This window comes from Poecilia formosa, unplaced genomic scaffold (assembly GCF_000485575.1).
Source record: "Poecilia formosa unplaced genomic scaffold, Poecilia_formosa-5.1.2 Scaffold254, whole genome shotgun sequence".
NCBI classification, from domain to species: domain Eukaryota; kingdom Metazoa; phylum Chordata; class Actinopteri; order Cyprinodontiformes; family Poeciliidae; genus Poecilia; species Poecilia formosa.
The window spans coordinates 813,792-885,457 of NW_006800193.1; the positions used below are offsets into that span (position 1 = coordinate 813,792).

Here is a 71,666-nt window from a genome sequence, read left to right on the forward strand (position 1 = left end):
CTAAGCTTTCTCTAGCAACAATGGTAACATTGCCAAACTGACATGAACCCATCTAGCACATTTTTGAAAGTTACATTGAAATAAAGCAGAACAGTTTGAGAACATCCATCAAGTGAAACCAAAACAATCCCTTAAGTACTTCCTTAACATAGAAGTAACCTAATTTTAAGTTATCAAAGTGCACTTTCACCGTTTTATACCAGGAGCAGTAGACTTAAAACCTTTTTATAATTGAGTTTTTCACGTCATTATTTCATCCCGACATTGGAAAGCATTCCAAGTAGCACATTTGATTAAATGCTACAATACGGCATTTAATTAACACAAACCACTTTTCAAAACACATATCTTTAAACTGAAGGGCAAAAAAAAAAGAAAAAGAAAAGAAAAACTCTTTCATGTCTGTTTTTGAGGTGACATCAGTGTAAATAAAATGACTCACATGGGCTGGTCTCCTGTATTCCCCATATGGTTTATTTAATAAACGTGCCACGCTACGCTTTCCCAAAGCTGTGACTCGCTTCGTTATCGAGTACCACTCAAACATGACTCCGTGGACTGTCATAGCCTGGATGATGTTATTCACTCCCGGGTGCAGACGGTACAGTCTTTTAATTACAGTACATGGGGTATAGACGGTGACTTATTATCCCAGGCCCTTACTCAACTCGAAATGGCTCTCCAGTAAGGGCTCTCACTCAATACTCATCCCCTATTATCAATGTGCAGCGGTTATAAAGCGGGATGCTTTTTGCTGCCGTGCAGCACTTAGACTCTCAGGTCTGAAAGCCCATTTATGAGACATTCACTTAATCTGGATGTGCGTCTGAGGAAGACAAAAAGACAAGGAAAAATTTTAAAAAGCACACCTTGCCCTCGCCTCACATCTATCCCGTTGACTAAAAATACATCCATAGGCAATCTGCACTGGAAAAGCCACAACCTTAAAAAAAAAAAAAAAAAAAAAAACTTCCTCAATTTCAGAGTCTTTATTTTCCACAAACATCCAGCGGAGTTTTGGAGTTTTACACGCAAAGCGAGAGCCGGTCACTCTTGTGGAAAACACAAGACCACTTTTTGATGAAGAATCAGATAAAAAAAACAAAAAAAAACAAACTATTTGGTTTCACCTTCCCTCAAAATAAATCTGGATTGATGGTGATTCTCTGAGTCATATATATATATATAAAATCAACCGTTTTTCTCCAAAATGCTACGTGTCGTGCATTGTGAAAAACCGATGCGCGAGGATGAGTGTGCACTCTTTATGAATGTTTTCAGTTGGAGTGAGGTTTTGATGACAGATTAGAAAGAAGAACAGAGACAAGGATGTGAAAGGTGTCGACCACTGCTTTTTTTTTTTTTAAATCCAACTGCGTTACTCACTTGGGTTCCCTTCTGTGCCTCACTTTTTCTGATTAAAATGGATTAAAACTAAATCCGAGAATAGTTTCAAATGAATGTGCAGCAGAGTGTGTTTTGCAAGGCTTTCCACACTTTTATCTAAATTTTGTTACGCTACAACCACAAACTTCAATTTGTTTTAATTGGATTTTATGTAGTAGACCAACACAACCCTAACTAAAATCAAGCACAGGCAAATACAAAGTATACTATAATCTAACCATAAATACATATTTTCTATAAGGGCCTCAGAGCTCTTTTAGAGATCAAAACACAACAAAAGAAATCAACCTTTCTTGCACTTACTATGGCTGTTGTGTTTTTAGAAAGGTTTGTGGTTCTTGTTCTGTGAACAACAATTCAGCACGTGATTGAGGTCACAGCCTCAGAGTGAACGAGAGCTGGACGCTGTGGTTGCAAACCAAGCGTGAAGCTCCGTTTTCCACAGAACAGACCGTGGAGACATTTTACTGGCCTCATCGCTGATGCTTTTTGTTATCTCTCAGATGTGGGCACTGCCAGCTCAATTTTTTTGGGACACAGGATTCCAAGTAATGCTAACCCACACATTTCCCTATGATAAGTCACAATGCAGCAGCAGTTGATACCGGATCCCAGAACTGAAGAAATGAGAAAATTCCCAAGTTTGGGGGTTTACTGACGGCATTTAGGAATTGTATCATCCTAACTTTAGTGACGGATGTTTCATTTGTCATGACGAACAAAAAAAATGGGTCAGCTTAAATAAGGTTAATTACTCTCTGCTGCCATCAAGTGGTAGTAACTGCAGCTGCACGGAAAACTGCAAGTGATTGTGATAAAAGGACGTAAATGAATTGTACAAACAGATAATCTGAAACAACGGCGCACTTTGAGCATCAAAATAACAGATTTAGGAAACACTTCACAAAGTAACTCCAAATAAATTTATTGTTAACTTTATTCACTGTACAAAGAAAGAATGGTATTTTCTGGACGCTGACAGGTCTGAGCTGGAATCCCGAGAAGACAGAACATTTTCATCCGAGCAACAGGTTATCTGAAACCAAAAGAGAGAACAAAAACACAATAATGTGTCAAATGTTCTGCTTTTTCACTCAAAATTGCTAAAAGGAGCTGAGAAGTTGTACCGTCTACTCCAGAGCCTTGACGATGGCCTCGTTGGCTTCTATGTTGATCTGAACTTCTGCCCTTCTTGCCTCATCAGCTGCACCGGCCAATTCGGACTGGGCTTTTTCAAGGTTGGCCTTAGCTGCCTGAAAGTGAATGGAAGAAAAAAAAAAAAGGGGGATGGAGCAATGAAACAAAAAAGTGAAGGCAAGTTCTGCAATCTGGAAAATGCTGCCAAAGTAGGAAAATCAGAGTTTGTGCAGCTTTACGAGTCGTTTTTTTCTTAACACAACAAAGGAGTATTTTTATTTATTTATTTATTTTTTTTTTACAAACCCAGACTTCATGCTCTTTTTTTCTATCAGTTTTTACCATACAAGTAAAAAGTACAAAAACAGAGTTTAATGCATATTTCAACAAAGGACACAGTTTAAACTGCAAAAAAAAAAACTATAGGGAGAGGGGAAGGGATAGATAGACGACTCAACATTTTTACAGCTGTACAAGAAATAAAGTCCAGAAATACATTTTCCTTCCAGACTCTCTTCTCCTTTTTCCATCTGTGCGTAGAACAGGAAAATACTTCAACTCCAAACATTTCGAGACTGCATGCGTGTATCTCCCAACGGGGATGTCCGAGTTGAAACAGCCAGACCGAGCAAGAGTGGAAAGTGAGGACAAAGACGAGTGGAGAAAATCCCCACTGTCTCTTTGCTCTGAAAGCTCCATTTGTCACAGTCGCAATTAGAAACGAGAAATGCCAAACATAGCTGGAAGTTAAAGGTCTCCCAGTAGGGACTTGGCACATCTGCTATAACTCGACAGTGACTGACCTTTCCCGCCTTATTAACAGTGTGGGCCCATGTGCATTGTTACTATGGAGTGAAAGACAACCAGGAAGGGGAAAATAAAAAAATAAAAAAAAGATAAAAAAATAACTCATTTACTGCGACAGAGTCAAGCTGACAGACTGTAACGCTGCCCAGAGCGAGAGACTGACAACTCTATGATGAGTGGATAATAACACGCCCCACCATTATCGTGGCCGACATTAATCTGGGTTTCACCTCCAGACTGGTCAGATGGATAATCATCAGGTTGGAAAAGCTAATTATGTAAGCTAATTAGAGTTAGAGGGAAATTAAGCCAATTGCTATTGCTTAAAGAACAACTTAGAAAGCATAAAAAGCTCCCCTCCTTTGTAGAGTTTGCGACTAAACATACTGGACGTATACTTTAAAGGGGAGCCAGCGGCTTTGACGGCTTGAACTGATAAACTGTGACATCGGCCTCAGTGCTGCGGGTCTCCTCCTCAGACACACGCCATCACATTAATATCAAAGAGATTTGGTCATCTGTGAAAGTCGAAATACAAAGTCAGTCAGAGACGCCTCCCTCAAGAGGAAACCAACTGATTACACTTTAAATGAGAACTTTATTTTAAAAAAATAAAAAAAACAGGAGTTGTATGAAGTGATGCCATTAACATTAACACATGTCTGGCTTAACCACAATGTGGGCTATTAAACAGGTTTTCCATTTACTAATAGGATCACTTATATTGTTCCCTTTGTGTGAATGAATCCAGTGTGCCAGGGAGTGGCATGGTAACAAGCTTCCCAGTTTAAATATGACATCTCACAGGTCCTACGGCTTAAACAGTCTAACAGAAAGGCAGCAGCTGCAATTTTATTGACCCTAAAATTGCACCAACTGGAATTATGGAAGTAAATTTGCTTTATTTTCATAAAGAAATGGAAACGGACCACTTATTTATGGCTTTTCAGTCGTACAGACATTAGTGTATTTCGCAAAACTGCAACAGAAACACTTTTCGCATCACACAAGTCGTGTGATCAACAACCAGATGTTGGTGCTGATGGAAAGTACAAAGACGACGACAGGAAGGTGTAGGAGGACGATGGCGCAGCGTGTTTTCTTAATGGCTTATCGGGTAAACAAACTTATTCACGTGCGTCTTTAATTGCCTCTCTTATTTAATGGAGACACTGCATTTGAGAAATTGTGTTTTTCGACATTACAGGAACATCAACGTTTTGTGCTCATTTGTAATGGAAACGCAGCTAGTGACAGTAAGCAAATGACTAAACATGGAGCTTACTGCTCCACGAAAGCTCACGAGTTCAACTTCCTGTGTCAGATCTTCATCCCTTTCAAACGGACCGACTGACCTCGACGGCGTTTTCTGGTTTTACAAAATATATTGATTTTGTTATTTAGAGAGGCTCCAATTAGGCCTTTTCTGGACAAGACGCATTTCCAGTTGTGTTTGAAGTCTAACTTGCTGGTTCAGATTTTGAATGTGCTGCAGCTTTCTTGATGGAGGTAGTGGTTTAAAAACAACAGGAAAAAAAAGGAATTAGAAGATTATTTCCTTTAATTCATCTTTCACTCAAAACGCTTTGATGCTGTAGCAACAGTGAGATGTCATATTTTAGCAGTTTTGAAGCCAGGAACATTGTTGCTGCGCAATGGTGAGAGTTAAGTTTTAATGCATTTAATAAACAGATTGCTTTTGTTTTATTGCAGTTTTCAATAAAATGATATCATAATTAATACTTTCAATTTGATATTTTCAAATTATAATACTGCAAGAGTCTTGAAAGATCTTGGTACGTAAAGAATTGATGCATCTTTCACACAGCTAGTTTAGAAAGGAGGGAATGTGACAGCAGGATATAGATTGAAACGTCACACTTATATGGTTATTTAGACTTTTTTTGTTTTAATCTTAACGTATGTTAAAGACAGATTTCAGACCTTACATCACTGACTTCATTTGTTCCTTGTTGTGATCTTTGACATAATTCAAAATATGTGCTCATGTAAAATAAGGCACAATTAAACATTTGTTTTCATTTTCACAAACATACAAACAAAACTGGATTTTACTCGAGCTCAGAACCTTTGACTGCGATGCAGCAAATTTCCGTCAATTCCAGACTTTCGGGAGGCACAAGCGCTACGAAGCCACGTCTGAAGATCTGCGTCTTTCAAACTGCACCTCTTCTGCTTGGGCTAAACTTGCACTACATCATTTGGTGCCGTTTTTCATCCAGCCCAGTGGATGCAGAGTATTCATCCACTGGGCTGTTAACAGCCCAGTTAACAGAGTAGTTAGCAGCAGAGTATTGCAGAGCTGCTCTCAGCAACAGAAGCACCGTTTCAAACTTTAAGTCGACAGAGAAGTCCTTTCAGAGCAGAACGCACATGATCTGAGACTGCAGGGACAGATGACCTTTTACAAAGAGCTCAAGAGGACAGCTCAATTGATGTAAATGAAAAAAAAAAACTGACCCAATTGATGCCAATTGTGAATGAGTAACCGATGGCACAACAACACAGCAAACTCTCCTCATGGCATCTTGTGGGTTTTGGTAGCTTTAAAAGCACTAAATATTCAATTTACACACAAACTTCCAGGTTTTTTTTTTGTTGTTGTCAAATTTCCTGACATTAGTTTTCAAATGTCGGCAAATTTGACATTAGAAATTGCCAAATTTTGATTTTTCCTAACCAACTTCCTTATTCTTATTCCATTAATCTTCTAACTCTGGTAAAAATTTACTGACCACCAAAAGAATGCCTAAATTGTTATATAAAACGCCTAACAATTTAATTTGATAAACAGAAGCCATACGTTTTGACTTGATTTATGTTGGCATTTTGAAAACTGCCATTACCTAAATGTTGCCCGGAAAATCCAACAAACTTCAGACAATATTTGTGTCTGAGCTTCTAAAATCAACTGCAAAATGCTCATTAAACATTTAGCTTTAATTGTAAAATCATGTCTTTTTCCAGTTGCCTCTATGACAAGAAGTAAGCTGTGAATGAGATGTGAGCTAGTACGTCGTAGCCGTAAAGATTTATTGAGCGCAGACATAAATACAAAATGTTAAGTGAAAAAACTTTAGAGAAATGTGCCATAATGGGCATAACAAGGCACGCAAAGTGGAATAAACTGAGGTGGAATTGCAGAATAGCAGAGAAAATAGTTTTTAAATCTAGTGTATTAATTTAATTAACACCTCACAGCACAGGTGAGCAATACGGCAGAGTTTATACTCACTGCTACGTCCAGCTGGTCCAGGGGAACAGCCTCCTCAGCAAGCAGCTGCACTGAAGAATCAGCATTGACCGTCACTGACCCGCTACTCACTGCAAAAACATACACAGTGTCTTTTTGTAAGAACTTATAAATGTGTGATTCTAGATGTGTGCATGATAAAAAGAGCAGTACATGCCCAAAGGCATGTGGTCTAATGGAGTTTAACAGGATTCCTACACAATGCTCACAAAGTTTTTGCTTTTCCATGATTCAATTAGCATAGTACTCAGTGCAAAAGACATATAAAAGTTTACAGTGAAATGTAAATGTAAGATGCCATGCCAGGACAAGGTAATTGCAATGAACAGATTTGTTTTGGTTATGCGTTTTTGACAAGCATCTGTCCGGAGAGGGATAGTGAAGAACTTAAGGCTTTGAGACGTCATCAAACCAGCGGTGGTCAGTTTTCACACATATCACGGATGGACAGAAACAACAACCACAATTCATGTTTGTCTTATATTGAAATTGTGCATCTGTCAAGGTCTGGTGTACATGTCAATCAAATTCAGTGGAACTAGTGGGGCTAGTGCGGTCCTTGCTACACCACCAATGACCTTTATTAATGGTTGATGGTAGACACACTGTCCCACCAAATGTTTTCAATAAAATGGAACATTTGGTGGGACAGTGTGTCTACAATCAGTTTTTTTAACCAATAAAGTAAAAAAGATTATTATAAAATATGACTCTTTTTCACAACAACCAGCTCCTAATATTCATGTCAATTGTAAATAAGTTAGAGACACATTTATTGTGGCAGTGCTTATAAACTAAACTCCTTAGGAGCAGACTGTTAAGCTTCACTCTTCTCCAGAAATGTGTTCTTTGATTGCAAAAATTATGATGGTGAACTAAGTCCTCTAACTTATTGGGGGTGCTGTGGTGGCGCAGGGGCAAAGCACAACCAATGTATTGAGGCCTTNAAAAAATGTTGACGGGATCTGAATGCTTCTGCAAGGTGGCTGGTAAGTTGGAGGCTGGAAATGAGCGACGGATTTCTGTGGAGTAATTCACACTGCACACAATCATTCAATGATGGGTTATTTAAGCCTCGGTCAGTGCAGAGAACCCGGAAAATCCAAGGGTGGAGGGACACTCTAGACGAGGATTCACGCAACGAGACGGTGGAGGAAGGTGGAGCTGAAAGAGGAACACAGCAGAGGGGGGCGGGGGGCACGGTTGGAATCCACTCGGCTATTTCCTCATTTGCAAGAAAAATGTCAGAAATATTTTAAAAGTATTAGAAAGAAATTCCACCCTCAAGAGAAATTTGAACATTTCTGAAAACATTTACATTTCATAACATCAAATATTTTTTTATATGATCAGTTGCAAAGGTGTAAATATAATCTTGATCACAAATAGTTTTTTTTTAGGCTTTTTCAGTTTTCATCTCATTAGTGACTTTCTCCTCTAATTATATCCATCACAAGCAACTCAGGGACATCAGCAGAGGAATCCAGGCCAGAGGCAAAGAAGCTATTTCTGCCGGCTTTGGGCGTCCTGGGTGGAAACTAGCTTATTGGCATATTTTCCAAAGTTGCCCCACCAAAGAGGCTTGTGACCATGAAGCCACGGAGAGTTTTCAGTCACACTGGGTGCAGCAACAAACGTCAGCCGGCACAAAAAGGATTAACTGGAATGGCAAAGGTCAAGAGGGGTGTCACAAGTCACAGTGCAAAGCTTTTAACTTGTTCCACGCTCTGCTTCTGCAAAACTGCGACTTGTGCGAGCATAAAATGCTTGACGTGTATGTCCAGAAAGTCCTTCTCCAAAAGAAGAAGGAGAAGAAAACTCTGAAAGTTTTCTCTGAGATTTGTTTCTATATTTACAATTTGCACAATCTGCAAAAAAAAAAAAAAAAATTGCAGGAATTTCTCAGTCAGTTGAAAAGTTTCAAAAGAGTCCAGGTGGCAGAAGAGATTGAATGATACAGAAGTTTCGACACAAGAGGAAGGAAGAGAGTCCGGAGGTGCAGCTCTGGAGTTATTTACGTGCTGCCCAAGTTCCCCTTTTTTTTTTTTTTGGCGTGACTGGGCGCGTGCACGAGTACAACAGAACGCACCACAGGGCCGTCACCTGCGCTAACTAAGCGTGCAATTAAAAACAAAAAAAAGGGACAGATAAGAGACTGCTTCTGCACAGTGGGCGTGTGCATATTCGCACTCATGCGTAAATGTGTCATCTCGTGCCCAGGCACATTCAGTATGTGTTTTGGAAAAAAGGAAGGGGAGCAGATCAGCTGAAGACAGACTGTAGGAAAAGGCGCGTGAACCGGCCCCAGGAGGCAAGGAAAAAAAAAAAAAAAACGCTCAGCTACAGATTTGAGGTCAAAGCAAAAAAAAAGAAAAAAAAAAACGCTCAGGGCCTGATGGAAAAATCACATGGGACTGAAGGACATGAACTGAGAAGAACGGGGCGGAGGGAGAGAGGAAAACTACATTCACTACAGGGTTGGCTTATCTGGAGCAAACAGATGTTAGCCTTGTTTGGACAAAGCCAAGCGTCGTCTGCGCCGGGATCGCTCGTATTTATCTGGTTGTGTTTGCTTTGCTTCACGAGCACTCGACCACCTTCCTTGCAGGGGGGCTGCATTGTGACACTTACATAATCCGCGGCACACGTGGCAAATGTTACTCCTGTGTGTTGGCAATCAGTCACCTTGTGGCAACAGGGCCGCCAAAATCACGTCGGGCATTGTCTTCAGGTTCCTCTACGTAAAACCCGCGTTAGTTGTCAAAGTCAACCGTCTCTCTCATCCTTGTGGACGATTTGCCTGATTTTACGGTCCATCGCGTGCACAGCCGCATCTGTTCACTTAGCGATTCAGTTCAATAAGGTAAATATAGAAATTGATGGCACACAGAGAAAAAAAAAAAAAAGTCCATTTTGAAGCTTAGTTTTTCTCAAATTTTTAGTTTTACACAACATCAAAGAGAGGAGTTTAAATATTTGCCACCAATTATGGAGGAGACAAAAAGGTCACGGTAAAGAATCCAGCTGCTCACAAAGTGATGCATCCAAGCAAACTGATGGAAAGTTGAGAGGAAGGAAAAAGTGTGTTAGGAAAAGGCACGGAAATAGCCTCGGGAGGACTGTGTTGAAACCGATTCCTCACACAGTGATATTTCTCAAGAGTTAATTTAGATGACTATGGTGAACAGCTAATAAAAACTTGAAGAAGATTGTACTGCTGTGACTGAAATCTTAAAATCAACAACAAATTGTTTATGCACACATTAATGTTGATGCTTTGAAAAATGTGTAACGCAGTTACCAGTCTTTTCGGAGGATTACAGAGACCATCTTCTGTAGGATCATCAGTCTTATCCTTGACTATGTAGACAAAATCCCTTTGTTGATGATATTGTAATTTTCTTAAAAACAGAGTTTTGGGTTTTTAATAATGTGTTAGCTATAAACATCAAAATTAAGAGCTGCAATATAGAAATTTTTCCAACGATATTGTCATTTATTGAGATGAACGACAGAATTATTCCTGTATATTATCAATCTTTCTGCACAGAAGTGGCTCCAATGACACCCTGTGGAAAGCACTAATGCATGTGCTTTCTGCTTTGTTGATGACTTAGGACAAATGAGACGTATAGCCTGAAAGTGCCTCTTCGTTGGCCTCATAGCTAAATATAGATCTGTGAATAGTGTTGCTGAGGTCACAAAAGGCCAAGCTTCTCCCCTCTCATTTCCTTGAACAGAACAAATATCCTATGCGTCGCTCGACCTTTGACACAGTTTCAAAGAGCTCTCCATCCTCACCTTTTGGACCCGACACAAATATTCACACTTCCTAAAGTGGCACTGTACATACTGTACGCTGATGACAGGTTCCACCCTGCCGATGCGCACCGCTGCAGGACGTCTAGCTGGAACATCAACGCTCATCATCAGGAACATCCGGAGAAATAACATTTTGTTCACATTTATCTCGGCCAAAGGTAGCCTAGCGTCGGCCCACCTTACCACGTGCAAGAATGCAAATTAAATGCCCCAAGCAAAACTATTCACCTCCGATTAGACCAGGATGTGTTTGCTAGCTTATTGGGAATGCGATACTTATTGCGTGAGAACGCAATGCTTTTGCAATGTCACACGAAAAAAAACAAAAAACCTAAATCTTCATGTCACATTACATTAGCAGTAAAAGGAATTAAAAAGTGTGTTGTTTATCAGAGTAACCCGGTTGAGTTCATCAAGGGACCGCTTAATGAGAAACACATTAAGGACATGAGGAAAAAAAAAAACAAACTCTGATGTCGATTCAAGCAAGATGTGTGGCTTCAATGTTTCACGTAAGCATTCCCGACCTGGGATGCTTTTGGGGAACAGGGAATTGCCTGAAGTTTTTCCTTCTTTCACTGTCATTTTCTGTTTCATGGTTAAACAAATGTATTCTGAGGATATATATATATATATATTTAAAGAAAAAAAAAACTCTTTTTCTTGTACAGCTGACAGCTTATGTGCCACGGCGCTTGCAACCGGCTACCCATTTGGAGTTCTTTTATAACTGTGCGCGTTTGAGTTGGCTGCTCATTTTCGGAGCGAATATGCCCAGACACTCGCATGGAAAGGATGGAAAAAAGCACTTTCCTCCTCTCCCACAGAAGCACTCAGTGCAGTGATTACCTGCCTTGCCACTCAGGGGGCCATTTGCTGCTACCACAAAGCTGATTATCTCACCCCTACAGCAGGCTGTTTGCGGCTTTGCGATTTCTCTCCCAAATGCCCACACTGCTATTTGTAGGAGAAACGTTACCTAGCTGGCACAGGTTAAAATCTGTTTTTGTTTTGTGTGTGTGGATGTTTGTGTCTGGCTGAGTGGTTTTTTGCGGCGCTGCCTGGCTCTTCGTCTCTGGCAGGTGGATGGGTGGGTGTTAATGTGGAATGGAAGGCTGGAAGAATGCAGAGATGGATGACACAAACAGGGCAGAGTGGTGGGAGGCTGGTGTCAGGGCCCCTACTCCCACAACCAGGCTGGATGCAGTATCTGACAGCTGACTGAGAGTCTGCAGGCCCCCACTTTGCACGGTCCCACCAAAAGGTCAGCACTTCAATCAGCTCCGCTCCCTGGATGCCTCTCTTTCTCTCTAAAACCGCCTTTCATGCAAACTTGGACGCGCTTGATCGTTTCTCGCAGGTGAAAAGATTTCTGCGCGCAAGAAAGCCATCCGAAGGAATGCGTTTATGGCGGCTGAGCCACACCGACATCTACGGTATAATAAAATTTCGAAGGCAGATAATTATGCACGACGGATCCTATGTGTAATTTCGGAACACTCCGGCTTGTGGAAAATTGCAGTCCTCAAAGTCATAACTGGCTCGTTGCTGAGAGCATTTAAATTTTCCAGACCTTTAATTTCCTCTTCGTTCCTCTCCCAGGTCTCTTATTTGCCTTCACACATCAGGCACTCCTAATATCCTGTAGCTTGCCACCTGCTATGGGAATGCACAGTCCTTTGCTAAACTTATTCACAACCCTTTTTTTTTTCTTTTCATGTTTTTTGTAAGGTTACGACAAACGTTTTGTGTTTTATGTGTTAGAACCACCATTCACTTTTTTCTACAGCTTCATGTCTAGGGAAGGGTATGTCTATCGGATCCGCAAGCTCCAACTCCTTTTGCCAGTTCTTCTCCAGATTCATTCAAATTGGACGGGAGACGTGTGTGAACATTTGCTTTGCGTAGGTCTCGTCTTAGGTTTGTAGCTAGATTTCAATCTGAGCATTAACTGGTTCAGTCAAACATATGACTGTGATTGAACTAAATTTGATCTAAAGCATTCCATTGCAGCACAGACTGTATGTTTGGGGTTGCTATCTTGCGGAAAGCTGAACCTCTGGTCCAGTCTCAAGTATTTTGCTGCTTCTAACAGATGCTGTTACACCCATGTCTCAAGGTTGGGATAGTATAATTAGATACCAAACCAATCAATTGCACTGGATTTTATTTAGGGGCGATGGGGTAGAGGGAATGGAAAACAAATACGTCACTTTTTCTTTTTTTTTTTAGATATTTGTAAAATGTTTTTGAAAACCATTTGTCATTTATCTAACATTTGTCTATCACACAAAATGACAAACTTCAATAAGGTTTTTGGTTCCAACTTGTTGTGGGGAAACGTTTGATGGGTATGAATACCGGTGAGAGTGTTAGCGAGAATTAAAAAAAAAAAAAAAGATTGTAGATAAATCACGTTTTGTCTTTGGCTAGAGGTTGAATCCCAACTAGAACTTAAAATCATTAAAATAATTAAGCTTCGTCACAAATTATCAATGTAATTTTTCCATATGTACCCAATAGAAAGCACACTGGTTGAACAGAGCACTCACTGGCAGTCCCTAGCTTGTAAACGTAGAACGGGATGCAGATCTTTTAGTTAGCAGACTCCTCTCCTGTGGAACCAGCTCCCGGTTTTAGTCAATAAGAAAGGCACCCTGTCTACATTTAAGACTTTAACTTTTTGTTAAAGCTCATAGAGTGGATTCACTTATTCTTAGTGATGATGCTATAGGCTGACGCTGCTGGAGGATATACCCAGTTTTCTCCACCTGCTATTTTTCCCGACTGCTCTCCATTTATGAATTGCCCACAATTATAGATGCCTGTAACTCAATGTTCTCAGTTGGCCTTCCTTAGATAATATTTTACCCATATGAATTACGAACCAAGTTATACTGCGTTGTAATACGACTATATAGGATACGCATAGACTGATTTGAATGCATATTTCTGCATCCGTTTACCTTAAACTGTCTTATAATTTTTTTCCCCGTAAAAGTGTAATGCAGATATTATCTAGGGCGCCAAGACCGCATCGATGTTTACAGGGTACAGCCTCCAAACAGGACGAGACAGAAAAACAGATGCACCAGTCCATTGTTCTGTTTCCTGCTCATACATCCCATAAAAACATTACATTCACTTCCACTAAAAAGAAATCCAAACGTGCAGTCTTCTCTTTTTTATGGTATGCACATGTAGCACTTCTTTATGAGTCACAGCATGTCAGTTAATGTGTCATCTGTCCCTCTCTCATTTTATTTTTTTTTGTTTTTGCCCCGCAACCCTTCTATTCAATCATTACACGATTTTATTTCTCCCGATTGTGACTGATAAATCCACGTGTCGCCGACTGATGTCAGCTGCTTGAATTATCATTAACACCAAGTGTGAAATGTCAGTGTGAGTGTGCGTGAAGCGCGTCCAATGATGTTCGCGAGCAGAACGAGAGCACTGATGTAAAAGCGATGAAGAGGACTTTTGGTTCGAGCGTCCAGTCAGAGACTCTGATCTGCATTTCAAGGCTGGGGAGGTTAAAGTCGGTCTGCTCGCCTCCGATCCATACACGCTGGTGACTAAAGCCTGCATGAAAATGCCCCGAAGAGACACAGGAAAATGTTACGCTGTCTCATAACGAGGACGTGTCACATTCCAGCCCTTACCCACATATAATAAAAATCTTATGCCTCGGTTCTATCGGCTTTGTGATTAATTTTATTGCCTCTCTGCATCCCTGCAGAAAGCTCGACCACGCTGGTATCAACCCTTTCCGTGATTTTCTTTGTTCTCTGCTTCAGAGGATGTCATTTCCATTAGAGAACTGAAAACTGTTGATCAAAGCCAAATGTCAATTTCCTGTCTGTTAGTTGTCGAAGGTATTGCTTCACTTTTTTTTTTTAGTCAGTTGTTGTGAACTGGATGACAGAGACATTGGTTATCAGAGGGCTACACATTTGTATTCACAGTGGTGTAGCGATACACATGCATCAGAATTAATTCTGTTACAAAAATCATTTACTGAGGGAAAAAAAAATACTCAAATCGAGCTGTCACTATTTGGAAAAAAAATAAGTAACGACACTGTGTAAACTGTATTTATTCACATTTTCTGATAGTTTCAACAGCAATTGCCGTGTCTCTTTAAGCTGTTACATAAACTAAGCATGTCTGGCGTCATAAAGTAGGTGAAAGATCTCAAAAGGAATGCAGCAGGTTGCTCTAAAGAATTTCAAGAACAGCTGAGGAGTTGCTCCAGGAAGTCTTATAAAAAACAAAAAACAGAACAGCACATAAAGCACTGAAGGCCTTCCTTAAGGTTGGGGTTCATGATTCAATCAACCGTGTTGGAGGTAGTGTGACAGTGTGGTGCAGGTTCCCTGCTTCAGGACCAGGGCAATTCAACATCAGTCAGTGGAGCGTTGAATCCTGCTCACTATAAGAAAATCCTGAAGGAAAAAGTCCAGTCATCAGTTTGTGACCTTAAGCTCAAACGCAATTTGTGTTATGCAGCAAGAAAAATAAAAAATAAAAAAAGGTTTGCAGATTACTGATGTTGAACCTAATCAAACTAATGCTGGGAAACTCTAAGCCATCGATGAAAGACACATTTTTTTTAGCGTTTCGAACATTTTTCTGTAAATTTTACACTTTTATGTCTTCAGACTTCGGTGTAAGTTGTAACTGAAACTACTGAGCTAAGATTGGCAGGAAGAAAGTTCACTTCAAATAACTAAGCTTTCTCTAGCAACAATGGTAACATTGCCAAACTGACATGAACCCATCTAGCACATTTTTGAAAGTTACATTGAAATAAAGCAGAACAGTTTGAGAACATCCATCAAGTGAAACCAAAACAATCCCTTAAGTACTTCCTTAACATAGAAGTAACCTAATTTTAAGTTATCAAAGTGCACTTTCACCGTTTTATACCAGGAGCAGTAGACTTAAAACCTTTTTATAATTGAGTTTTTCACGTCATTATTTCATCCCGACATTGGAAAGCATTCCAAGTAGCACATTTGATTAAATGCTACAATACGGCATTTAATTAACACAAACCACTTTTCAAAACACATATCTTTAAACTGAAGGGCAAAAAAAAAAGAAAAAGAAAAGAAAAACTCTTTCATGTCTGTTTTTGAGGTGACATCAGTGTAAATAAAATGACTCACATGGGCTGGTCTCCTGTATTCCCCATATGGTTTATTTAATAAACGTGCCACGCTACGCTTTCCCAAAGCTGTGACTCGCTTCGTTATCGAGTACCACTCAAACATGACTCCGTGGACTGTCATAGCCTGGATGATGTTATTCACTCCCGGGTGCAGACGGTACAGTCTTTTAATTACAGTACATGGGGTATAGACGGTGACTTATTATCCCAGGCCCTTACTCAACTCGAAATGGCTCTCCAGTAAGGGCTCTCACTCAATACTCATCCCCTATTATCAATGTGCAGCGGTTATAAAGCGGGATGCTTTTTGCTGCCGTGCAGCACTTAGACTCTCAGGTCTGAAAGCCCATTTATGAGACATTCACTTAATCTGGATGTGCGTCTGAGGAAGACAAAAAGACAAGGAAAAATTTTAAAAAGCACACCTTGCCCTCGCCTCACATCTATCCCGTTGACTAAAAATACATCCATAGGCAATCTGCACTGGAAAAGCCACAACCTTAAAAAAAAAAAAAAAAAAAAAAACTTCCTCAATTTCAGAGTCTTTATTTTCCACAAACATCCAGCGGAGTTTTGGAGTTTTACACGCAAAGCGAGAGCCGGTCACTCTTGTGGAAAACACAAGACCACTTTTTGATGAAGAATCAGATAAAAAAAACAAAAAAAAACAAACTATTTGGTTTCACCTTCCCTCAAAATAAATCTGGATTGATGGTGATTCTCTGAGTCATATATATATATATAAAATCAACCGTTTTTCTCCAAAATGCTACGTGTCGTGCATTGTGAAAAACCGATGCGCGAGGATGAGTGTGCACTCTTTATGAATGTTTTCAGTTGGAGTGAGGTTTTGATGACAGATTAGAAAGAAGAACAGAGACAAGGATGTGAAAGGTGTCGACCACTGCTTTTTTTTTTTTTAAATCCAACTGCGTTACTCACTTGGGTTCCCTTCTGTGCCTCACTTTTTCTGATTAAAATGGATTAAAACTAAATCCGAGAATAGTTTCAAATGAATGTGCAGCAGAGTGTGTTTTGCAAGGCTTTCCACACTTTTATCTAAATTTTGTTACGCTACAACCACAAACTTCAATTTGTTTTAATTGGATTTTATGTAGTAGACCAACACAACCCTAACTAAAATCAAGCACAGGCAAATACAAAGTATACTATAATCTAACCATAAATACATATTTTCTATAAGGGCCTCAGAGCTCTTTTAGAGATCAAAACACAACAAAAGAAATCAACCTTTCTTGCACTTACTATGGCTGTTGTGTTTTTAGAAAGGTTTGTGGTTCTTGTTCTGTGAACAACAATTCAGCACGTGATTGAGGTCACAGCCTCAGAGTGAACGAGAGCTGGACGCTGTGGTTGCAAACCAAGCGTGAAGCTCCGTTTTCCACAGAACAGACCGTGGAGACATTTTACTGGCCTCATCGCTGATGCTTTTTGTTATCTCTCAGATGTGGGCACTGCCAGCTCAATTTTTTTGGGACACAGGATTCCAAGTAATGCTAACCCACACATTTCCCTATGATAAGTCACAATGCAGCAGCAGTTGATACCGGATCCCAGAACTGAAGAAATGAGAAAATTCCCAAGTTTGGGGGTTTACTGACGGCATTTAGGAATTGTATCATCCTAACTTTAGTGACGGATGTTTCATTTGTCATGACGAACAAAAAAAATGGGTCAGCTTAAATAAGGTTAATTACTCTCTGCTGCCATCAAGTGGTAGTAACTGCAGCTGCACGGAAAACTGCAAGTGATTGTGATAAAAGGACGTAAATGAATTGTACAAACAGATAATCTGAAACAACGGCGCACTTTGAGCATCAAAATAACAGATTTAGGAAACACTTCACAAAGTAACTCCAAATAAATTTATTGTTAACTTTATTCACTGTACAAAGAAAGAATGGTATTTTCTGGACGCTGACAGGTCTGAGCTGGAATCCCGAGAAGACAGAACATTTTCATCCGAGCAACAGGTTATCTGAAACCAAAAGGGAGAACAAAAACACAGTAATGTGTCAAATGTTCTGCTTTTTCACTCAAAATTGCTAAAAGGAGCTGAGAAGTTGTACCGTCTACTCCAGAGCCTTGACGATGGCCTCGTTGGCTTCTATGTTGATCTGAACTTCTGCCCTTCTTGCCTCATCAGCTGCACCGGCCAATTCGGACTGGGCTTTTTCAAGGTTGGCCTTAGCTGCCTGAAAGTGAATGGAAGAAAAAAAAAAAAGGGGGATGGAGCAATGAAACAAAAAAGTGAAGGCAAGTTCTGCAATCTGGAAAATGCTGCCAAAGTAGGAAAATCAGAGTTTGTGCAGCTTTACGAGTCGTTTTTTTCTTAACACAACAAAGGAGTATTTTTATTTATTTATTTATTTTTTTTTTACAAACCCAGACTTCATGCTCTTTTTTTCTATCAGTTTTTACCATACAAGTAAAAAGTACAAAAACAGAGTTTAATGCATATTTCAACAAAGGACACAGTTTAAACTGCAAAAAAAAAAACTATAGGGAGAGGGGAAGGGATAGATAGACGACTCAACATTTTTACAGCTGTACAAGAAATAAAGTCCAGAAATACATTTTCCTTCCAGACTCTCTTCTCCTTTTTCCATCTGTGCGTAGAACAGGAAAATACTTCAACTCCAAACATTTCGAGACTGCATGCGTGTATCTCCCAACGGGGATGTCCGAGTTGAAACAGCCAGACCGAGCAAGAGTGGAAAGTGAGGACAAAGACGAGTGGAGAAAATCCCCACTGTCTCTTTGCTCTGAAAGCTCCATTTGTCACAGTCGCAATTAGAAACGAGAAATGCCAAACATAGCTGGAAGTTAAAGGTCTCCCAGTAGGGACTTGGCACATCTGCTATAACTCGACAGTGACTGACCTTTCCCGCCTTATTAACAGTGTGGGCCCATGTGCATTGTTACTATGGAGTGAAAGACAACCAGGAAGGGGAAAATAAAAAAATAAAAAAAAGATAAAAAAATAACTCATTTACTGCGACAGAGTCAAGCTGACAGACTGTAACGCTGCCCAGAGCGAGAGACTGACAACTCTATGATGAGTGGATAATAACACGCCCCACCATTATCGTGGCCGACATTAATCTGGGTTTCACCTCCAGACTGGTCAGATGGATAATCATCAGGTTGGAAAAGCTAATTATGTAAGCTAATTAGAGTTAGAGGGAAATTAAGCCAATTGCTATTGCTTAAAGAACAACTTAGAAAGCATAAAAAGCTCCCCTCCTTTGTAGAGTTTGCGACTAAACATACTGGACGTATACTTTAAAGGGGAGCCAGCGGCTTTGACGGCTTGAACTGATAAACTGTGACATCGGCCTCAGTGCTGCGGGTCTCCTCCTCAGACACACGCCATCACATTAATATCAAAGAGATTTGGTCATCTGTGAAAGTCGAAATACAAAGTCAGTCAGAGACGCCTCCCTCAAGAGGAAACCAACTGATTACACTTTAAATGAGAACTTTATTTTAAAAAAATAAAAAAAACAGGAGTTGTATGAAGTGATGCCATTAACATTAACACATGTCTGGCTTAACCACAATGTGGGCTATTAAACAGGTTTTCCATTTACTAATAGGATCACTTATATTGTTCCCTTTGTGTGAATGAATCCAGTGTGCCAGGGAGTGGCATGGTAACAAGCTTCCCAGTTTAAATATGACATCTCACAGGTCCTACGGCTTAAACAGTCTAACAGAAAGGCAGCAGCTGCAATTTTATTGACCCTAAAATTGCACCAACTGGAATTATGGAAGTAAATTTGCTTTATTTTCATAAAGAAATGGAAACGGACCACTTATTTATGGCTTTTCAGTCGTACAGACATTAGTGTATTTCGCAAAACTGCAACAGAAACACTTTTCGCATCACACAAGTCGTGTGATCAACAACCAGATGTTGGTGCTGATGGAAAGTACAAAGACGACGACAGGAAGGTGTAGGAGGACGATGGCGCAGCGTGTTTTCTTAATGGCTTATCGGGTAAACAAACTTATTCACGTGCGTCTTTAATTGCCTTTCTTATTTAATGGAGACACTGCATTTGAGAAATTGTGTTTTTCGACATTACAGGAACATCAACGTTTTGTGCTCATTTGTAATGGAAACGCAGCTAGTGACAGTAAGCAAATGACTAAACATGGAGCTTACTGCTCCACGAAAGCTCACGAGTTCAACTTCCTGTGTCAGATCTTCATCCCTTTCAAACGGACCGACTGACCTCGACGGCGTTTTCTGGTTTTACAAAATATATTGATTTTGTTATTTAGAGAGGCTCCAATTAGGCCTTTTCTGGACAAGACGCATTTCCAGTTGTGTTTGAAGTCTAACTTGCTGGTTCAGATTTTGAATGTGCTGCAGCTTTCTTGATGGAGGTAGTGGTTTAAAAACAACAGGAAAAAAAAGGAATTAGAAGATTATTTCCTTTAATTCATCTTTCACTCAAAACGCTTTGATGCTGTAGCAACAGTGAGATGTCATATTTTAGCAGTTTTGAAGCCAGGAACATTGTTGCTGCGCAATGGTGAGAGTTAAGTTTTAATGCATTTAATAAACAGATTGCTTTTGTTTTATTGCAGTTTTCAATAAAATGATATCATAATTAATACTTTCAATTTGATATTTTCAAATTATAATACTGCAAGAGTCTTGAAAGATCTTGGTACGTAAAGAATTGATGCATCTTTCACACAGCTAGTTTAGAAAGGAGGGAATGTGACAGCAGGATATAGATTGAAACGTCACACTTATATGGTTATTTAGACTTTTTTTGTTTTAATCTTAACGTATGTTAAAGACAGATTTCAGACCTTACATCACTGACTTCATTTGTTCCTTGTTGTGATCTTTGACATAATTCAAAATATGTGCTCATGTAAAATAAGGCACAATTAAACATTTGTTTTCATTTTCACAAACATACAAACAAAACTGGATTTTACTCGAGCTCAGAACCTTTGACTGCGATGCAGCAAATTTCCGTCAATTCCAGACTTTCGGGAGGCACAAGCGCTACGAAGCCACGTCTGAAGATCTGCGTCTTTCAAACTGCACCTCTTCTGCTTGGGCTAAACTTGCACTACATCATTTGGTGCCGTTTTTCATCCAGCCCAGTGGATGCAGAGTATTCATCCACTGGGCTGTTAACAGCCCAGTTAACAGAGTAGTTAGCAGCAGAGTATTGCAGAGCTGCTCTCAGCAACAGAAGCACCGTTTCAAACTTTAAGTCGACAGAGAAGTCCTTTCAGAGCAGAACGCACATGATCTGAGACTGCAGGGACAGATGACCTTTTACAAAGAGCTCAAGAGGACAGCTCAATTGATGTAAATGAAAAAAAAAAACTGACCCAATTGATGCCAATTGTGAATGAGTAACCGATGGCACAACAACACAGCAAACTCTCCTCATGGCATCTTGTGGGTTTTGGTAGCTTTAAAAGCACTAAATATTCAATTTACACACAAACTTCCAGGTTTTTTTTTTGTTGTTGTCAAATTTCCTGACATTAGTTTTCAAATGTCGGCAAATTTGACATTAGAAATTGCCAAATTTTGATTTTTCCTAACCAACTTCCTTATTCTTATTCCATTAATCTTCTAACTCTGGTAAAAATTTACTGACCACCAAAAGAATGCCTAAATTGTTATATAAAACGCCTAACAATTTAATTTGATAAACAGAAGCCATACGTTTTGACTTGATTTATGTTGGCATTTTGAAAACTGCCATTACCTAAATGTTGCCCGGAAAATCCAACAAACTTCAGACAATATTTGTGTCTGAGCTTCTAAAATCAACTGCAAAATGCTCATTAAACATTTAGCTTTAATTGTAAAATCATGTCTTTTTCCAGTTGCCTCTATGACAAGAAGTAAGCTGTGAATGAGATGTGAGCTAGTATGTTGTAACCGTAAAGATTTATTGAGCGCAGACATAAATACAAAATGTTAAGTGAAAAAACTTTAGAGAAATGTGCCATAATGGGCATAACAAGGCACGCAAAGTGGAATAAACTGAGGTGGAATTGCAGAATAGCAGAGAAAATAGTTTTTAAATCTAGTGTATTAATTTAATTAACACCTCACAGCACAGGTGAGCAATACGGCAGAGTTTATACTCACTGCTACGTCCAGCTGGTCCAGGGGAACAGCCTCCTCAGCAAGTAGCTGCACTGAAGAATCAGCATTGACCGTCACTGACCCGCTACTCACTGCAAAAACATACACAGTGTCTTTTTGTAAGCACTTATAAATGTGTGATTCTAGATGTGTGCATGATAAAAAGAGCAGCATTAGACCAAATGCATGTGGTCTAATGGAGTTTAACAGGATTCCTACACAATGCTCACAAAGTTTTTGCTTTTCCATGATTCAATTAGCATAGTACTCAGTGCAAAAGACATATAAAAGTTTACAGTGAAATGTAAATGTAAGATGCCATGCTAGGACAAGGTAATTGCAATGAACAGATTTGTTTTGGTTATGCGTTTTTGACAAGCATCTGTCCGGAGAGGGATAGTGAAGAACTTAAGGCTTTGAGACGTCATCAAACCAGCGGTGGTCATTTTTCACACATATCACGGATGGACAGAAACAACAACCACAATTCATGTTTGTCTTATATTGAAATTGTGCATCTGTCAAGGTCTGGTGTACATGTCAATCAAATTTAGTGGCACTAGTGGGGCTAGTGCGGTCCTTGCTACACCACCAATGACCTTTATTAATGGTTGATTGTAGACACACTGTCCCACCAAATGTTTTCAATAAAATGGAACATTTGGTGGGACAGTGTGTCTACAATCAGTTTTTTTAACCAATAAAGTAAAAAAGATTATTATAAAATATGACTCTTTTTCACAACAACCAGCTCCTAATATTCATGTCAATTGTAAATAAGTTAGAGACACATTTATTGTGGCAGTGCTTATAGACTAAACTCCTTAGGAGCAGACTGTTAAGCTTCACTCTTCTCCAGAAATGTGTTCTTTGATTGCAAAAATTATGATGGTGAACTAAGTCCTCTAACTTATTGGGGGTGCTGTGGTGGCGCAGGGGCAAAGCACAACCAATGTATTGAGGCCTTGGTCTTCATGCCGGTGGTCGCAGGTTCGATTCCCGGCCTGGTGACATTTGCCGCATGTCTTCCCCCCTCTCTCATTGTCCTCTTTCCTGTCAAACTACTTTAAAATAAAGGCCACTAGAGCCAACAAAACCTTAAAAAAAAAAAAAAAGTCCTCTGACTTTTTGATTAACTTATAAATTATTATATAAATGTTTTTGAAAGCCATTTTTAATGAATAAATAAAGCAAGCATATAAGACTGTACATATGCAAGCTACTCTTTTCAGGTATTAAAATTAGTTTGATGACTTGAAAAATTTAAGCGAGACAAAGAAAATACCAGAAGCAATCTGTGAGAGGACAAATAGTTTTTTAAAACGTTAACATTTTTACTGTGGACAGGCTTTAGATATGCTAACCCAGATTTATGCATGCAACATATTGACAGTGGAATATCACAGTTTTGAAATGCACATTTGTTCATTTAAATTCAAACTGCTTAAATTTGGGGTTTAAATATAAATCCCTAAGTACGTTCCTAACATTGTAATCAAATTCCACGTTTTGCCACAGTTTGATGTACATGTTTATGATACAGACAACAGTGCTTGTGTAATAGCAACAGAGTAAGATCTTACCAAAGTATTTGGCAGAGGAGCCGTCGTCATTAAAGACTGTGACGACACCGGGCCTGAGCACCTGCAGGGTGGGCACGTGAGCCGGGAGGATACCGAACGCACCGGTAAGTGTGGGGACGTCAACCTGTCTCACACTGGCCTCTTGGAAGAACACCTGGGAGAGAAGACGCACATATAAAACAACATTTGTTTCTGTCAGATGTTTTATTTTTTATTTTTTTTCCACAATACCGTATTATTTACTATTATTTACCTTTTATTATTTGTGATCTCTATTTTTTTTATGTCTACCTCTGTTTCTCCTGAAATCATCCACACCAGATTGCAGATGCTTTTGCCAAGTTTGATCTCATTTTTAGACATTTATGGCAATTTTAGTCTTATCTTTAGTGTCTCGGTTGCTGCATGTCAAGCGTTTTGAAACCGTCTTTTGTGCTGCTGCCCATCTGGCCAGGACACTCCTGAAGAAGAGATCTTAGATCTCAGTGATTCCCTTCCTTCTTAGTAAGAGGTTAAAGGCTTATAATGAAGGAAAGGAAAAACACTAAAGAAAAGTACAAACAAATCGTAAGTGTCAAATAAACACAACTGGTTTGAAGACTACTTTAAATCCTATGCAGAGAATTACGTTTTTTTTCCTTTTTTGACATATCGAAAATCAGCAATATGAGCTTAACTTTGTCAAGCGTAAAGTCCTATTAACAAATGTTTTAATTATACGAATAGATTCTGATTTGATTTCCCAAATCAAACTGTAAGAGATTGAGCACAATCACACTTCAGAACGAGATTTAAATGTAAAACAATGTTAATGCATTTTTTTTACATTCTAACTTCAAGCTAAGTCAAATTAAAACTGTATGAACTTCAAGGTTACGGTTTATCAATAAGCATTTTTTTTATGTAGGTTAAGGTTAATCACATCAGTGAAATTAAGATAAGTATTTAGGGTCAACATTTTTGGGGGGAAAACAGGTAAAAAAAATAAGTTGGTTAAATTAATAGAAAGGGTTCTTCAGTGATATTTTTTAAAGACAAATGACAGAACTGACTAAAGCCACTGAATGACAGCCAGGTTAGCTATCGAAGCTATCCTTATCACAATGCTAACTTTGACCTAAGCTGTGTTTTTGACGTATTCTACATCTGATGCAATGGCAACAAACGTGTCCAATTGCTCAAATCTGCACACCACCAGGGACATACAGGTTAGCAACCGGCGACAATGCGTTTTAACTGCAAAAAAGTGCTGTAAATAGCAGACAGGCTAAGCTAGGCCTTGAGCCTCGCTAATATCGACAAGCAATACCTGTGTCGGAGAGGCGAAAGTGAAGGACATATGCGGGACACCGGAGGCGGCTTCAGCGTAGGAGCGAGCTTGCCTCAACGCAGGGAGAGCACGGCGGAGAAACCTGGCAGCCATCATGTTTGGAAGTTTTTATTCTATTCAAGTACAGGTGAATGACAAGAAAATCCCCGGCCCAGGCGTGAAGGCAGTCGATGTGCGCAAGGACAAGGACGTTTCGGGTTACCCATAAGGCTTTGTGCTCGCGCAAAGACGCAAAGAACGTTGGGTAGTGTAGTTTCTTAAATTCCTCAAAAACAATATTTAGCTCTGGAAAAACAAAATTAAGAGACCACTGTACTGAACTCCGTTGAAAACCTCATGGTTATTCCACCAAATATTGATTTCTGGACCCTTCCTGAGGTAAAACATTAGTATTGTTGTTTCTAAATTAATATGAACTTGTTTTCTTTGCATTGCTTGAGGTATGAAAGCGTTGCATCTTTTTTGTTATTTTGACCATTTCTCATTTTCTGTAAATACATACTAAATGTTTGCTTGGAATTTTGAAGACATGTTGTCAGTAGTTCACAGAGTAAAAGAACAATGTTTATATATTTGCAATATATATTTCATTTGCATTATATATTGCAAATGAAATGCATATTAATTTGCAACAGCGAATCTACCAAGAGTCAGGCATATCCATTTAAATCGACCGGTCAAATAAAGGAACTAAGAAGCCCTGCGGTAACTGAAGAACCTGCAGAGATCCTCAACCCAAAAGCCATTATGGACACAGTAAAATCATAGCCTGTCGCTGCCAGGAGATGGCGCCAGAATTCCTTTGTTGACAATGCAAACCATGGACCCACAAGGTTATTGTTTTATAATTAAGAAACATGGTTGAGTTGGCAGATATTGGAGCATGATTTGATTTACTAAAATGAGGGGAAAAAAGTCATACTTTTATTTTATTGTTCCAAATAATCTAAAGGCTTTGCTTACATGTGTAAAACAAATGAAAGGGGATAAAAAAAAGAAAAAAAAAGAAAAAAGAATAGCAACAATTCCTTCGCTATGAATAAGGTGTGTAAAATATACTTTTACATATAGTTCAGCCTCCCAGGCTTTCCTCTGGCTGTGCTCCAGCTGTGATGCGCTTCGGGATAATTTGAGAGATCCTTCATCCCTCACTCCAGTTACCTCACTCCCTACGTCACGTGGTGCGCCTCTGACGGGGCGGTGGGCGTGTCCCAAACGGTGGCGTTTCATTCATAAATACTTTTTTTTAGCTTTAAAAAGAACACATTGAAGTGCTCACAGGAGTGTTTTGTGTTGCTGCCTTCGACCCCTCCACCTCCCGTATGGACCAGGCTGGTCGAGTAGGTGAGTGCTGCCCGTAGCCGCTTTGTGTGTGTCTGTGTGTGTGTGCGTGCGTGTGTGTGTGTTTATGTGTGTGTGCAGCCAGTTTAGATCGTGAGCCGTGCCGCTGCCTTCGCTCAAGCTTTGCCAAACGCCGGACAGATAAAAATCAAAGGCGCCAGTGAAATATCAAGATGCCTCGCTGCATCCATTGTGCATTTTTTTATTATTATTATTTTGTATGTTTTACACAAATTGATGTTTTCCATTCATTTTCAAAGCAAAAACACACGGGATCAGTCTGCATTCTTTCAGAAATGAAAATCAGAAGAAGAAGAAAAAAAAACCTCAATCAGTTTTTCTCCACAAAGAAATCGAGCATTTTTATGTATTCCCCCCCCCCCTCCTTCAAATCTTGGTGCTATATATGTTTCTTACTTTGTTGGAGGCGTGAAGATAATTGGCGCTAAAAGACGGAACAAAATCTAAACGCGCTGTGAAAGCTGCGCTGTGTGATACCGGTAATGCAGCTGGTAGGAATTGAGATTTTAAGCGTGAAAGGATACGGCATTGCTGGGTCACCCGTGTCTCACCATCTGCTTTGGCTGCTAGTCAGCAGAGGCTATTTCCAGGGCTTAACAACACGGCGAAACCTGACAGTTCTTTTGCAAACTCGTGTCACAGCTCACGTTTATCACAGCTCCACCAGATTCTGCACTAGTGAATATCTATAATTTTCATGTAACCATTTAGACCAAGTGACGAAAGTTACTGTTATCGTTATCATCCTGCTCTTAAAGCAGTTTTCGTTCCTTCACACGGTGATGCACCAATCATCAGTTTCTTGTCCGATATACCAATTTCTCATTGGCCGGAAGATTTAGGCTTCAACCAATCGCAATTTCTGCTTCGACAACCAGGGCTATAAAAAAGAAAAGAAATAAAAAAATACAGTTGCTCTAATTTTCACATCAAAGTCTATATCCTTAATCTTTGTGTTTGTTATTAAACTAGGAAAAGTATCAACAATACTTGCTGTTGGTAGGTGCGTGATAGATTAAAAAGAGCAAGTTATTACTTCTCATTCATTTATTGCACATAAATAATAATAAAACAACATTTTTTTTTTTTTAGTATTTAATTAGCCAATCATAGCCAGAGCTGAACCAGTTCCAACCCTCCACCAAGTTAGGAGATATAAAATAAATCTTCAAAACGATCTTACAGTATTTGTTGAATGTGGGTAACTGAATCATGTCAATAGTGTAATAACATAATAATTCTCTTATTTGTTTGCCCGTTGCCAGCCATGCAGCGCTTTCGTCCCGTTGCTCCAAGGCCAGCGGGCCGGTCCTGAGGGGGAAGCACTGCTGCTCTGGCTCAGTCGGCTGAGGATGCAGCAAGGGAGCTGAGGAGGAGAGTCCTGAGCTATACAGCCTAACTCACTCACTCACACACACATACACACACACACACAAATCCAGAGCTGCTGCTGCTGCTGCTGTTGCTGCTGCTGCTGCTGCTGCTGCGCGCTGCCCTCCATCAGGGTAAGATCACTGGGCTGGCAGAAAGCAGGATGTGGTGCAGCAATATACTGCAAAGCAAACCATTCTTTCTTAGATGGCTTACAAGTGTATGGAAGTCAGATGGGAACTAGGTAACAGATTAAAGCTTGTGTTGCTGAAGTTGAGTGCTGCAGTGATTGACTGGCAAGCAAGAAGAGCTGAATGCTGCTGGCATGTTGCTTCTTCCTCGCTGGTGAGTAGCTTCATCTGTACGTGTGTGTGTGTGTGTGTGTGTATATATGTGTGGGTGTTTGATGCAGCAGTAGCAGTATTAAAGGGTGTGATCTGGAAGAGCAAATACAAGGCAGCAGTGCTGAAAGAACTGATGTTTCTATCTGTTGTGCGAGAGGATATACGGGGGAATAGATCCAGTTGTCAGGCTGATCCAAAACTATGTGTGGTGGCGTACAGCCGAAGAGTCAATGCTTCAATTTGCAAAAGCCATTTCAATGCCTGGGCATTTCCGAAAACCCAGATATTTAGCCGATTCTGTCCCCCCCTTTTTTTTTTTTTTTTTTGCAGTATCCCTCTAGTTTCCAGGATAGATTTCGCTTTCAGCTGCCCTTAAAACCAACAAATTATAGCACCCAGTTACGTTCTAGGGAGCTAATGAACACCATTCTGTCAGCTTGCCCTTGGCTGACATGCCTGGGTTTATTCCCCTGGACAAAACAGCACATTTGGTGACTAACTTTGTGATTTGATAAACGGCTCCAGTGACAGGCGCTTCCTTTGTGCATTCGTGTGCTTGTGTTGTCTCTCAGGGGGACTCTTTAGCTGGCCAGGACCATGAGCAATAAGTCTACCGTCTGGAACATCCTACCAGAAAACTCCACAGTAAGTCTGCTTTTCACCACTGACTTTGTTTTCAAACTTCCTGTTAAATGCGTGTGTGTGCGTGTGTGTGTTGCGTGCAGATCACCACCAGAGCCATACTTTCCCCTCATATTCTCTTCTGGTCGATTGACTGGCTAATAGAGAACATCCTGACCTGGGTCTGGTATAATTAAATCTCTGATCTAATCTCAGCTTTAATTTCCCTTTGCAGAGAAATTATGGCGTGACGTCAGAGGGTAGTAGACATTAACACTTGTTGTGTTGTCTATTGCGGAGCTCAAAGATTGTCAGTCTGATATGCAAAAGTCTGCCATGTTTACACAGGTGGACTCAATAATGAAAACATCATTTAAAAAGTGAGACTTTTGTTTTCTAAATCAAAAATTTAGAAAATTTAAGTAATTTATCTGCACACCCAGTGGTACATTTTGACAATTCTTTCTGTTCATTTTTAAAGAATGCTGACATAGGTAATTAATAATAATAATAATAATAATAATAATAATAATAATAATAATAATAATAATAATAATAATAATAATAATAATAATAATAATAAAAACAACTAAAGTCCGTTTTGAATATTACATAAAATCAATAGACCGGCGTCTTTCATACAAAAATGTTATTTAATAGTCATGTTATAGCATAAACAAATGATAAGGGAGACAGAAGACAAGAATTGTATTGGGAAGGAAAAAGTACGGTGCAAAAGAAACTTGAGATTGACAAGAAATAGATTTAAGCTCCAGTCAGCACTTCAAGGGCCACCACACTCAGACATACAGTATCCAGGGCCTGAGCTACAGCTGTTGCATTTCCTGAACCAGAGTCAGTGACATAAGCATCTCACCTCGGCTATAAAGGAAAATGTGTGAACTGTTGCTCGGCGGTCCAAAGTCCAATTTTCAGATGAAAGAAAATTTGTCATTCTACCGTGGGAGCATTCCCAATGCCCCACAGTCCGGAAGAAGAGCGGCGAGCCTCAGAATCATAGTTTCTTTAGGTCCAGTGTGACGTTTCCACAGTCAGTGATAGTTTAGAAAGCCATGTTATCTGCTGGTGTTGGTTCACTGAGGTTTTCTCAACTTTAGCCAGGAAAGTTTATTGCACTTCATGCTTCCCTCTCCTTAGTAGAAGCTCTTGAAATGAAATGGTAGATTTCATTTTCTAGCAGAACTTAATGCCTGCCCGTATACTGCCAAAGGTACTACTTTTGCAATTTATGCAAAAGAGCTCCCTACCGAATATTGAGTGCACATATTGAGTTCATGCATTTCTGTTAAAAGACAAAAAAAATAAAAAATAATAATAATGAATTGTTTCGTAAATTTTCCGAGAAACTGAATTTCAGTTTTTTATTAGCTGTGACCTATAATCATGTTGGGAAGTCTTTCTCATAACTGCTGAAGTAACGACCTACTTTATGCTGCGGCTTTCTGCAGAATACCACAAGAACAATACAGAAGTAATTAATTATTTTTTTTTCTTCACATTTCTCTTACTTTGTCATGATTCTGGGGACATTAAACCTCAGAGTTGTGCTGAGCAACTTACTGACAAAGAGGAAATGTTGCATAAGATGCGAAAAACAACCTTAGTGGCTAACTTGTCTTGGTAGATTCTTTAGCGCATGCAGCTTTGCTTTATCTACACTCTGACTGTTCTTACTTTAGATCTTGTGTGTCCTTTAGACTTCAGAATTCAGCATGAGTGCTGAGTATTTGAAAAATGTATCGGTTTTATGATGTCTCTGCTTTTTATGGGCACATTTGGACATCTGTATTAAAGTATTTTACTGCACTTATCCAGACATTGAGTGTGGCATAGAGAACTCCGGTTTTAGTGCAGTCCACTGAGGAAAGTAATTAAAACACCACAATGATTTCGGGTTTAAACTGGAAGTGTTTTGTCTTCCTTCTTTAAACATGTTTGAAACAAACAAACAAACAACAAAAAAAAACTTCTGATTGCGGCATCCACCTGTGCTGCTCGTGTGTGGATTACGCCCTCAGCTGTACTCCTTCTTCTCCCATTGCTAATGTGAATCTTAGACAGGTTAATAGTTCCTGGACTTTATTGATCATTCAGAGAGTTGTATACATAGATTTAGTTTATGCAAGCCAACCAACCGGTGGGCTTAAAAATCAATCTTTCAAACTGCATGGTGCTGCTGTTATGTGGCAAGCAGCCATAAATCGGCTCTATTGTTAAAGCTTGTCATGTTGCAAAGTAAACAGTTTTGTCCAAGTTGAAGGTTAGCATCTGTTTGTCACCTTCTAGCTTACTTTGCAGAAAATAGCAAAGCGACACGGTTGCTCCTAGCTGGCTAGCTAAAATATGAAAGCATAGTTTAGCTTTGGTGGGTGAAACGAGTTCAGTTATTCCAGAGAACATCCAGAAAGTTATCTTTTGCATATAAAAATATGCACTGCTTACAGAACACTGCTTATAGGACATTGCAAAAGGATAATCTATATACAAACAATGGCATTCTAAAAAAATATATATTTTTTTTTTCATGAGGCAAAGGCAGTGAATTCAAATTAAAAATGCAATAGAGCCGAATAATCATCCAGTAAGCTAAAATGTAATCAACTACTGCAATACACTAAACATAATTACAAAACTATAACCAAAAGCAAGGATAAAAAGTCTTTAAATTGCTTTTAAAGACATAAACACTCTAAAGCTCTGCCCAGGTCTGTGGGAAAGTTGTTCCAAATGTCTGTATGTAACGAATGACGCCTCACTGTGAGTTTCAGACTTAATAATAAGCAGTAAGAGAGGAACTTTCTCTGAAGACATCAGAAGCCTAGAGGGCTTCTAAAAGTAGTAGGTCAGACCTATAACATATTAAAACCTTCAGTAAACTATAAAACACCTCCCTATAATACTAAAATACACAAGCAGCCTGAGCAGAGTTTTTAAATGCCAGCTCGAGGTGAGCTCTCTTTCTGCTCCTCTTCTGCATTTTAGAAGAATCTCGCCTTTTTTGTGCCGGAGCTGCGCTCTGGCAATGTTCTCCAGATGATGAAACTCGTCTTTTGTAACCGTTTTAATGTGACACTAATTTTCTTTTCATTAATCTGAATGGCGCACTGTCAGTGCTCGAAGCAGGAAGAGCTGTAGGTTTTGTTCCCTGATGGTGTGCACAAAATAACGTTGATTAAAAAAAAAAAAGTGAAGATAACGACCCACCCAAAAAAAAACAACAACTGCCATATGTAACATTATTATACCTGTTATAATCAATATGCCCTAATATTATTTAAGCAACAGTAGGAACATCTGTTGATTTTCTGGTTTAAGCCAAAGAAATTATGTTGTGTCATTTAAAGTTTTTATGCGATAATACTCTAGAACTGCTATTTTTATTTTATTTTTTGTCGGTATCATGTTGCCTCATAGTGGCAGAGCTCCTCAAGCCCCAAGCAGCTTATCGGTCCAAACACCAAGTGCAATCTGTTTAAAAACCCCAAAAAGCAACGTACAGGCCTAAAGCGACAGTTTGGTATAAAGACCCGTGATGCTGAAAAGTATGAATCGACACAATTTTAACCGGCAACAGCAAGGATTCACAAGCTGCTGCGCTTGCTAACGCGTGACTTTACTGAAAACATAGACTTTTTCCCCCTAAAGTTGTTTTTGTTTCAGACAAGAAGCATTGTCTAACCCTATAAAAGGCAAACATGTCATTTTAACATCTCCGTACCTTTTTTTTGTGTTTTTACCTCAGGAGATCCCACTTGAGCCTGAGGAGCAGCCGGATGGCCACGTGCTCCTCCTGGTGATCCTCTCTGCCTTTCTGGTAGGAACGCTGGTCAGCATCTCTGTCTTCCTCATCGTTTGCCGCCGCTGCTGCTGCCGAGGAGGGCGCCTCTGTGACAGGTGCGGCGTCGAAACAACGCGGTGGACCTACGGCGGATCCACCGTGTATTTATTTGTCGCTCAGCCGTTTGCTTAAGTCCCCTTGTCTGAAGTTATATAAACCTTGAAACGACATGAGACCGACAGACTTAACTGATAAAAGCAGAGAACATGATAAAAGCAGCAGCTGTGTAATCTAATAAGATCACAGTAATAAATGGTAACCTCATAAAGCCCCTCGGTGCTCACTTTTTGTTGACCGTGTTTCAGCGAGGCTGATTGAAGTCAGCTGCTGATGTTGAAGCTGTAGGAAAGGGTCATTGTATTGATTTTCGTTCTGATATTTTTTGTTATTGTCAAATGTCTCGGTTATCTACCTACCAATCCCCCTCAAACCTACTACGATGCTCTGCTGCACATAAAAACTCCCTAAAATTCAATTCAAAACCGCAGGTTAGGCTACAAATCCATGTGCATGGGAGGTTCTTGACAGTCTACTGTTGCTAAAGGAGAGTCTGGCGTAAGTCCTATTATGCATAGATTCATTGTGGAGCTGATCGTAATTGCAGAATGGATGTAACAAGACTCATGTGTGAAACAAGCAGCAAGTGAGACATACAGCAGATTCTCAATGAAAAAAGGCATGATTGCGTGAAATCATTTCAAAACTTTTTTATTTATTTTTGTTTTTTTTTAATGTGACATAAATACTGTACAATTCAAACAAATTCAACTGGAAAACAAAACAGTTTGGAGAGGAAAATAAAACAGGAATCGTTAGACAAACACTTTTTTGGACCTTTGGTTTGGACTGCAATATTTAGTCTTATTAGATACTCATTTGCATCCTTTGACTACACCATCGTATTCAGAGAGGTTGAAAAAAATAAAATAAAAGGGATCTAATGTTCAAAGGTATCAGTCAGGAGAAGGCAAAACCAAGACTTTTCTACAAGGTATGTTTGACATTGAAAAAATAACACTATGCATCACCTAAAGAACACCAGACCCTCTGTAGACTGATGATCTGAATTATTTCTGTTGTTGTTGTTGCTCAGTTCGAAATGGGGTGTTTATGTCATGAAATTATCTTCACCTCTTAATTCTAGTTAGTTTTGACCCTGAGCTTGTAGGTGACTGTTCAATACATGAGTATGAAGAGGAATGTCTTTATCCGGCACCACACTGAGTCACAGCTCGTACGCAACTCAACAAATTGAGAAAATTGTAGCCAAAATTTCCAAAACCAAATCTGGCAGAAGGTCTCCCAGCTCACTCATGGAAGACTGTGAACAGGAGATTTCCCAACAGTCGGGTAGATTTGGAAAATATTGGCAAAGTTGAACTGGCAATGAAACTCAATCAGCATGTTTGCTTAAAATGTGGCTACTTATGCTACCAGGTTATTACAGTAAGTTTTATTTATTTATTTTTTACTTTTTCTTCTAATAAAATAGTGCTTTGGCTAAATATTACAGAACAGACGTCATGCTAAATGTAAAAAAAATTAAAAAATAAAATAATAATAATTTTCCAATATCAGATCAGGGGTGTTCAAACTTTTCACAGTCTCTGCAGTGCAAATAATAATAATAATAAAAAAGAAAACGTTTACTTATATGCTTTCATTGCTGGATTGTTGTTGCTCGCAGGATTGGCAGCCTACAGAGACGTGTAAGCATGTTAAAGCATGACAGCGCAGCGTGCTCGCTCATTCTACATGGCTGCTGCCTTGAATGTCAGGACCTCCTGTGGTGCTGTTATGAAAACACCTTGTTGGAGGCACTTTCAGTATTCACGGCTATTTATCTGCGAATTGTCTGTGTTTATTCACTGCAGAAATGGCTGAGCCCTCCCTCCGTCCCCCACACCCCCATCCCCCGCCATCCTCTCACCCCTCGGATTCTGTGGCTCCGTCTAACGGCAGCACATGCACAACCCTCGTACACACGAGCACACGAGAGCTCTAGGTGCAGATAAACAGCGAGCGCTCAGGCCGAGGCGTGAAAACGAGGATCGGGCCGACTGGTACAAATGATGAGGGTAATGAGATTTCATAGCAGCCATCGGCGGTGATTAATGTTGCGTCTCAACCCAGCACTGTGCAGAGACTCCACACACACACACACGCATGCACACACGCGCACATGCACGCACACGCACGCACGCCTATCGAAGTCACCAAATCACACTTGTACGGCAAAGCAGGAGCCACAGAGGAAATGAAAGACAAGGAAAAGCACAGATCTGGGTGGATGGAGATGTCCCTCCAGTCACTTCACACCCACACAAGCACATGCATGCAGCTTTCAGCCCTGCACGGTGAAATAAAATGGAGGAAAATGACTGGGGAGAGCTTTCGCTTTCTTTCTTTTTTTCTTTTTTTTCCCTCTCATCTCATCAAGCAAATCCTCTGCCTGGGATTTAGGAGGCACTATAGAGGATCAGCAGCTAATAAGGGTGATAAAACAGAGAGGGGTTTTAAGAAAATATCCCAAATGTGTAATAAACTTGTTGAGAAAGAACGTCGAGGAACTGGTGAGCAGGTGTAGGAGTTCTGTCGTATTGATGGAATTTAATATGAGTTTAACCTGCAACCTAAAAAGTGCGTTTAGAATCTAACGAGGCAACATGTTCTTTTTTGGTAAAAGTTAGGCTTTCACTTAGCGTAACCACACAGGTAGGCACACAGTGCAAAGGTTTTTCTACTCCAAGAACTTCCTCATATTTTTGCAGGAATGGATTTGAGCAGACACACCTCCACAAAGAAGTTGATCACTTGCAGTTATTAACTATGGATGATTTTTTTTCTTTTTAAACCAAATGGAAATCTGAACAGGGTGGCATGTATTGATACTTAGCAGCTTGTGATCTGGTGGTGGTAGTGTATTCGTGTGGGAATGTGTTTTTCAGCAAGTACAGAGAAGCTGAGGAGCATTCCTAAAGGAAAACCTGTTTGATGCATCAGAAGACTTCAGACTGGGATACAGCGTTTTCCCCCCAGGAGATGAACAACATTAAAACAAACAGACAGAGCTATGTTGAAATCATTTAGATTCATGCATATGCCATGTGTTAGAACGGCTGAGTGTCTTGGTTGTCAGAAACTTTGTGGGTAATCCTGTCACAGCAATAATCTGCTCTTGTGTTTCAATCCCAGGGCCGACGATGACCCCGAGAAAACTGCCCCTTATATGGAGGAGTCTCAGCCCACCCCTGGTAAGATGGGGATGCAGAAAGGAAGAAGGGATAAATGAACAGATTGACTCTGATGGAAGCTGTTTTTTTTTTTAACCCTTGTGTTTTGTGGGTCAAAAGTGACCCACTACAATGTTTAGTTGTTGGAAAAAAAAAACATACCCTAAACTATCTTTTTCCAACTTGAAATTTTATGACTTTTCCTAAATGGTTCCCATCATTGGAAAAAGCGGCACTTTGTTTTTGTTTATATGTCCATGTGGGCTGTACACCACTAGGGTACAAAGATGGTCTAATGGGTCATTTTTGTTCCGTGAATTATAAAACCATTTAAACACCAGAAAGAGAGTTCAAAGGTCACACACAAACTCTCTCTCTCTAATACATACACACACACCTAGGCACCCGAAAATGGCTGCCAAGAGAATTTCTCAAACATGCATGAAGGAATCAAACAAACACTCCAGGTATGTTTCGATTTCACCACTTCATTATAAAGTCATTGAGAAAACTTCATTAACTTAAAGTTTAAGTCAGTGTAACTGGGTTTAAATTATTATTTTTTTTGTGGGGGGCGTGGGGGTGGCGTGTTGAATGTTGATGAACCTCCTGCTCAGCTGCCCACCAGTCACGTTGAGTGCATGACTGTATAGTTACTCATCCATCTCCTTTTCATCTTTTATTAAAACTCTTCTCCATCTATCAGCCTGAACATCTGAGTCTCTCTGACTTCCCTCTGTCTCTTTATATTTGGGCAGAAATCACTATCAAGTTGGATGAGTCAGACTGCCTGTCCATGGCCAGCTCTCACAACCAAGAGACAGAGCGCTTCCTGTCCACCGGCCCCACAGGCCGCCGTGTCTCCTTCAATGAAGCTGCTCTCTTTGATCATGGCAAGAAAACCCAGGAGAAGGGCCGCAGGTCAGATAGCCAGCGCGTGCGCACACACACACACACACACACATTTGAAAAGAGATTTTTTTGCTTTTCGTTCAGCACTCGACTCTTGCACTAAATGACTGTTGTTTTCTGAGATCAAAGAATGTAAACAATTCACTATGTCCAACTTCTACGCTGGTGTAGCATTGAGAATGACTGTAGAATCCATTATATATGCTGGGGAAACAAAGAGCTTTTTTTGTGTTTGTTTGTTCTTTGCTGTCCTACTTTTCTCCTGAAGCCCTGCACATTATTCTATGGGGCCTAACCTTGAGTTTTGTGAGGCTGTGATGGCTCTGAAATTGATTTGCTTTCTTATGCAATGATAAGACACACCAATGTGAACTTTGTAATACAAATGTGTGCCACTTCCATTGGGTTGCAAAAGTATTTCTACAAGTTGTATTTTTAAACATCTGGTTACATTGCAACCACAAACTTTAGTGATTTAATTGTATCTTTTATTTATTTATTTTTTAGATTTTCTTTTTGTCCAATTAATAAAACTGAATGCACTCCTAAATAGCCTAAAGTCATTAACTTTGGCTGGACTGTGTGTTTTGGACCATTGCCCTGCTAGAAGGTAAAATCTGCCTCAGTTTTAAGACTTTTGTGAACAGGTTTTCTTCCAGGATTGCCCTTTACTGATAGCTTCAATCACTTTCCACATTTCTGCTGAAGAAAACTGAAGGACTAATGGTCGTTCTGTTGACAGATTTCTGCACCGGAGATCCGTCTGGATCTCTGCGGCTTCTCCAGAGATTTTCAGTAATTTTCTTAATTTGATTTAAATCCGGACTTTGTTATATCGTTGTGGCTCTGACTGTATGTTGGGGGTCCTGTTTCCTGCTGGAAGGTGAAAATCCTGTCATGTCTCAAGGGTTTTGCAGGTTTTCTTACAGGCGTCCCTCTCATTAACCTCCTTCCAACTTCCTATCAACTGCAAATAGTTTTTATGTCCTTTATTCCACTTCTACCACCATGCACAATGTGTTCAAGGCTATGTGGAGTGTTAGTTTTTCAAAACAGCATAATCTATTGCACACTTATGCCCACTACATGGCTTGTGGCAAGCTGCAAATGGGACTTTTTATGACTTTATTTTAACACAGTCTTTTTGTCTCTCTTGTTACTCTTCCAATAAAGTCAGAATTGCTAAATTAACTGATTAGCCCTCTCTGTCAAGCTTGTCAGTTTATTTCTTAGGTTTGTAATTGTGTCACACTCTTTCCATTTTCAAATGATGGACTGAACAAAACTCTGACAGGCGCTCACAACTGCTGTTTGTTTACTAACGTTCTCCAGCAAACCTCTGAGATCTGCACAGAACACATCCAGTCTAACTGAGATTAAAATGTGTCTAAGTGAACTCTCACTCTTTTGTTAGTTGCTGATTCCTAAAGTTGCTGTTTGGTTGTGCTGCATTTATTTTGGGCTTACCGGAGTAGAGGGGGTCTAATTCAAATCCATGCCACACTTTTCAGATCTTTCTTTTTTAATTTGAAAAGCATTTGAATTTTTTTCTTTCGCTTCACTGTTATCTACTTCACGTGGTCATCTGTTGGTTACAACTTGGCAAACAGCTGCACAGTTGAAAGGGCAGCGGTACCTTTGAAAGGCACTGCGCATGCTCTGCTGCAAACACACTTTTCACCCGTGTGCACCTCAGGTACACTCTGACCGAAGGCGACTTCCACCACCTGAAGAACGCGCGGCTCACAAACCTCAACATCCCCCCGCCGGCACTCAAAATCGTCACGATTCACGAGTGTGACTCGGCTGAAAACACCATCACGTCAACCACTCGTCCTGTGGCTAAATCAGCTCTTTCCATATTCCAGGTCAGAGACTACAATTCTTCTGTATCATTTTATGTATTTATTTATTTATTTATTTATTTATTTTTTCAAAAAGCCACATAGTCAACAGATGAAACCTAAAACAAAGTCTTTTTTTGAGGGGGTTTTGTTCTTCACTTTTTAGCCAATGCTTTGCCCCCTGCCACAAACGCCGCTGATCAATTTAAGCGTGAATCCCAGCTGTGCCCTCCCCGGGGATGCCCTCAATTCTGTTGTTGACACCAGCTTCTGTGAGAAATCTGCAGCTCTCGGCTCAACGAAGCCGACCTCCAGCTCTGTAAGTAGCTTTACCTAACATTAAATCTAGGAGTAATTTACCAGAAAGTACTAAGTAAGGATATAACAACTGTCCAAAAGACAATAGAAGGAAACTAGAATAAAGTATATTACCAAGTTCATGAAGATGCAGACATGGATCACTTGTCAAGCGGTGCATTTTCGGCCAGACTTTGCACCTAAAGACATCTCTGCACACATTAGATTAGAGCTCACACGGCATGAGGGAACGATGGTTGAAGGGTGAACGTGGAGACGCTACATTAGTGACGGACTGTCAGAGAGGTTTCCACTCAGACTACTGCTGTGGGCGCATTTTTGCGCATGACCACATCTCTGTGTCTCTGCTTAGATCGAAATGATGCGAGCGAGGCCCCGGGACAGGGGCAGCAGTGTCAGCGTAGGAGAGGCAGCGCCGACGATGGGGAACAGCGGTGCGGGCCCCACCTGTGGCATCGCGGGAAGTCCGAGGCCCGTCCTGCAGTTTCTCACCAAACTTCGGCGCCACGCTAGTCTGGAGGGGGCCAGCCCCTACTTCAAAATTAAAAAGTGGAAGCTGGACAGCAGCCAAAGAGCATCCAGCCTGGACACGAGAGGTTCATTTCTGATACTCTTTCTGTTCTATCATTCATTGTTCTTTTTTTTTTTTTTCTGTAGATTTTTCTTATTTTGTGTCTTTGCCAACATTCTCTCATGGTAAGCAGATAGCGGTTTAGCAGGGAGCTCCAGCAACCCACTGTGAGCCGCCTTTTCCCTGAGCTGGACGTAAACACACAAGCACACAAGACAGATGGCTCAATGACGTAAAGTTTGGTTGTTCCAAATCATTTCGAGCCCTTGACTTAATCCTCCCTGCCGCTCACCTCATCTACCATACACACGCTCCCGCCGGTTCCTCCCGATGCTCTTCTGTCCTCGCTCCACAGAGATCACAAAATCCCAAACAGTCGGACGGAGCTTTCAGCTGAATTAAGTGCAACTCGGCTCCTGCTGTCTCGAGGCTTGTCGAAACTCATTGCTCTTTCTTTGTGTTTGGTGTGCACCAGGCTCTCCCAAGCGGAGGCAGTTCCAGCGCCAGCGAGCCGCCAGCGAGAGCATGGACCAGGACGACAATGACACTCACCACATAGACCTCATCCAGTACATTGCCCGCACCCAGGATGTCCCCTACTATCAGAGCCAGCCCACCACACGCCTCCTGTCACCCCCATCCACACCACCCCCCTCCCTCGGCAGGTATCTTTAATTCCCTTGCCATTCATCCCCTCCACTGCTTTGCTGCCTTGCAACCATGTTTTACGGCAACAAGAGAAGCTATGGTAACACTGTACGGAAAACGTAAACTCTGAGTCTCAATACTCCCTCACTAATCTGCCGAGTAAATTCTTAAAAAAAACAAAACAACTTGTGTTAGACCAAACAAGGCTACTAGTGACACATGTATGTCTACGCGGTCTGGGAAAAAAAGGGGGAGTTTGATACAATTGTTTTCCAGGTCTTGTTTCATTTTTCACAATCTAAAAGCTGTTCAGTCATCCACACATCAATGACTGATGCGTGGATGATAAGAGATTTTCCGGGCCCAGTAATTATTGCAATAAACGATGATATTGTTTCAAGACCATTTTAAAGTAAAATATTGATAATGGCATAATAATGCAAGTTCCCTCTCTCAAAGACCAATAAACTTTAATTTTATATATAAAAAACACATAACGTTGAAATTGAAAGTTATTCTAAATATCCAAAATGAAACACAGCAACCAAAAACAAATAAAACGGAAATAAAAACCACACACAACCGAAACACAAATTAAATGGATAACATCTCTAAAAACAAAACTGTCCTTCAGTATATCAATCATCAAACATTAGAAAGCTCATTTTAATTTTTCATGCAATAAATTGACTCATTGCTTTATAGGTTCAGCAATCATTGTGTTTATTCATCTATCCACTACATGATCTATCCGTCTATCCATAAATTATCCATTCAGTAGCATTCAGTCATTTTCTGTAAAATGTCTTTCAATCCATCCATCCATCCATCCATCCATCCATCCATCCATCCATCCATCCATCCATCCATCCATCCATCCATCCATCCATCCATCTTACAATCCAGTTGTAGCAGCCTGCATGTGTCATCTAACCCTACTGAAATAGCTGCTACAAATTCACAGCTAAGGTCTTCATGTTAAAGATTGGGTAACAAATGACAGAGTGTTCCTGATCTGTTTTAGAGGAATAGTTTTTCTGTGAGATGCAATCAGTTGCTAACACCATACCAACTTACTGTGAAGATGCGATTTCGCCATAATCCGGCCACTTGTGGGACAAAGTCCCAGTAAACAAGAGGTCTTTTAAACTCGATTTCATGTTTTTAAGCAGGATGTTGGGGATTCCCAGAGCGCTCTTCCCTTCCTCCCTCCCCCGAGAGTGGTGTGGAGAATTGGGACACAGAGTTTATTTCTGGCATAAAAACCCATTCCATTGCTGACATGGCTGGGTAATTTCACAAGGTCCTCAAACATTAAATTGTTTTTCTAACTTTATATCTTTCCTATATAATTTTAGTTTCATAAAGTAAAAACTGCTCAGTATATAATTTTGGATTTTGCTAGTGCTGAACATTAAATAAACATATAAACATTAATGTTTCCTGTGTGTGCTTGATGATATTGGGTAATATGTAATTAACTTCTCGGAAGCTGCAATGAGCAAAATTGTTTTATGAGCCTTTTGCTCAGTTACTTAAGTGGATTTATTCTTCTTGGAAGATAATTTTTTTTTTTCCAAACCCGACAGCAGAATATTAGTTCCTGTGGCTTCAAAGATTTGGCTCTCAGAGGACATTCAGCAGCAGCCATTGCAAGTCATAAAAATCATTCTGTGCTCTGTGAACACAGTAATGTTTCTCAGGTCAATGCTCTCTGAAAATGACACTTGTGTTGCACTTGTGTCCTTATTTCTCCCATTTTATTTTATTATTGTATTTTATTTTGTCTCCCAACCCCTGTGTGCACACTGCAGGGTAGAGGTAGAGGTGGTGGTGGAGCCCAGCTGCAGCCGTGGCGGACCGGGGGTGATTGGCTTGTCCCCTGATCCCCAAGAAGAGACCCTCTCTGTGGTGAGGACGGAAGGCGGCTACTCCCCAGACTCCTTCCAACCCCAGGATTCACAGTCACTTTACCGAGACATCTGGACACTGCGTGCATCGCTAGAACAGTACGCTGCCTCCGACCAGAGCAGCAACAACGACAGGAACTCGGTTTGCAGCGATGCTGACAGTGTTTGTTCGCTGAGTGTACGCACAGACGCTGAAAGAGGAGGGCTTCCCAGTTACCCGTCCCAGGACCTGGGCGATGAGGCGGAGGGTGGAGAGGAGGACAAGGACTTCTTTGCTTATGCAGATGAGAAGTTGGGGATGCAAGAGTCACTAAAGAGAAAACACGGTAGCACAGAATCAGAGCGTGGGAGTAGTGATGGAGAATCGGGGACTCGTAAACTGTTACAGATGGACAGCGGGTATGCGTCAATAGAGGCTCCGTCTCGAGGTCCCGAGGATCTGAGGCTGTTTAGCAGCAGCAGCATCACCGACAGCCCTAAAGACAGAACTGCCCATGAGAAAAGGCATCATTTCACCAATGCGGGGCGAACGGGCACTATCGGCGAGAGCTTCGAGTCTCATCTCTTCGAAGAGGAACCTGAAGATGAGTTGTTGCTGGGTGCCAGTGGAGGAGTTCCCATGGAGATAGGTGCTAGCGCTTTAAGCTGGCTGCCATATGGTCAGATGCTCAACCCTCGAGAGGCTGCACAGCCTCCAGCTCAACCAATAACCCTTCATCGGCGTGACTACAGCATAGACGAGAAAACAGATGCGCTCTTCCATGAGTTCCTCCGCCACGATCCTCAGTTTGACCTGCAGGAGTCGCCAAGAAAACACCGCTCCCGTGTTCACCTCCGTAAGCAGTGGCAGCGCCACAAACAGTGGAGTGACCCCGGAGTAAGACACTTCCAGACCTCCTTTGAAAGACACCGTGTCCCACTGCGGAGGGGAGAAAGCGTAAACTACCCCTTGGACACGAGCTACCACATCACACTGCCCCGCATCGTCAGCGCGCCTGACGAGGAGACCAGCGATGGAACTGGCAGCACTCCTGACACCCCAAAGGTTGAGCCAACGTCTACTGAGTCTGAGTTGAGGAACAAGAAACTTACGGTCACAGATTCAGAGGAACGCACATCCTCCTCTCTTCCACCTCTTCAGCCCTCATTGTTTGAAAAAGATGGAGGGCTGGTTGAGCAACTTGACACTCAGGAGGACAGCAAACAATGCGGGCACCCTCCTGAGCCCCCGGACGAGCGCTCACCTCCTCACCCGCCTAACTCCTCGGGTTACGGCCCTCAAACTATCACAGCAGAGCTCACGGACAAGCTGACTTCTAACCTGGACGAGAGGCTGTATGCGGCCCTTCGCCGGACCAAGGACGCACCCACCGAGTGTGTAACCGTAACAGCCGCACATGCCTCCCCAGACCACAGCCCAGTGTAGCAGGGCTCCAGTCATCGACATCGTCAGCCTCACTTTTCCTCATACACAATTTGTATTGGTTTTAGTTTGTGTTCTTTTGTGCATGGCTTGAGTGGTGAAATCTAGAGCCATGAATAAAAAAAACATAACAAATTACACGTTGAACCAGTCCACAAATGAAGCCTACAGACCAAGAGATCTAAAAGAAATGTTCTCAGTGTTAAGCGTTTTGAATGTGTTTCATGTTCACATTTTTGCAGCTTCCAAATGAACATGATTGATTGTAGAAAACAAGAGATAAGCAGAGAAACATGTCAGAACATCCCACCTGCTTTACTGATAGCTGTATCCTTTTTCGGCCATTTCTACGTTTGGATTCAGTTTGTGTTGCCAATTATGTCTTTCCAGTTAGAAAACCTGAAGCTGGACGCAGGTTCAGCCTCTGCTCACTGATCCACTGTGAAACCAGGTGCTATTAGACAAGTGAAAAGCTCTCGAACTGAGTACAACAGTTAGCTGCCAGTCATAATTAGCTGAACTAAATGAAGGATTAAAATTTTAATTAATCTGCCGAGACCATATCAGACAAATTAATCTCCATACTGGTAGATTCTATGTCACTTTAAACTTCGCGAGAAAAGGTCTAAACTGGTTGTGTAAATCAACAAACTTTACAACCTTCTCAGAGACGAGGCAAATTTCTTGTAAAATGTATTCTTTTGAAGGGAACCTATTTATATTTCTCTTTCCTGAGTCCATTCCGTAACTTTGTTGCTGATTTCTTGTTTGCTTTTTTTGTTTGTTTGTTTGTTTGTTTTACTTAATAGGTACTTTTACGTTTTAGAACACCTGGATAGCGTAAAGAACAATTTAGAAACTGTGCGAGGTGTATCCGTAAGAACTCAATAAGCTCTTAGCACTTGGCGCAGCACTGACACCACGTGTCTCTGTCTTGGCAGGAAAAAAATAGACCTTTGTGTTTACAGGTTTACAGCTATCTTTTAGGCAGTTACGTAAGAACTACTGAACATGATGGGTATTTATTGTGAGAAATCTTTCAAAACCACGCTAAGCTCTAAAAACATGCGCTACCTTCCGGCATACACTGATCATAACGTTGTGACCTCTGGCAGGTGGTGTGAAAGGAAAAACTTCAAAGTGTGGGATTAAGACACTTTTTCACCATCTCTTTGTGATTTTGCGAAGTTAGCCAACCGTGGGCTCTCCCGTGGGCTCGCAAAGCGAGGTATAGGCAGAGCCCACCGTTAGATGACTTCTGGAAGAATAAGCGACTTTGCCTCTCCAGAATATGAAGAAGCAATTAAAGCTGTGCTGCAAAGATACACTGAGTTCACCTTTACGAAGTTTGGCGCTTATGATTTTTAGCCATACACACACAGGACAAGCTGGTCTGAAGTGTGGCTAATATAGTGTAGTGTTTTCAGGAACAGGTGTGGGAAATAGAAAACACATCACAGATGTGATTTTTTTTTTTTTTTTTTTAACGTATAATGGTTGATGATCTCTCAAACCTGTAGTCGTTCCATAATTCTAGTATGAGTTTTGACAGCTCACACATGCATGGGCCATTGAACGACTAGGGGAATCCCAGAGAGAGCTTGGTCAATGTGGGTTTACGATGGAGCTTTTTCTGCAAGGGAGGCTTCTGATTATATCTTCATCGTGACATATGCTACTGTATGGAAAACAGGCAGTGAGTGAAGAGTTTGTCCCAACAATTGATGGGTTGGAAAGAGTTTGATCAGGGGGAAACTGGTGTGTTTTCAGAAAGGGGTCATAGTATTTCCAAGCTTTTGTTCAGTGAGCATCAGTATCTGTCAAACGTGGTCCAAGGAGGTGAATTGGCAACAGGGAAGCAGCTCATTTATGCACATTGGAGTGAAGGCCAGACTGTGCAAGCCAGACCAACAAACCTGCCAAGGTAGACCATGTACAATTTTTAACAACAGGAAGTTTTATGCTTCATTTGGCCTCCAAATTCCTTAGATTTCTGTCCAGTCTGTCACCGGTGGGATTTGCTGAACAACCAATACAGCAGGTCGTCATTTTAAACTTGATATGTAAATGCCACTGTCCTCATTGGGTTTCCTTTGTCTTCTGCTAAAAAAAAAATAAACTTTTTTTTCAAAATTGACCTGAACAAAAATCAAATCGATTTACTCCTTGTGTGCGATTCCAGGAAACAGCAGCTACCATTCAACTAAAATGAGAACATTTGATTATTTATTAGGAGTAAAGCGAGGACGCGCTACAGTACGTTATTCATCTTGAGCACCTTTGTCAGTTTGATCATAAACTGCTTGCGCTCATAAAGTTTTCCTCAGATGGGCTGTAGAAATCCCTGCCTCTGTAATGTGGAGCAAGGGGATCACTGCAGACGACTGGGATAAATATTAACGATAAGAGGAGGAGGGAAATCCTCCTTGCATCCCCCACCATCCTCTAAGGCTGTTGCCCTGCAGTAAATGCAAAGGGCTCTTTCTCTATTTATTTGGGTGGATGATGATGATAATACCTCTCTCCTGTCTGCCCACATTATATCTTCTCCTTCTGCATGAAAAGAGTCTTCTTTTATTGCAAAGTGGGCAAGAGCTGAATTCCTCCCCTGACTGAGATGAAAGGAGGTGAATGCAAATAGGAGAGACCGGAGAGCCTTATGATTGCTCCTCTTTCCTTTCATTCACGCCACATGCATATTGAACCATTACGGCCCAAATATTTGATGTCATCAGCAAGAGGGTAATACGATACACCAGCAGGATAAAAGGTTTCTTGTGAAACAGAAGGACAACTGCTTTCCCTGCACATCGAAAGCCTGGAACGTCCGCGACAACAACAGTTTAGAAACCACAGAGAAAATGGCCATATTTATTAAGTGGAACAGTGCAGATGTAAAATAAGATATATATGTAATACAGTTTGCTGTGCATTCCAGCACAATATCGCAAGAGCTAGACTAAATCAATGTTCTTCATTAGATTTAGACTGATAACTGTAAAAGTGAAGTAAACGGTGTTTGTATACAATCAGTAGCCTGTCAAATGCATTGGTGCCATAGCCACATGTAGGACTGCATGAGAGTTCACATTTGAAAACAGAATCGTTATCTTTTCTCAGACTTATGGTAAAGGAAAAAAAAAATAAAATCAAGTCCATAATTTATAATTATTTGTTAAAAGGCAGAGACGTTTTGTATGTTAGGGAATTCACTTTTAAAAGAGTCAAACTCGGACTTAGATTTCGTGCAATTTCTTTCTTAAAAAAAAAAAAAAAGTAAATCTGTATTATTTGCTTGTTTGTGAACTTCATTTCTTTTGGGGAAGAAATGTGATGAGCTTTTCATAGCAACTTAGCTACTGTTGAGTCGAACCTATTTAACCTTAAGGGACCAAATTGTTTGAAACAAGAAAAAAAAGAAAAAGAAAAGTGTTATTTTAGGCTTGTTTTACAATCTGTCAATAAAAAGAATGAAGCGAAGCTGGCCAGAGTGTGCTTTGTTCGGAGGGAATGGTAGTTTATTAACGCGTGGGAACGGATTGCAGCTTGGGTTGCCTCTCATGAATCTCATTTCATTTTTCTCTCTGCTGCTGCGGCTCATATCGATTTCTTTTCATGCCCTTATCACCTCCCCCCAAATTAACTGGAAAGAAAAGCCAAATCAAGTCTGTCATCAACAAAGGGGAGTTGTCAAATGTTCGTCGTCTTCTTCGTGCCTTTTAGGCCGTCCCTCTTGTCAGACGGAGGGTTTAACTCCTCACCACGATGAGATTTTTTCACCCAAATGGAAACAGAATTCAATTATACCGGAATTCACAAATGACACCACAAGTCATCATAACCCGCTGTAACATTGAACGATCTGCCACGCCACATTGGCTGAGCTGCGTCTACTCTAGCCGACTGGGATTGGGGTGCTGAGCTGGTCATTGAGCAAATAATGGGACCTCATGAAATCTTAAAAATCACCTTCCAGGTCGCTGATTAATTAATGTAGAACATTAATCAAACTGTGTCCCCTTTGCCTCCCAGCACCACAAGGTTTTCCACACCAATGCGTCATACAGCTCAATAAACTTGCAAATTCGGTGCTTATATCCCAATTTCACATTTTTAAACTGAACCGAGAAACCTTTGTTTCTCCCTCAGACGGCTGAGATGCACTTTGTAACTGTAGATTCTGTTCTCTTTCCTGGATGAAACCACTGCAAGACCTCGACGTGCTGCCATTGACTATGTTTTCGCTATCAGATTGGTTTTCGGTGCTTGTAAGTTTAACTTTGTTTCTTTCTGAGGCAAAAGCCGATTTTTAGGCGCTTTAACTCAATTTACTCCGATTTCCTTTTCATAAAAATGTTATCCTAGATAAGTGAAACTGTGTCTGCTTTCTCCGCCTTTTCTGTCCTCTCGTTCAAAGTAGGCAAAACTTTGTCGGAGATTTCTTCCTTTTCGAGGGTAATTGTTTCTTTGCCCTGCCACCATCACATGCTTGCTCTGGATAAAAGGATTGCTGCAGAACAATTGACATGAGGAAATCTGCATGATTTTCCTGGATAATAAACTTTTTACTAATTGGTATTATGCGGTCGACCGACTTTGGTAAACGGAGGAATAAAACAGCGGGGATCGAACTCGGCTGTGTGTAATGAGAGCTGATTGGATTGGATTGGATTGAGCAAAATTGATTTGATTTTTTATAAAAATGTTGATTCCATAAAACAAATTGCACCAGTTTGTCTTGTGAAGTGCCTGGGAATGATATTTGCTGCGATTTGGCGCTACACGAACAAACCAAATTGAATCTCTTTAGACCTTAGAGAAGTGCTTAAACCATGGTCAGCAGGCCAGGATTCCCCCGTTTCTACTGATGGTATGCCCTGTCTCTCTGGAAATCCAAAATGTTGCCAAACGAATGCTTCCAAGAAAAGTAGTTGAGGCATCTTCTATTACAACGTCGTCAGGTGACGCTGACCTCAATTGGCTTGTGTCTGGAAGATGGCAGTCACCTCAACGAGAAATACTGTGATGTTTTATTATGGCCAGACGTTGTAGGTCAAGATCCCTACTGCCAACAGTAAAGTGAGAGAGAGTTTGTATGGTAGAAATCGGACTAAGACAGATTAAAAGTAAGATTATTTCTGCACCACGAATATAAAGTCGCTTGTCTCAAAAGAAGCCAAATATTTGCTTTTTTTTTTTTAATTTTGTTGTACTGCCAATCCACAAGTCAAAACTATACATCAAAAGTAAGGCGAAGAAAAGTGCAGTGCGATCAGCTGAGATGGGAGAAACCACAGGAAACAGAGGAAATGTTATGATGCAGAAAGGTTCCATGAATCGATTTAGTACAGACTGAAAAAATAAATATAAAACAATCTGTGCTGCATTCAAGTGTTAGTAGCCCATTCCAATTAAATGCCCATTAATAAGGAAATAGCAGGAAATAACAATGACGTAGGAAAAGGTTTGAAAGGATAGAAAATGATACTTTGACACTGACTTGAAATCTATATCTATCTGCTTCTGGCTGTACAAATACATGCAGTTTGTTTCTAACACAGTTGGTATAAACAGGAAATATTTTATTCTCAGCAAAATAGCTGTGTGCTCCCTGGTTTCAGACATTGCTTTGTATTACACCCTGACGGACGGCAGGATGAAAAGCGCCGACCACTAAAAGCTACATTCATTCATTAAAAGTGGAGGTGGATGAAAGGCTTTGGGGAGTCTGACATTAATCTTTCCTGAAAGAGGGAGACAGCTACAGCGACAGCCTTCCGTGTGATTTCATTTCACTCTTTTGCATCATACCAAAGCTTACCTCCGCCACAGTCGCCACTGTCTGCCAGCCAATAACCGGGGCTGACACATCGGCAGGCAGCCAGTGGCAAAACCGAATCGGTTTGTCCTTCGCTATGTGTGGAGACGTCATCACTGTCATCATCAGAGTGTGGAATGAGGAATAACTTCTATTGAACCTGTGAGAAAAAAAAAACAATAACAGATATAAATTGTGAAGATGATGGTCATTTTTTCCTTCAATATTGTGTTATCTAATTATGCAAACTAAATTAGCTGCTCCCTCTTGTCTCAAGCAAGTCAGGTTTTATGAAATGATCAGAACCTTGACTTTGATCTGTGTATTACATCCCTGCACTCCTCACATACTTAAATTTTGCTCACTTGGTGGCAGTAGCAAAAATTAGTATGCAAATATTATTCTTATAATGATGTAAAAGTTAAATCTGCAACTCAAAAAGATATTTGTTCCATGAAATTCTTTGCGTAGTTCCCAGTAAGGTGTAAACAAAGCTCTGTATTGGGTCAATAACTTTTTAACAATGTATATAATTTAAGTCTGAATCTCTCCATCTGTATGCAGATGACACAGTTGTTTACTGACAGGAAAGTGGCGTCTACAGGTTGCGTCTGACATTATTCTGTTCCACCTCTAACTGGTTACTAGCAAATCTAAGGGTGTGTAACTTTTAAACCGAAAACGGATCCCGGCTACTATTATTTCTGCACAATCTGTCCTTGCTAAATCATAGTCACAAATATGAAACATATTAAGAGTCTCACACTGAACATCTTGTATCTGGCATAGAAATTATAGACATAAGAAAAATAGAAATGATACTTCTTTTATTATAGAAATATGAAAAATTACATACATGAAGAAACAACTTTTCAAGGGCCAGTTTCTTACCTCACGGTAATTATGGCAACAAAATGTACGTAAACACCCCGGATGGTTCCTTACAGTTGTTGGACACTATTTGTCATGGATACAAACTTTTTACCAACCATTAAATACTGCAGTCTTCGGCTAAGTGGGTTAAGCTTTACAGTCCACACTTCAAATGATCATTACTGGAACTGGGTGCCTGTTGCATGTTCTTGATGCTTGATTGTTACCGTCTTTGTTTTCACTTTTTAAAATTTGTTGAACAAACTGCAATGACTTGTCTGTTGTCCGTTGGTCTTGAAAATAAGACCTTATGAGATTTAAATACAATCTCCAATTACTTTTTTTTTTTTTTTTAAATATAGCGTAACATAGATTTCAACTCAAACAAGAAATATTTCAGGGCTGCATGGTGGTTACAAAACAGCACCAAGCTAACAAAATAACCCAAAACTGGCTTAGTCATTCCTCAGCAGTTTTCAACAATGTGAACCCAGATTTCTTAATGGATCGCTCCCTTTAAGTAGGAGTTCTTTACATGTACTCACAGAGTCTAGGACCCCAAATAGCCGTGGACTTATTTTTTTTTTTTGGTACCATTTGTACACATACCCACCGACGATTTGCACATTTGAAATCTGCCCAACACACATGAATGAACACCTCTGCAATCCCTTCCGCCTCTCCTCCATCTCCCAACCTGCTCCACCTAATCTGTTGTGGAGTTACTCAGTATTCAGGGGATGCTTCTGATAGGAAAACCCCGTCTCTCCTTTTCTCTCTCTCTCTCTCTCGCCTCATCGCTTCCCTTTACCATGATCACCACCTGCTCCTCCTCTTCCCCCTTCACCCACACATTCCCCTGCCTCTCTCCTCCCAAGCTCCGGATTGCCTTTTAGAGGAGCAGCAACCAGGCGCGGTTTGAACGCGTAAGAGACGCCAATGACTCATCGGGCCGCTCTTTGCTCATGATCAGTCGACTCCTCTGTTTCTCACTCATTATGTGAAGCTAATTTAATGTGATGCCAAAAGCTGATAAGTGTGAAATAGGACTGACTGAGAAGACCCGAGCAGAATGTTAGATAGCCATAAAGCTATAAAAAGATTTATTTTGTGAATTGGACTGGGGAAATGCGTACAGACGAACCACTGCTCCTACTGTTTTTGTATTACTCTCCATCTTAAGCAAATAGTTAGCTTAAGGTGTCATGTCTCAAGACACAAGCAGAGACTTCTTGACATTAGCTTCTTTTAAAATTCATTTCAAAAGTGTGAATTTCAAGACAAAAGTGTCATGTTGACACACCTGAATTGGTGCTGCTAAATGAGTCATTCTGGGGAGAGAAAAACAAAACAAAAACAAAACAGCGAATGTCGACGAAACGTGAAAAATTAAAAGAGAAGAGAGACGGTCAATTACAAAAGGAAAGGGCTGACAGAGAGAAATAGGCTACTCAAAAAAGGAGTGAGTGGAGTAAAGAGGAAAGCAGGAGAAAGCCCTCGAAAGCTGATTATGCAGCATCTCCTTCCCACGCAGTCTGCCTACGCTTCTTCTTCTCCACCTCCTCCTCCTACTCCTCTTCCTCATCTCCTTGTTGGGGATTCTACTCCATGCATCCCGCCCTTTCCTTTCTCGGCTGCGTCATTCAGCTCTTCATTGTGCATCCCCACCCCTCCCTCCACCTACCTCTCTGGAGATGGAGCAAACCCCCCCCAACAACCCCCTCCCCGCCACACTTCTGCCAGCTTTTGCTTGTGATGTGATATACAGACTAAAGCTTTCAGGCTTTTTGCTACAGCAGTTATGCTTCACGATGAGGCTGGAAGACAAAAATACACCCACACATATTCAGACATTATTACAAACACTACAGGGTTATTTATTCATCAACCAGCCTGTAGAATTCCTTGGACTTAGCTGTAGCAATTTGTCTCATGCTTAGCGTAGGATCTCAGTCAGATTTTGAGACACTTCAGGGTAATATTTAAAATTGTTTTCAAAGGCCAAGAGACACCCAAAACAATATTTACTGAGCAATGTGTAAACATTTGCTGAAAGACATCTTCCTGTGTGTGTGTGTGTGTGTGTGTGTGTGTGTGTGTGTGTGTGTGTGTGTGTGGTTGTTATGACCATGTCAATCACTTCAATCTACCTCGGGCAACCTGGGGTGATGCGTGGGTCAGCACTGAGGTACAGATGAGTGACTCACTCCATCTTGAGACATCAAGTTGAAAGTATCTATCCGACCACAGGGACATGACTGGAAAGTTATGTCTCAAATTATCTACATTATCGAAATAACAACACACGTCCGGATCAGACACGGCAAGAGCGACCGCAAAGGACATGAAATCGGCCCATGTACTTTTAAATACGTATGTGACCTACCTGTAAATATCATCTTCAACCTTCATGCGTCAAATTTACTCATTTAAGGTCCGGCCTGCAATCGTCAATGAATTTTGATTTCAGTTTCAACAAAAAAAAATTGCATGTCTACAATGGACGCCAGAGGGCAGAAGCGTCGTCATGATGAGTCGCAGTTACAAGAGCAACCGACAGGCAAAATGATGAGTCGAGGTCATCAGATACAGAGCATGCCTTGTAGACAGATTGCTATAAGCACTCGACAGAGTTTGTTAGGGGTCAAATTGTGGGCTTGCACAAGTCAGGGTGCTCAATCAAGCCAATGCTCAACATGTGCATTGTCACAGTGGCTCAACTTACAAAGCAGTAACCACTCGAGGATGCGCTCCGATGTCTGGTGATAGCGATGTCACACCAAGTGACAAACGTCGCATTATGCGCCAATGATTACTTAAACCCATAACATACGTGACTGGACTGAGGTATAACTATGTCTGGCATCAGCAAAACTATTGGTTAACTAGATGCTATCAATTTTGTTGTTAGCAGCATAGACCACCAATTTCAGACAAAACTGGATTTCAAACACTCTTTTTTTTTTTTTTTACTATTCCTAAATGCTTTTGTCCTCTGTAGTTGCCTATAGCATCGCCCCAGTAGCGGTTCTGCTCATTGACAGTACCGATACCGGGACTTTCCATGACTTCTCATCTTTAAGTTCTCAGTAATTATCAAGCTTGATGTTCCTTCTTCTTCTTGGCTTTTCTCTTCCTTTGGATAGTAACATTTATCATAAATACTAAAATCAAACTAAAATTCAGATTTTAGAACAAAATTATCCATTGCAAGATAATTGCAACAAATTCTAGAATGAGGGGAATTTTTTCTATAAGTATAGATAAAGAAGGAAGATAGGCAGCACGGTTCGAAGCTAGTTACTTTAAAAAAATGTATTGTAGATATTAAAAGCAAATTTTGCGTAATAAATTGCGGAAAAATTCCTAAAATTATACATTTTGCATCCATAATTGGATTCACCAAAGAATCCAATTATGTGTTTATATGGCTGGGGGAAACTTGTGATCTTATTGGTGCATATTGCATATTGATGTTTGGTGTTATATTGGTGTTTGATCGCAGCTGAGGGAATGTGTTTCTAGTTTTAAGGCACTTTGAGTGGTATCTTGATTTGTGTTAGCAGAGCCTGCATTTCAGATATTGTCTAACGTGCCGGATGTTGGCTTCAATTGCTTTTGTTCTCTGTGCTGTTGTCTTGTTCTTGTGTCATTTTTGACTGGCTTATATCTCCTCCTGCCAGAACGAGAGGAACAGGGCTCTTTGTGCAAGATGTGGGTGGTAGGAACTGTGCTACACTGCCACCCACCATCTGCCAGTAAGACCCATTGGGCAGTGTCCAAGTCTTGGGTTTCAAGGGAAAACAGTACTGCAAACCAAAAACTTCAAGAAAGGTTCGGGGATGGAAGGGATATAAAGCAAAGTTTGCGCTTCCTCTAAATATTACTTTTGGTGGAGCTGAATTCAGCTCAAAATGCAGGCAGGGACTCTGGCTCATCAAAAAGCACAAATATTCATGAAATAGAGAGGAGATGCTTATAGGAGAAATGAGATTGGGAGTGGGGGGGCTATGTATACTGAAAGGGTGGAGAGCGACGCGAGAACCAGAGGGACTGATCAGGGGAAACTAGAAAGCAGCTGAGGGAGAATGAAGGCAGACGGAAAGTAGGAGATGGAAAATAGCTGGGAGGAGAGGTGAAAAGATAAGACAGCTCAGAAGGAAAGCAGACGGTAGGAAAACCTGAATCTAACAAAGAGAATGAACGCTAATCTAAGGAAACAAGTCAAATACACAAGTGATACAAATAAGAAACGAGGAATAAAACAAAGAAATGATCAAAGCTGTGACCCAAAGTTAAAACATTTATGGATCATAACACTAACGACTAGATGGGTGTATCTATAACCAGCACTCTTTATATTTGTTTTCTGAAACTGCTATGATTAGCACATTGGTGTGGTAAAGGTATGAACTGGGGCTACTAAAGTCTGAGACATTGTCTGAGGCGGTTTTCGACTGGACAGTAAAAACTGAAAATGGGGCTTTTGTCCATTACTGAAATGTTTGGCAACAGAGGGCTGCGTAGTACAGCTGTTCACACCTTATAGCTGTAACTCGATTTCATAGTATGACTTAGAAATTCTTCACAATCCTCACCATCTATACTTACAGACATTACGGTGAGAGAAACGTTGCGAATTCTCTGATTTTAGAGGCGTTTTTTACCCTTCTCTACTCTGACTAGCTGCTCGCTTGAGTTATAGGGAGGAAATAAGTATGTTTTCATGTGTTTCCTTATATAGCTCATGTGCATTTACTTGACTGGGACTTTGGTGAGGCATGTGGCAGGTTGGGTGTGTATTTCGTCACACCTGCCCTCAACCACTCTTGTTCCGCCGGCTGAAGGAACGCAGTGTTGGGGAGCTTCTGTTCGCCACACACAAACAGCTTTTGTGACATCCATTTGAGATTTCCTTCAAACATATTGGACTGACTGAGTTAAAGTTGCGCTACACATTTTAGCTTCATCGTCACTTTCCTTCCATGTAGCTTAGAAAACCGTAACTCTGGACATTTAACCGCAATATTGAATATTGTTGCTAAAACAAATTATTCATTCTGAAGTTGTGGCACTGCAAGGGGTATTTTTCCACTTCCTCATCATAGCAAAACACTGTCCAAGCTCTGTGACAATTAAGCAACAGTGAGTTGTCTGGTGATTCACTTCCAGAGGCAGAGGTGTGGCGTTGACATGCGAGCTGCAAATGTGCACAGTCCTTCAACGGGCGAACAGGAAGCAAAGACTCACAGTGTTAATCAAAAAGAGAAGAAAAAAGCACCACAAAGGAGGGGGGGGAGAGGAGGGGGAGAAAAAAAATCAACTTTAAAAATATTCTCTTTTAATCAGAGCTAACAAGTGTTGCTGGAAGAAAATGAGTGTTAGGTGCCCCCCTGCCTCTCAGTGCCTCCCTCATCTCCTCTCACGCCTCCCCGTCTCTTTCACAGCGTGCTTCTCAACTCTGGGTTTACTGATTAGCCTTCTCCATAAATAAGTAATCAAACAGAGAGCAGCGATATTCCGATCGCCCTTATCATCGCTCGCTCGCACACATCACAAATGCACGCACGTTCAATTGATCTCAAGATAGCAGCTGTCTGGTTCTTCACGCAGAGGTGCAGAAAATTTGTAATAATAATAATAATAATTAGAAGGAGAAACCCGAGTCAGTTCTTAACCTCGATGTGTGAAGTAAACACGCAGTACGGGGAAAATGTACCGTGAGTGTGCCAGCATGTGTGTGAAGGACAGGAAGCCATAGGGACGGCGAGATGGAAAGAACGGGAAGAGAGGGAAACATACAGTCGGTGTAAGTGTGACTAAACTGACTGCAGCAGAATGACTCACCCTGTTGCCACAGCAACCCAAAGACACACTCTCCTCTCCTCTAATGTGCGATTTCAACAACTTGTCGAAAAGGTGGCTGAAGGGGGAGAAATGTACATTTATGGAAATCACTAGGGGGAGGGAGGGGGTGGTGGAGGCCAGAGCATGGGTGCACACAACAAGCATAAAAGCCTTAAAAAAAAAAGAGCAAGAGATAATAACAAAAAAAAAAAACAAGCTTGCAGCCCCATTACAGAGTGCATGTGTGTGTGTTTCAGCAACACTGCAGTAGAGAAGCCAGCGGCACCTTCTTCTCCACCGGAGTGGATGAACGTGTGTGTGGGAGTTTAGAAGGACTTTAATCAATAATTCCTGTTGGTAAAAAGTGTAATGTCTGGCCTCTGACCACCAAACTGAAACCCCATTTGGATTTCATTTGCTGCAGATTGGCCACTTTCAGATTCCTCCCTTTCATACGATCCAGCTGTAACTGTGGTTCATTTTTACCAAGTTTAGTTATTTATTTATTTTTTTTTTAAGGTTTCTCACTCTGCTTTGGTGAAATGACCACAGGCACCTTGCACTGTTTTGAATGAGCTTTTTCGGTAAAACATGATTGGTTGTTTTGTCGCATCTTTTGCTGAACGAGGGGGGAAAAAAACAAATACACGATTGCTTCAACATGTTTTTTTATTGAACACAAAAATATGTATGCTTTTACTTTTGTCGTTACGGTGGAATGTCTCAAGAAGATCAAAACCAGATTTCATGTTGTGGCACGCTTGCATTCAAAGTCAGCAATAATGAAGTAAAGAGAAATGCTTTTTGAGCAGAGGTGCTACTTTATTGCCTTAATTCTATTGAACGATGGGGATGAAAATGAACATAAGGCTATTGCCTGACATTACTCACGATACAATTTCCACAGTGTCAGAAATGTGTGACTATCTAACGTCAAGGTACATGAAAAGAGCAACTATGATACTGAACCAACACTCAGTTACAGCAATTAGGTAAAAACGGAACATAATTAAGTAGTAAGTGGATACAACAATCCGCAAAGCATCATGGGAACTCCATCCATCCATTCCCCACCATGTTACGATGTCAAAGATAACCTGAATAAATACAAAAAGTAGTTTTCAAATGATCATTTCCTTGTTTAAGCTAAAGTTAACCAATTGTATCTAAAAATGAACTGCTTCTATAAACAGAAATTAGGTTTTCCTTTTTGTTTTTTTTTAATTACTCTTTTGCAGAACTGTTTTAATTCAGCCACTGTTGAGGGGTTTCCACCGTGACCAGTATATTTCGGGGAATGCTGCAGCGTCACAGTCCAAACTTTGAATTGGCCCACTTCAGATCCTTCGACAACATTATTTGAGCCGTTCAAAATGAGGGCTTCCTGGTTGGCTTTGGACAGTTCTCCCTCTGCGTGTGACCAGAGGGGTTAGGATAAAGTTCACAAAGTGATGGATTGCCCACTCACATGGCACCTTCTGGGTTTTCTGCTAGAGAGCAGAATTTATGGTTTCATCTCTTAAAGGGAAGTTAAATGGCTCCCGAAGACGCAAAGTAGCCCCAGACCATCTTGCCCCTCAACAGCTTAAAATACTAATATAATACTCTTTTATTTTTTAAAATGGTTCGTTAGCTTTACAGTAGTTCATTTCCTTTATCTTCCTTGTCAATGGCCACTCTTGTTTGTTTTCACTGCGGTTTGTTGGATCCCCCACACCCTAGAAAAAAAAAAAGAAATAAAACTTTATAACCCTTTAGAGGCCAATTAATGACAAACATTTGGTTCTTGTTGTTTTGAGAAATTAATGTTTGCCGCAGGAGCTGTGAACAGGAGCTGGGATGCTTCTTTCCCCCCTCCCCCATTTCCATTTTGGATTTACAGTAAAATTAGCTTCATCCGAAACATTTGATTGTGGCTAAGAGAATACATTTGTACGGGGTACTCACAGTACCGTACTTGTGTGCGTCTTGAATTTGGATGTGAAAAGAGTTGATTTAACGTCCCACCATGCATAAGCATTAGCCTGACATATTTAACCTGCAATTAGCTGGCAAGTGAAAATGAATCTAACCGTGTACCTCCCCACGTCCTTCCACTCAGGAGGCGACAGGAGCACCAAACAACACAAGCGAGGAGAGAGAAGAATGATGGTCTTTTATACTCCACTTAATTGGGTCCTGTGTGGACACATCCTCAGTTCAAGGCAGCTCATTAAGCTCCTCTGCAGAAAAAAAATAAAATAAAATAAAAATAAATGTTCCAAATGAAAGAGTAACACAATTACAGAAGATAAGCTCATAAATAAATAGATATAATTTCCCCCTAGACTCAAAAGACAAGTTTATCTGGAGGTTGTGTTCTGTAGAGCAGAGAGAGGAAGATCAAATTAAAAAAAAGAAGAAAAGCAAAAATAACCCATTTTCTTCAGCTTCCTTCTGCCGGCAGTGTCTGTGTCTGTGATTGAAGGGGCTTGATTAAAGTTCGGAGGTGACTACCGCTCTGTGGCCTTTTGCTATCACATTTGACTCACCAGAGAGTTGACGCAGAGAGAGAGATAGAGAGAGAGAGAGAGAGTGGGAGGAAGTATAAAGTTGTTTTACACCAATTAGAAAAGGAAATCTTAAAACACGAAACGACCACAACTTTATACACACCACAAAAAATACACCGTACGCAGACGAAAGCCGTAGGATTTAATTGAAAAATATTAACGTCCGCTCCCTCACTGCTTTCCTTCCCTGTTGATACAGGAAGCTGTGACCTGAATAAGATGAACCTGATCTCTTTGCTTCCTTAGTCGTTCATTGATCCTCCAGGATTCCCATGGCATTCAGCTGCTCTTTCGCATGTTCACACAGCTGTCAGAAAACGACAGATTAACGAGCCTCACAAGTTTGGAAGTCCAGTAAATAGATTAAATATTTGACTTGTTTTGACAGTTTAAACGTTCAGTCAAATTTGATGTTTTTAACCCTTGGCTATCAGCTTGTTCCGTTGATCTGAAGGCTTCAATGAACTTAGTGTTTTTTGTTGTTGTTGTTGTTGTTTTTAATTTTCTAGTAATATAATTATCAATAAAGCTGTTTTGTTATATTCCGGTGACTTTGCCCATCCAAAGCTTTTGCTGTCAAAATGAAACCTGCAAGCACCGAAACTAGCCACGAGATTGCACATCGTGATTCAGTCATGACGGACTGATATGTTCATTGCCGTGGGACGCATGTGGGGGAATGCATCCATTGGGTGTGTGAGTATGTGTTTATGAGTGAATTTTGGCTTGCTGAAAGGTTGACACCGGCACCATGCTGCAATTAACCAAACAAGAGACGGTGACATATTGAGCGCTGCTAGCACCTTCTGTTAGTCAGCCTGCAAATCTCTCTGAAGGCCTTTGCTACTGCCACGACTACAGCATCGTTTTAAATCCTGCAGTGTGCTAACGTTAGGTCAGATTGAAGTTTTATTCAAAACTTTTCTCAGTAGCTACTAAGCAAAATATAAAAAAAAACATACGGAGTACATAAAATAGAGTCAGTCACTGTTTTTTGTGGGGTTTTTTTTTTCATTCCTGTAGTTGAAACAACTGCAGCGAAAGACATGGTTCCTGTAGATGTCATCAGTCTAAGAAAAACATCACCCCACTCCATACATTCACCTTTTACCTCTGAGCAGTTTTTTTTTTTTTTTTTGCACATAATCGTTTTTATGTTGCATAAGTATATTTGATCATTTTACAGAAATTTTGGGAAGTCTCACATGAACTTGAATTGATAAGGTTTTCATAGAATGTTCTATTTTTTCACACGACTAAAGTTCGAAAAGTGTGCTACATGTTTAGCACTTCAAAAAGAGTAAGGTATTTGTTATGTAATAGTCAGTTTTAAAAGGTGGGATTATGCTCTTGTTATGAAAGCCTCTTTGAAACTTTCTTCTTACACTAATATTTCACATGTTCATTGGTCTGTGTTTAAGGTAGTTCAGAGGCTCTAACTCAACACAGAGATTTTATAACAAATCTAAAAAAAAATCTATAAATATAGAGATGTGACACAAAACGAATTAAATCTTTAATAAATCTTCCTAGCTTTTTTTAAATTATTATTATTATCGTAATAAGGACGCTATTGCCTGACATTTTTTTTGTTTTCATTCATATGCTCCTCTATCTCATCAACCCCGCTGGGCTACACTGTGTGTGCACATCTACACACCAGCACACAGTTATGCAAAGCCAAATGGCATCATTCTCCCCAGAGAGGCGCTCCTCCTCCTCCTCTGCTTCCCTCACCTCACAGCACCGGAAGAAATATGAAAAATAAAATGTTTGCAAATCAGTCCATACCAAAAAAAGAGAGAAAAAAATCTATGTTTAAACTGTTTTCTAAATCTGAAATTCTTTCTTCACGTAAGTTTTTAAAACTCTTCAAGGAAGACAAAAGGGACAAATCTCCCCTCTGACAGCCGTGCAGGAACAACATCCACAACTAGTCATCATACGTGGAATAAGTATGCTCAGGCGCGTGTGTTGCGGAGATGCTCGCTGTCTCACACACACACCCACACACACATGCGTACAAAAAGATTAAAAATATGATCGTGACCTCTGTCCTGGTTTTTTGTTTTTTTTTTGTCAAACATTTTCAATCAGCGTAGTTGTGACGCAAGCACTCAACCACACAAACATGGTTACAACTCTATTGTGGCCCTAATTAGGGCTTGATGGAAACAACTGGCAGCCACTCAGATTCTTCTGCCTCAGCCGCATGAATATTAACAGTGTCGTTCAGGAAGATCAAAATCTATTTGAAATTCTGCTCATCACTCAAACTGCTAATCTGTATTTGTTTGTCGAGATACTTCTGTGTGCATAAACATGAGCTGATGAACACATTTTTTTGCAACTGCCTTTCTTTCGGATCTGAATGTGCAGAGAGATGTGAATTTGTGCGGCCCGTTTAAATCTAAGACAGAGACTCCATCGGGATCTTAAAGTGGCTGGTCACGCCATCTAACGTGAGTCTGCCGAACTCAAAAGTTAACTCTCCGGTAATGTGAAAGAAAAGTCTTGATGGCGATTACGATTACATTTTTTCTATATATTTTTTTTCTATCAGAAGCATTCAGGTGTGGCAACAAAATTAAACACAGAAACAAGTGATATTTCACAGCAATTCGGCGACATATGTGTTTGAAATCTGTAAGCAAATTGAGAAAAACAAAAAAAAAACAACAACAGTAGGATTCACATGTTTACCTCGTAATAGTTGATTTCACAACAGATGGATCTACTGTCAGTGACATCATCCGTGTGGCCTCAGTAGGTGGCTCACTCCTGTTTGGACTGCCAATCAGCCAACAATGCCATGTGGATGTGGCTTTTTTTTTTTCCCTCTCATCACGCAGGTTGCATAGAAACACCTAGTAGATGCGATAAGCAGCATCCTCTCTGTGTGAGTAATGTTCAGTGATGGAAGGGCCATTTGTTTTGTAACAACTTAGAATGATGCAAGCTGAGTCTCTGGAGGATCAGACATGTAGCTTTCAGTGACTCTGCCTGTGTGTGTGTGCGCGTGTTTGTGTGTGTAGGGAGAGGGAGCTCTTTTTTTAAACCCAAACTGTGTGAAGGCGTACGTGCATATGAGTGGGCACAAGCGTGGAAGGTGTGAGCGCGGTGCAGAGAGCGCTGTGTGTGGGACATGCATCCATTTTACCGTACAAGGAGCTGCCTTTGATGTGAAATATCGCATCCTTTGTGCTCCTGTCACACGCACAGCCCATGTTTTCCTGCCTTGTTATCGTCTCCACTTTATTTCTGTTTCCCCATTGTCAATATCCATTATTTCCAGAAATGACTCTCCCCCATCTCTCCCTCCCCCCCACGCCACCCCCTTTCCTGAGGGTAAGAGCTCTTCTATCTGCTCCCATTATCCAGCATTAAACAGCTCATCTTACTCCGCCACCTCCACCGCTGCTGTTATACAAAAAAAAAACACAAAAAAAGCATTAAAAGAGGCAGTTATTGGGAGACTTTGTAAAAGCTCAGCAATGAACTAAAAAAAGGATTTTACCAGAACGACTTTTGCTCTCCTGTCCTACTGTGCCTAGTTCTTCAGTGTTCAGCAGGGTTCCACTCTTCTTTTTGTCCGGTTAAATGGTCTATTTGAATAGTCATGGAATGATTGTTATGACAGTATCTTTTTGATGGATGTATTAACACGTTTCAAACATATTCAAAGCTGCATTTGGTGATATGTTAACCTAAAGAAGATGCAAATCCTGTATGTTCTATGTTGGCTTCTCTTTGAGTGTGGATGCACTTTCTCTAGGTTCCACGGTCCAAACGTGATGTACACTTGTTCGCTTTACGTTGCCGTAATGTCTGACAGTGTGCATGCTTGCAGGTTTGTCCCATTGTCTTTGCCCTTGATGGGCTGGTGCCCTGTCCAAGATTATCACCCACAGTTTACAAAGCATTTTACAAAACCATAATTAAGTCAATACATAACTTTCCAATTAATCCTAATCGTCAAAGCAGCTCCTCAAAATCAGTTTGTTGTTCAAATGAGTTTCAAAAGTTTTCTAAGGAAACCCAACAGACTGCATTAATGATTTTCCTTCCAGCACTATTTGCAAAAGCCACTCCAGAGTCAGTTTCTTCCTCCAGGCTCACCGTAAACATCTTACAGAGCACTCAGCTGGCCTATTCGCACTACTCCAAACACTCTATTAAAAAGAAAAGAAAAAAAAAAACATCACATGTAAATACATAAATACATGCATATGTGCATTTTTGTTTATTTTACAAGACAGATATTGATTTACACAGATATTGATATATATAATCTTCTCAAGAGTTTATTTACATTTAATGTCCATGTGAGTTTCTGAAAACAAAGTTTTCCTTGTTTGGATCAAATAAAGCTGATCCAAGCAGATATATATAAAAAGAACCTGAAATTGGGTGATAATACTCAGTAGTCTTTTGTTATGGACTTGTTTCTGACCCCAAAGTGAGGCCAGTTGTTACCCTTTTTTTAAAAAAACCCCCAAAAAAAACAAAAACAAAGAGACATTTCATTGTCTCATATTCAAGGGAAATATTTCCGACAGGAAGTGATTTAACAACAAAGGCCTCTATCTCTCGCCCAGTGAACCTGATAAACCCCAAAAGGTGAGGCTCTTTAATACTGCATGGACTCCAGCATGGTTCTTTAGCTCATGAAGTCGGTCATAGCATCCATATTTACTCTGAGAGGGGTAATTAATTCTAAACACTCATCTGCCCTTTAGCTTGTTTAAATATTTATACAGCATTCAGTCTTTTTTTTTTTTTCTACCTGCCATTTATCACCATCCGTCGTTATCCTTTCTGCCTCGCTCTGGAAGGAAACGGCTTCTATATATGGCAGACAAATTGATTTAAGTCTCTGAAATAATTCTCGCTTGTTGACGAGCAGAGAAGAAGAAAAAAAGGAAGCTCATTGATCAGGCTGTCAGAGAGTGCTCCGCAACAACAAGCAAACAAAAAAGAAAAAAAAAAACAAAAACGGACGCAGACGTCACAAAGCGGTACAAATGAAACTATTTTGTCACCGACAAGTTTCGAAAATGATATCTGCGAATGGATTACAGACTCGCAGATATGTTTGTTTTTGTGATTGATTTATTGTCGGGGCCGATGCAGAGAATTAGGGTTTCTAAGCTGCCACACAAAGCCCAATACTGAAAAGAGAATAATGAGAATAAAAGCTACTCCCCCCACACCCCACCTCCTTGTTTTTATTGTATTTATCTGTTTCTGACAGCTTTCAGCATTACACTGGCAACAGATACACTTCAGTCATTTGTGGCCATGGCAACTGCTGCTCTTGCGCAGTCAAGAGTCTTTAAAGGGCCAGCGTGCAGACGCAGGCTGGAAAGTTGGTATATGACATTTTGCATCGGGTCCAGTGTGATAAGTGAACAGGTCATAGTGCTGCATGAGACGTTTATACCCCCTTTATCTTACAGGTGGGAATCATTGAAATCAGATGAACTACAAAAGCTGTGTAAACAATTAGATCTTCAAAACTCACATATGAGTTATCACAGAGTTCTTTGCAGAGTGTGATATGAGAGGACATCTTATCTGCAGTACTGGCATATCTACTCTTGAAAATCGAGGCAAAACAGCAAAAAAACTTAAATAAAATCAAAGCAATTAGGGAAGAAGTACACCAAGGTTTATTGCCACTCAAAATGCCGGTCTAAGAGATAAGTCCTCAACTCCTTCTTGAGCAAGTTCATAAAGGCCACAGAACATAAATAAAAGTTCACAATGTACCAAAGCACAGGGGCTACAGAGCACTGCTGCTTTTAGCTTTAAGCCTTGGTTTGGGAACAGATAGAAACTGTTAGTCTAATGTCATTTGAAGGTGCAATTGCCTCAGTATACTGATCTTCTTTTAATTACAGTTTTTAATATTTGGGATACTTCTGTGAAACAAATATTCTAGGCACACACAGAGATTTAAAAGCTATAAAAAAAAGCTGGATGTCATTTGTAGAGCAGTGATCAAATATATCATTGGCTGTAAGAGGTTACGTGAGAAGCATGTGAAGCAACAATGAAACTGGACCAAGAACAAAACCTTGCGGAACTCCATGATTAAGTGTTAACATGCTAAAGTTTCTGAAAAATAAAACTTTTGAGGCTTGTCTGAGCGTGCATGTGCATAATTACGTTCGCATGCAGTGCGATGAGTTGTTTTAAAATCCTGCCTGGAGGATCGTGTTCAGACATCCTGAAACTCGAGTTAGGACTTAATGTTTGGTTGAAGAATCTAGAGTGAAACTTCAGCGAACGTTTTGTTTATGAAAGAGCGACACAAAGCTCTGCCTCCAACAAAGACAGATAAGTTTCCAAGTTTTAATTGCCGTTTGGCATCAAGCAAGATGTGTTTGTGTTTTCTGTCCATCATTTCCACTTCATTATCTGTGTTTATGATTTCTCAGCATGACTTTTGAGACTACTTATGTAACTTTTGCACCACCATTTGAGGTAGGTGACTTACAGTACAAAGTGACCGGCTGCCTACAGTAAGTCAATCGTATCAAGTTGAATGCCAATTAGCACAACGCAATCTGGCAGCTTTAAATGAGGTCTGACTAACACTATTTCTATAAGTGACATCTCAAGGCGACATAAGGTTGCTTGAAGAGTGAAGACAGCAGATGGTCGTTGGCAAATGTCTTGCGATCGCAAGATATACCAGGCAGCAAGAAATATGTCTGAAGATGTGTTTGTTATGCAACTGGAGTGTTGCTGATGCAAAGAATGTTTTAGTAAAATATAAAAAATAAAAATCCTTGATATTGCTTTTGAGTTTTTGATTTCATTGATGGTACTTTTGCCTCCAAGGTCACGTGGTGACGTTTAAAGCGGCAGATTGATAATTTGGGCAGAGCTTTGCTGGTTAGCTCAACTTTTGATTGTACTTCTCTCCAGTCTTGACACATTGTTTAACATCAGAGCTCTAGTTAAAGTTTCTAAAGCTGATACTGACTGAACAAAGATAGCGACAAATCTGTGCGCTATTTGCACTTGCAGGTCGTAATTTCCAAGTCCCAAGTTGATCCTAAAAGCACTTTCGATTCTGTTCCTTTCCACTCATCAGACTCCAAAATCAGGGATCTTGATTTCTTCACTTTCACCTGAATTGCTGACGTTGGGCCGTTATCATACTTGTTCTTTGCACTGAGTGCTGAGATCCTCCACTCTACGAACAGTCAGCTCCCTTAAAAATGACCTCATATGGCCTTCCCTCCTTGTAAAAGGTATAAATGGCTGTTTGATGCACAACTATCAGGTTCAGAGTTTCCAATGGTGTAGTAGACGATAATAGAATCTCTGTATTAGAAATCATTTTTATTTGTCCTTTGTAATGTTATAATTTTCATAGATATGACATTTTCAGAATTGTGTTGAGCCATATTCACCAAAATTAGTAAAAAAAAAAAAAAGAGAGAATTTCTTGATGTGATCCAATCCAAACTGGTTTCACAGAAAGCTTTTTCAATGCTGTTCTAATTTGTATGGACGGAGAGATCCTTTCTCGGAGAAAATCTCATTTCCTGCACATGCAGCACACATCCACTTATCTTAAAAAGGGAATTATTGGCCTTGAATATTTAATAACTAATGACTTAAGCTACTGACAAATTAGCTACTTTAATCAGGGTATTATGAGATGCAGATTTTTTTTTCTTTGATTCCCAAAAAAGTCTGAAATCTGGCTTCATTTGTAACATCAGCATGCAGTTTAGACATCAGTACGTCCAAGCTACATCTGAGAGATCAGACTATAGACATTTTAATGATTACTATTTTAGGTCTATCTATATTCAGTTAAGGAGACGCCAGCTTGTCTATCAAGTTCAAAGGTTCACTCTTGACAGCTTTCACATGTCCTCCCGAATGCAAAGCCATGAGCCATCTTTGGAAAGATGAACATTAGGGGCTGTTACCATATACACTGGGGAGAAGAGAGGCGATCCGGGGCAGAACTCAACAAGAGCCTCTGCGGGAGACCCTTAGTCACGACTGCATCGTTGTCCTGCCCTGGTTCTGGAGTGAGAGAGCACAGAGAGCCCTAGGCAGTGCGGAAAAAGTTACACCAGGCTAGAAAACGAGGAAGTGGGGGGCAGAGGGGGAGGATGGAAGGAGAAAGGTGAAGTGAGAGGGTGTAGGCTTCTTTTTAAATGAGTGGAGCATGCACCAACATCAACCATGCCCATTAATGAACTGCTGAAGGGACTTCACGTCTGCAACACTAAACACAGGAAGGAAGCAGAAAAAGAAGAGGATGAGGAGGGGGAAGAGGAGGAAAGTTGAGCGCAGAACAACTGAAGGGGGTGACTCTTTCTGCCCTCGTCACTTTTCCAACCCTCATTGCCGGTTCAATCAGTAACAGACATTAGGAGTAAATTGAGTGGATAGATGATGAAGCCGCTTTCAACCAGCCTGGGGCAGGCGAACAATTACCACTGCTCGACTGTGTTTAGCTGTGTGACGTGCACAACAACATGGCTTAAGATGAGTAACAAGAGCCTAGACATGAGGAAAACGTGATTTCTGCTTCCCCGACTTGTCGAAAGTAATTATAAAAATGGATCAAATGCTTTATATTCTTGATTAGCCCAGGGGAGTGCAAGATCTTTACTTTGGAAAATGTCAAATAGATGAGATACAAATGCAGAAAAAAAATGTCACTTTTGGAGAAATCGGATTGAATCAGGTCCAAGAAGGGAACAAAAGAGCCGTGTTTATCCAACAAAATGAAAAGAAATGTGCATAATATTTAAGAGACTGTAGACGAAAGTCTTAGGCAACCTAAGACAAACCCTGGCAACAAGGGATGGAATTTGAAAAACGTCGTTTGAGTACCCTCATGTGGACTTTTTGGTGTACTGCAACTAAACATCTTTGTGCGAAGCCAGGCAAATGCAGTGTATATCATCCTCATTTTGTATCAAATATGTACAGTTAAACCCAAAATAATTTCCACCCCTGGCAGAGTGATATTTAAAGTTGTTTCTCATTCAGCCTGGGAGTTTATTACTGATAAATCCAGTAGATTTCTTCATGTATCTGTGTACTGAAGATATTTTTGATGATGCAGCACACCGCACAAATTTTTGTGCTCTTTAGAAATGGACACAAAACATGTCCATGGCAACTGCTGCATTGAATTTGTTTTAGAGATCAACATGATGCTTTTCCTATCCATGCTTGTACTTGAGGATGGCCTTCTTCTCAGATTAGTTGCAAACACCATGCCTGTGAAATCTGGAGTTACCTGCACTTTAAAGATTACTACTATTTTCATTGTTTGGATGTGACCGTTGTCTTTACTCGATGTCTGTATTGGAATAGATGCATTTTCTTCTCTTCAAAGCATCTGTAGGACATGCAGGTCCTCCTCCAACTCAGCAGAGGAGGAAAACCCTCCAAATCCAAAGAAGTAGAGAACAATCTTCAGAGATGCAAAATGAAGTATGTTTAGCACTGGTGATCTACGGCTCCAGCTCAGTAACGTGAGAAATGGAAACCGAGGCCAATTGCTGCTTGCACCAGAAAGTCCAAATACATATCCATGCAATGCATTCAGTACAGGTAACTTTGCCTAAGTAACCTGTACTTAAGGTTAAGTTTGGTGAACTGACATGCAGTCTATTACAGTAAGTTATTTTGTTGTTTTGTTTTTGGATCAGTCCAATCCTGCAACTGTTGGAAAATATATATATAAATATATATATATAATATCTTGCTAGTCTGCCAATGTCAGCTGATGCTCTAAAATTCGATGTTGTGCATGTCAGCTCCCTCCACTAGATGGCAACAGTGAATTTTACCTTTTTTCTTCACAGACAAGTACAGTAGCCTATAACTCTGTCATTAACATATGAGATGCAATGTATCGGATGCGTTTGATGATAATTGATAAAGCCTTACAAATTAAATATATTTAAATGTCTTCAAACTGACACATGACAACTTATCAAAAAAAGTCCTATCTTTTGAGGTTGGGCCAAAGTTGGGACCGTGCTATATTAATTTGCACATCTTAACAGAGATTACCTAAACCATATGATGAACTGAGCAGATCTGCAGAGACCCAGAGAAGAAGCAGGCCACCCACAGTCTTCACTCGCCGCTCTCTTTTCGTCCGTCCTCACCACCTCAGGCAGCATTCCTTTGTCCCCCCTGGGGATCCCTGCTGCAGAAGGCCAAAATCATTCACAAAACACAGATAGCACACCATATGCTACCTTCATTTGCCTCTGCGGAGATCAGAAGGGAGCATTAAAAGCAGAAAATTAAAACCAGTGACAGACGCATGGGCAAGGCTCACATAAGTTTGTCATCACCGCACGCTGCAGAGCTGGGAGGTGAACGAGTGCAGGAGCAGGGAAGTCCAGGGCAGATGTTCATACACAGTGATAATACAGATTATTTTTCAGTCACCTGTTGTGTGAGGCTCTAACAGATGGATTGAGTTAAACACGCGTGTCCTGTTTAGCTGACAGGTGCAAAGTACAAGCTATATTTAATGTTTGCACGTGTGCTCCACATGTGACAAAAGCCTAACAATGGGGGAAAGAAGCGCCATGCAACATATTTTTTTTTGTATAGCTTGTTTTGTTCATTTGCAGACTGATACTCTTATTCTTACAACCGCCATAGAGTCATACTGACAGAGATAACATTTTAACAGTTCTTAAGCTGACAAAGTGAGTTTTTAGTTATACTGCTAAGAAAGTACAGAAAGTATTCAGCTTTTCCTTACTTTAAGTGCCAAAAACTCAGCCTTTGTTTGTTTGGACACATTTTGTGGTAAAATTTTCCTCCAACTCTTCCACCTTCCCTTTAACTCCAACCAGAATTTTCTAATATAGCAAGCAAAAATATTCCCACCTCATGATACTGCCATCATTGTGTTTTATATGGTAGTGATGATGAAGTGCAGAGAAGTTGTCTCCTACAGGCAAACAGTTTCTTATTGTTTTCTTCTGACAAGATCATGTTTTTCAGAAAAAAGTTCTGAGTTTTCTACAAGGTCTGTGACAATACACAAACAGGAAAAATGCCAAAAACTAGGACTAAATTACACACAGGAGGACTTTTGTAATAAATAGGTGACTTTTTGAGCCACTGGATTTTAGTGAAACATGTTAGAGTAAAGGGAGTTGAGTATAAATATATCTCCTATGTTCAAATTTAAAATAAAGAAATTGCAGCCATGCCACGTGTATTTATCCCTCCAGTGCCTTGTAATGTCACAAGACAAGTTTAGGTATTAAATCATACTTTAGCAAGGCACCATAAAAATTGAGCCACACAGCATGAAAATAAATGTGGAATACAGAATATTGAAGAATGGCATAGAGGGAAAAAAATAACCCTGTGAAGTCAACTAAGAATAAAATCATGAAGTCCTTTAAGTTTTATGCATGGAAACACACAAAAGATTGAAATTACTTCCAAAAAAAACGACAAAAAAAAAATACATGTTTTTTTCCTTGACCTAAATGAGTCTAATGTGTTATCAAAATGTTTTGTGAGGTTGCCTAAGTGCTCTCTGCCTGGAGATGGAGGGCATGGATCATTTCCCGACTCTGGAAATTGAGTCAGAGTCAAATTGTCCTGCCCTGGTTTATTACTGGCTGAGAGGATCGCCCATCCCAGCAGCATAATTCCATCTGGGCTAAATATTTATACAGAGGGGGAACGACATCACTTATCCACAACACATCCATTCACTTCAGGGGAAACTACCAGCTGGGAGAAGCTTCAGAGATCCACTCTCTTCATCAGAAGAACATCACGTCTTTTTTGCTGACGCTTTCTGAAATATATATATATATATATTTTTTGGAGAAGCTTTTTTTATTTTATTTTATTTTTTTACGCAAACAGTTTTGTCTTTTGACAGCTTAAACAATGAGGTGTTTGATATTTGCTTTGGCCGTGATTCTCTCTCTCTGTCAGTTTGGAAGAAATCCGGTTGATGGTGAGTGGACGGTTTCTTATTTTTTTTAAACTTGTGAATACATATTTTATAAAGTTAATCTGTCTTTCTGGATAAAAGATATGCTTCTGTGAAAAACAGAAAACAATGTTATCAGAAGCTCGTATGTTAAAATCACCTGTCATTTTTTTTTAGATTGTACTAGATAAAAAAAAAACTGTAGAGAAAAAGAAGACAAAGACAAGAAAAAGAATTAAACTACACCTTTGACAGATTGAAAGTTACTTAATAAAACAAAATATACATTTTACATGCAACATAATTCATGATGCCGGTTTAAACGTTTGGGTTTTTGTTTTTACAACACGTCTCTTTATGAACCGTTTCCAGCGGGGATGTGCTGGCTGCAGCACGGTCCAGACCACCGGTGTGACATGGTGCTGATGAGAGAGGTGAGCAGAGAGGAGTGCTGTGATGGGGGTCGCCTGGACACAGCGTGGTCCAACACCAGCCTGCCGCTGAATGAAGTCAGCCTGCTGGGCTTCCTGGGTATCGTCTCCTGCAAACCATGCAGAGGTAAAATAAATTATCCACGACACGTTAAATCTGTCTCTGATAAAAAAATAAAATAAAAAAATGGAAGGCTAAAGAATTTTTTGTTTGACATAAATGGTTTGAGGTAATTACTTCAGAGAGCCGTGTTGAGAAAAATGTTAAGGGTTGTAATGATCCTGAAAGATACATTGAAATTTATGTAAATGCATAAGTAAATAATAAGTGCTGAAATATGAAAAAAAAAACCACTAAAAATTGCAAGTCTTGCAGCTTTAGAGAAACTGCATTGAATTTTAATCAATAAAACTCTCCCTTGGTGCTTTAAAACGCTTTGTTTTCTTTGTTTGTTTTTTTTTGTATTATAACATTTTGGAAATGAGTTCCCGATGTGGCGCTTTAACAAAATGCAGACCTGGATGGCTCCAACTGTTCCCATAAGCTTCAAACGTTACTCTCATCAGTTCCAGCTAACTTGGTTTAGATGAAGCATGCTTGTGTTAAATGTCAGTAAAAACGAATTTACCTGAATTCGTTTTTACTGTATAAAAAGCACATTTTACCTTAGAACAGTTTTTAATTACATACATATGTATATTTTATTTAGTTATTAGGGAATAAAAAAAAACAGTTATTTGGATTTTCTCTCCACTTTGCAGCAACATAAGTACGTTTCAAACGACAAAAGGAGTCCCACAGCCTGGAATTCCTGTTTCTGAGCCCACGTCTGGGAATCAAGCCGTAGGAGGAAAACATTTGGTATCATAAGTGCTGAATGAACAAAAACCTGTCAGTTCAGCACAAGTGCATCAACAATAACCGTGTTGTGTGCCGCGACATCTCAGTCAACCAAAAAGTTACAGCTGAGGGCTCCTGCTAGCGACAGGAAATAAGTTCCTGATTCTTTGCAGAACTCCTCAGAAGCTTATCAGGCCGATCTCCTCAAAGCCTGA

The 71,666-nt window shown here is 40.4% G+C and overlaps 3 protein-coding genes across 8 annotated transcripts in view; 2 read left to right on the forward strand and 1 right to left on the reverse strand.

Moving 5' to 3' along the window:
- Positions 1 to 2,311: 2,311 nt before the first annotated feature.
- atp5f1d (ATP synthase F1 subunit delta) lies at positions 2,312 to 24,915 on the reverse strand. 4 transcript variants are annotated; one of them, XM_016680704.1, is made up of 5 exons: positions 24,676 to 24,915; positions 23,367 to 23,520; positions 6,608 to 6,696; positions 2,536 to 2,660; positions 2,312 to 2,448 (listed from the first exon to the last, which is right to left on the reverse strand). In XM_016680704.1, exons 1-4 carry the CDS (start codon positions 24,790 to 24,792, stop codon positions 2,538 to 2,540), a joined length of 483 nt encoding a protein of 160 aa, XP_016536190.1. In that variant the 5' UTR covers positions 24,793 to 24,915; the 3' UTR covers positions 2,312 to 2,448; positions 2,536 to 2,537. The 4 variants fall into 4 exon arrangements, with proteins under 4 accessions (XP_016536190.1, XP_007570126.1, XP_016536189.1 ...); XM_007570064.2 differs by having other exon boundaries at positions 2,312 to 2,443; positions 2,535 to 2,660; XM_016680703.1 differs by lacking the exons at positions 2,312 to 2,448; positions 2,536 to 2,660; positions 6,608 to 6,696 and adding exons at positions 17,491 to 17,627; positions 17,715 to 17,839; positions 21,787 to 21,875.
- Positions 24,916 to 25,905: 990 nt separating this feature from the next.
- cbarpb (CACN subunit beta associated regulatory protein b) lies at positions 25,906 to 46,005 on the forward strand. 3 transcript variants are annotated; one of them, XM_007570067.2, is made up of 11 exons: positions 25,906 to 26,040; positions 27,324 to 27,563; positions 28,346 to 28,418; positions 32,158 to 32,309; positions 35,449 to 35,507; positions 36,245 to 36,407; positions 38,095 to 38,266; positions 38,409 to 38,561; positions 38,913 to 39,156; positions 39,607 to 39,796; positions 41,594 to 46,005. In XM_007570067.2, exons 3-11 carry the CDS (start codon positions 28,371 to 28,373, stop codon positions 43,113 to 43,115), a joined length of 2,703 nt encoding a protein of 900 aa, XP_007570129.1. In that variant the 5' UTR covers positions 25,906 to 26,040; positions 27,324 to 27,563; positions 28,346 to 28,370; the 3' UTR covers positions 43,116 to 46,005. The 3 variants fall into 3 exon arrangements, with proteins under 3 accessions (XP_007570129.1, XP_016536185.1, XP_007570128.1); XM_007570066.2 differs by having other exon boundaries at positions 25,907 to 26,040; positions 27,324 to 27,774; XM_016680699.1 differs by lacking the exon at positions 27,324 to 27,563.
- A 23,914-nt stretch (positions 46,006 to 69,919) lies between these two features.
- Positions 69,920 to 71,666, forward strand: part of fstl3 (follistatin-like 3 (secreted glycoprotein)) — a 5,252-nt gene continuing 3,505 nt past the window's right edge. The window contains exons 1-2 of the mRNA XM_007570068.2: positions 69,920 to 70,203; positions 70,552 to 70,737. Coding sequence (XP_007570130.1) covers positions 70,134 to 70,203; positions 70,552 to 70,737 — 256 coding nt within the window. The 5' untranslated portion in view covers positions 69,920 to 70,133. The remainder of the gene's footprint in view (positions 70,204 to 70,551; positions 70,738 to 71,666) is intronic.

What these genes read in the sequence shown, in the direction of transcription:
- atp5f1d (XM_016680704.1), bottom strand. Translation starts at nt 24,792, where the DNA reads ATGATGGCTGCCAGGTTTCTCCGCCGTGCTCTCCCTGCGTTGAGGCAA. An exon ending in CTTTCGCCTCTCCGACACAG is followed by an intron (nt 23,521 to 24,675) that starts GTATTGCTTGTC and finishes CTTCTCTCCCAG; the next exon opens with GTGTTCTTCCAAGAGGCCAG. An exon ending in CTCCTCTGCCAAATACTTTG is followed by an intron (nt 6,697 to 23,366) that starts GTAAGATCTTAC and finishes ATGTTTTTGCAG; the next exon opens with TGAGTAGCGGGTCAGTGACG.
- cbarpb (XM_007570067.2), top strand. Translation starts at nt 28,371, where the DNA reads ATGAGCAATAAGTCTACCGTCTGGAACATCCTACCAGAAAACTCCACA. An exon ending in CGAAGCCGACCTCCAGCTCT is followed by an intron (nt 38,562 to 38,912) that starts GTAAGTAGCTTT and finishes GTCTCTGCTTAG; the next exon opens with ATCGAAATGATGCGAGCGAG. An exon ending in CCACCCCCCTCCCTCGGCAG is followed by an intron (nt 39,797 to 41,593) that starts GTATCTTTAATT and finishes TGCACACTGCAG; the next exon opens with GGTAGAGGTAGAGGTGGTGG.